Here is a 72,089-nt window from a genome sequence, read left to right as displayed (position 1 = left end):
TCCCCAAGCTTAGTTCCTGCTCGTCCCGAGCAGGTAAACGATAACAAAGATAATTTCTGAAGTGACATGCCATCATAACCTTGATCATAATATTGTAAGCATATGTAATGAATGCAGCGATCAAAACAATGGTAATGACATGAGTAAACAAATGAATCATAAAGCAAAGACTTTTCATGAATAGCACTTTCAAGACAAGCATCAATAAGTCTTGCATAAGAGTTAACTCATAAAGCAATAATTCAAAGTAAAGGCATTGAAGCAACACAATGGAAGATTAAGTTTCAGCGGTTGCTTTCAACTTGTAACATGTATATCTCATGGATAGTTGTCAATGCAAAGTAATATAACAAGTTCAATAAGCAAGTATGTAAGAATCAATGCACAGTTCACACAAGTGTTTGCTTCTTAAGGTGGAGAGAGATAGGTGAACTGACTCAACAATAAAAGTAAAAGAATGGCCCTTCACAGAGGGAAGCATGGATTAAATCATGTGCTAGAGCTTTTTAAGTTTTGAAATCATATAGAAAGCATAAAAGTAAAATTTTGAGAGGTGTTTGTTGTTGTCAACGAATGGTAATGGGTACTCTAACTACCTTATCAACCAGACTTTCAAGAGCGGCTCCCATGAAGGACGTTATCTCTACCAGCAAGGTAGATCATCCCTCTTCTCTTTTGTTTACACATGTATTTTAGTTTCATTATTGATGACACTCCTCCCAACCTTTTGCTTACACAAGCCATGGCTAACCGAATCCTCGGGTGCCTTCCAACATTCACATACCATGAAGGAGTGTCTATTTCCAAAATTAAGTTGCTTGCTGATGAATCAGAGCAAAACATGTGAAGAGAATTATTAATGCAAGTTGTAATTAATTGGGGCTGGGAACCCCATTGCCAGCTCTTTTTGCAAAATTATTGGATAAGCGGATGAAGCCACTAGTCCATTGTGAAAGTCTGTCAAAAGTAAATGACAAGATCGAAAGATAAAACACCACATACTTCCTCATGAGCTATAAAACATTAACACAAATTGAGAAGCATTTTGAATTGTTTAAAGGTAGCACACGAAGTATTTACTTGGAATGGCAGAAAATACCATGTAGTAGGTAGGTATGGTGGACACAAATGGCATAGTGGTTGGCTCAAGGATTTTGGATGCATGAGAAGTATTCCCTCTCGATACAAGGTTTAGGCTAGCAAGGCTATTTGAAACAAACACAAGGATGAACCGGTGCAGCAAAACTCACATAAAAGACATATTGTAAACATTATAAGACTTTACACCGCCTTCCTTGTTGTTCAAACTCAATACTAGAAATTATCTAGACCTTAGAGAGACCAATTATGCAAACCAAATTTTAGCAAGCTCTATGTATTTCTTCATTAATAGGTGCAAAGTATATGATGCAAGATCTTAAACATGAGCACAACAATTGCCAAGTATCACATTATCCAAGACATTATAGCAATTACTACATGTAGCATTTCCCGTTTCCAACCATATAACAATTAACGAAGCAGTTTCAACCTTCGCCATGAAAATTAAAAACTAAGAACACATGTGTTCATATGAACCAGCGGAGCGTGTCTCTCTCCCACACAAGCATTTATTCAAACAAAAACAAAAACAAACAGACGCTCCAAGTAAAGCACATAAGATGTGACCGAATAAAAATATAGTTTCAGGGGAGGAACCTGATAATGTTGTCGATGAAGAAGGGGATGCCTTGGGCATCCCCAAGCTTAGATGCTTGAGTATTCTTGAAATATGCAGGGATGAACCACCGGTGCATCCCCAAGCTTAGACTTTTCACTCTTCTTGATCATAGTACATCATCCTCTTCTCTTGACCCTTGAAAACTTCCTTCACACCAAACTTCTCATAAACTTCATTAGAGGGGTTAGTACATAATCAAAAACTCACATGTTCAGAGGTGACACAATCATTCTTAACACTTCTGGACATTGCTCAAAGCTACTGGAAGGTAATGGAACAAAGAAATCCACCCAACATAGCGAAAGAAGCAATGCGAAATAAAAGGCAGAATCTGTCAAAACAGAACAGTCCGTAAAGACGAATTTTTAATAAATACTTCCGTTGCTCAGATCAGAAAACTCAAAACTAATGAACGTTGCGTACATATCTGAGGAACACGCACGTAAATTGGCAAATTTTTCTGAGTTACCTACAGAGAAAACAGCCCAGATTCGTGACAGATAGAAATCTGTTTCTGCGCAGAAATCCAAATCTAGTATCAACCTTCGATTAGAGGCTTCACTTGGCACAACAAAACACAAAACTAAGATAAGGAGAGGTTGCTACAGTAGTAAACAACTTCCAAGACACAAATATAAAACAAAGTACTGTAGCAAAATAAACACATGGGTTATCTCCCAAGAAGTTCTTTCTTTATAGCCATCAAGATGGGCTCAGCAGTTTTAATGATGCACTCATAAGAAATAGTATTTGAAGCAAACAGAGAGCATCAAGAGGCAAATTCAAAACACATTTAAGTCTAACATGCTTCCTATGCATAGGAATCTTGTAAATAAACAAGTTCAAGAAGCATAATGCAACAAGCATAGAAAGATAAAACAAGTGTAGCTTCAAAAATTTCAGCACATAGAGAGGTGTTTTAGTAACATGAAAATTTCTACAACCATATTTTCCTCTCTCATAATAATGTCCAGTAGCATCATGAGCAAACTCAACAATATAACTATCACATATATAAAGCATTCTTATCATGAGTCTCATGCATAAAATTATTACTCTCCACATAAGCATAATCAATTTTATTAGTAAAAGCGGGAGCAAATTCAACAAAGTAGCTATCATTATTATTCTCATTATCAAATATAGGAGGCATATTGTATTCATAATCAAATTTATCCTCCATAACAGGTGGAACCAAAAGAATACTATCATTATAATCATCATAAATAGGAGGCAAAGTATCATCAAAGTAAATTTTCTCCTCAATGCTTGGGGGACTAAAAAGATCATGCTCATCAAAACCAGCTTCCCCAAGCTTAGAATTTTCCATAGCATTAGCAACAATAGTGTTCAAATCATTCATATTAAAAACATTCTCATTAGTATGCATATAAAGTTCCATGGGTTTTTTAATTCTCTCTTCAAACACATCATGTCCTAATTCAAGATAAAGTTCATAAAGATCTCTCATATTTTTGTTGTTTTCCATTATGCCTTACTAGTGTAAACAAGAAACAAAAAGTTGCAATTGCAGGATCTAAAGGAAATAGCTTCAAGCACAAACACAGTGGCGCCAGAAAAGTACTTTACCTGGAACCGGAGTATGAGTGCCTTTTACCTTTCCTCCCCGGCAACGGCGCCAGAAAATAGCTTGATGTCTACGCCCCCTCCTTTTCCTCAGAGATGTTGTTGGGCCTCCAAGAGCAGAGGTTTGTAGAACAGCAGCAAGTTTCCCTTAAGTGGATCACCCAAGGTTTATCGAACTCAGGGAGGAAGAGGTCAAAGATATCCCTCTCATGCAACCCTGCAACCACAAAGCAAGAAGTCTCTTGTGTCCCCAACACACCTAATAGGTGCACTAGTTCGGTGAAGAGATAGTGAAATACAGGTGGCGTAAATAAGCAGTAGCAACGGCACCAGAAAAGTGCTTTGCCCAGGACAAGAACAAGCAAAGAGTAACGCAAAGAGTAGTAACGCAAAGAAACAGTAAACAAGCAGCGATAGCAGTATTTAGGAACAAGGCCTAGGGATCGTACTTTCACTAGTGGACACTCTCAACATTGATCACATAATAAAACCACTCTACACTCTATTGTTGGATGATGAACACCAATTGCGTAGGGCTACAAGAGCACCTCAATGCCGGAGTTAACAAGCTCCACAATATTCAATATTCATGTTTAAATAACCTTAGAGTGCATGATAGATCAACACAACTATACCAAGTACTAACATAGCATGCACACTGTCACCTTCATACTATGAAAGGAGGAATAGATCACATTAATACCATCATAGTAATAGTTAACTTCATAATCTACAAGAGATTATAATCATAAACTACGCCAAGTACTACATGATGCACACACTGTCACCATTACATCATGGAGGAGGAATAGAGTACTTTAATAACATCACTAGAGTAGCACATAGATGAATAGTGATACAAAACATATTGCAATCATAAAGGGATATAAATAAGCACTTCACTATGCCATTCATAACAGTGAATAAGTATTCTGTGAAATATAGCCTAAGAGACCCACACGGTGCACACACTGTCACCTTTACACACGTGGGACAAGGAGTCTCCGGAGATCACATAAGTAAAATTCACTTGACTAGCATAACGACATCTAGATTACAATCATCATCATATGGATCTCAATCATGTAAGCCAGCTCATGAGATCATTGTATTGAAGTACATAGAGAGAGAGATGAACCACATAGCTACCGGTACAGCCCTTAGCCTCGATGGAGAACTACTCCCTCCTCATGGGAGACAACAGCGTTGATGAAGATGGCGGTGGTGATGATGGAGAAGCCTTCCGGGGGCACTTCCCCGTCCCGGCGGCGTGCCGGAACAGAGACTCCTGTCCCCCAGATCTTGGCTTCGCGATGGCGGCGGCTCTGGAAGGTTTCTCGTACCGTGGCTTTTTCGTATCGAGGTTTTAGGTCGAGGAGGCTTAAATAGGCGAAGAGGCGGAGTCGGAGGGGGCCTGGGGCCACCACACCATAGGGCGGCGCGCCTGGCTTCTTGGCCGCGCCGCCACCATGTGTGGGCCCCCTGTGGGTCCACTCTGGCGACTCTCGGGTGTTCTGGATGCTTCCGGAGATTCTAAGATGCTGGGCATTGATTTCGTCCGATTCCGAGGATATTTCCTTACTAGGATTTCTGAAACCAAAAACAGCAGAAAACAGCAACTGGCCCTTCGGCATCTCGTCAATAGGTTAGTTCCGAAAAACGCATAAATATGACATAAATGTAGGATAACGTTGCATAGAAAACAAAAATTTTCCTACCGCGAACACGCAATCCAAGCCAAGATGCAATCTAGAAGACGGTAGCAACGAGGGGGTATCGAGTCTCACCCTTGAAGAGATTCCAAAGCCTACAAGAGGAGGCTCTTGTTGCTGCGGTAGACGATCACTTGCCGCTTGCAAAAGCGCGTAGAAGATCTTGATCACGATCGGTTCCGGCGCCACGAACGGGCAGCACCTCCGTACTCGGTCACACGTTCGGTTGTTTGATGAAGACGACGTCCACCTCCCCGTTCCAGCGGGCAGCGGAAGTAGTAGCTCCTCTTGAATCCGACAGCACGACGGCGTGGTGTCGGTGGCGGTGTAGAAGTCCGGCGGAGCTTCGCTAAGCTACGCGGGCAATATGGAGTGGAGGAGCAAAGCTAGGGTTTGGGAGGGGGTGGCCGGCCACTCAAGGGGGGCGGCCAGCTTATGGTCTTGGGGTGGCCGGCCCCCTCCCTTGGCCCCTCATTATATAGGTGGATCCCAAGTGTTGGTGTCCAAGTCTTCGAATAAGACCCGAAACCAAAACCTTCCATAGGAGGGGGGAAACCTAGCCCAACTAGGACTCCCACCCAAAGGTGGGATTCCCACCTCCCATGTGGGGGGTGGCCGGCCCCCTATGGTGGAGTCCACTTGGGACTCCACCCCCACTAGGGCTGGCCGGCCATGGAGGTGGAGTCCCTTGTGGACTCCACCTTCCTTGGTGGTTTCTTCCGGACTTTTCTAGAACCTTCTAGAACCTTCCATAGAACCTTCCGCGACATTTTATTTCACATAAAATGACATCCTATATATGAATCTTATTCTCCCACCATTCCGGAACTCCTCGTGATGTCCGGATCTCATCCTAACTCCGAACAAATATTCGAACTCCATTCCATAATTCAAGTACTACCATTTCAACATCCAACTTTAAGTGTGTCACCCTACGGTTCGAGAACTATGTGGACATGGTTGAGTACTCACTCCGACCAATAACCAATAGCGGGATCTGGAGATCCATAATGGCTCCCACATATTCAACGATGACTTTAGTGATCGAATGAACCATTCACATACATTACCAATTCCCTTTGTCTCGCGATATTTTACTTGTCCGAGGTTTGATCTTCGGTATCACTCTATACCTTGTTCAACCTCGTCTCCGACAAGTACTCTTTACTCGTACCGTGGTATGTGGTCTCTTATGAACTCATTCATATGCTTGCAAGACATTAGACGACATTTCACCGAGAGGGCCCAGAGTATATCTATCCGTCATCGGGATGGACAAATCCCACCGTTGATCCATATGCCTCAACTCATACTTTCCGGATACTTAATCCCACCTTTATAGCCACCCATTTACGCAGTGGTGTTTGGTGTAATCAAAGTACCTTTCCGGTATAAGTGATTTACATGATCTCATGGTCATAAGGACTAGGTAACTATGTATCAAAAGCTTATAGCAAATAACTTAATGACGAGATCTTATGCTACGCTTAATTGGGTGTGTCCATTATATCATTCACACAATGACATAACCTTGTTATTAATAACATCCAATGTTCATGATTATGAAACTAATCATCTATTAATCAACAAGCTAGTTTAAGAGGCATACTAGGGACTTCTTGTTTGTCTACATATCACACATGTACTAATGTTTCGGTTAATACAATTCTAGCATGATATATAAACATTTATCATAAACATAAAGATATAAATAATAACCACTTTATTATTGCCTCTAGGGCATATCTCCTTCAGTCTCCCACTTGCACTAGAGTCAATAATCTAGATTACATTGTAATATACCTAACACCCATGGCATTTTGGTGTTGGTCATGCTTTGCCCTAGGGAGAGCTTTAGTCAACGGATCTGCTACATTCAGATCAGTGTGTACTTTGCAAATCTTTACTTCTCCATCTTCGATGTACTCGCGAATCGAGTGGTAACGCAGCTTGATATGCTTCAGCCTCTTGTGTGACCTTGGCTCTTGTGCATTGGCGATGGCACCCATGTTATCACAAGAAATGATTAATGGGTCCAATGCACTAGGAACCACACCGAGCTCTACAATGAACCTCTTCATCCATACCGCTTCCGATGAAGCCTCTGAAGCCGCTATGTACTCGATTCTCGTTGAAGACTTCGCCACCGTGCACCGCTTCGAGCTTGCCCACCATCGCAGCACCATTCAATATAAACACGTACCCAGATTGTGACTTAGAGTCATCAGATCGTTGTTCCAACTTGCATCGGTGTAACCGTTTACAACGAGCTCTTGGTCACCTCCATAACAAAGAAACATATCCTTAGTTCTTTTCAAGTACTTCAGATATTCTTGACCGCTGTCCGAGTGTTCCATTCCCGGATCACTTTGATATCTGCTAGTCAAACTAACAAGATGTGCTATATCCGGTCTAGTACATAGCATGGCATACATGATAGATCCTATCGCCGAGGCATAGGGGATGTTACACATCCTTTCTCTTTCTTCTGCTCGTAGCCGGTCCTTGAGTTTTACTCAATACCTTGCCTGGTAACATAGGTAAGAACCCTTTCTTACTTTCGTCCATTCTAAACTTCTTTAGAATCTTGTCCAGATATGTACTGTGATAGCCCTATTACGCGACTTGATCTATCTCTCTAAATCTGGAGGCCTAATATATACGAGGCTTCACCACGGTCTTTCAATGAAAAACTATTATTCAAATAACCCTTAACACTGCTTAATAGTTCTATATCATTCCCGATCAATAATATGTCATCTACATATAATATCGGGAATGCTACAGAGCTCCCACTCACTTTCTTGTAAATACAGCCTCTCCATGACACTCGTATAAACCCGAAGTCTTTGATCACCTTATCAAAGCGTCGGTTCCAACTTCTTGATGCTTGCTTCACCATAGATTGAACGCTGAAGTTTGCATACTTTGTCGCATTTTTAGGATCGACAAAACCTTTGGGTTGTACCATATACAACTCTTCCTCAATGTCTCCATTAAGGAACGCCGTTTTGACATCCATCTCGCCAAATCTCATAATCGAAAAATGCAGCTATTGCTAACAAAATCCTCACAGATTTTAGCTTCGCTACGGTGAGAATGTCTCATCGTAGTCAACTCCTTGAATTTGTCGGAAACCCTTTGCGACAAGTCGAGCTTTATAGACAGTAATATTACCATCAAGATCTGTTTTTCTCTTGAAGATCCATTTATTCTCGACAGCCTTACGGCTATCGTGTAAGTCTACCAAAGTCCATACTTTGTTATCATACATGGATCCCATTTCGGATTTCATGGCTTCTTGCCATTTGTTGGAATCTGGGCTCATCATCGCTTCTTCATACGTCGCAGGTCCTCATCATTGTTATCCACAATCATGACATTTAGACAAGGATCATACCAATCAGGAGTGGCACGTTCCCTTGTCGATCTGCGAGGTTCGATAGTTTCCTCGTTCGAAGTTTCATGATCATTATCATTAGCTTCCTCTCGTTGCCGGTGTAGGCGGTATGTGTACAACTTCCGCATCGCGCTACTCGATCAATGAGTATAGATTCATCAATCTCATCGAAGTTCTACTTTTCTTCCAGTCACTTCTTTAGTGAGAAATTCTTTCTCAAGAAAGGTTCCGTTCTTAGCAACAAAGATTTTGCCTTCGGATTCGTGATAGAAAGTGTACCCTATAGTTTCCTTAGGGTAACCTATGAAGACGCATTTCTCCGCTTTGGGTTCTAGCTTGTCCGGTTGTAACTTCTTTACATAGGCTTCGCAACCCCAAACTTTCAGAACGATGACTTAGGTTTCTTATTAAACCATAATTCATACGGTGTCGTTTCTACGGATTTTGATGGTGCTCTATTTAAAGTGAATGCGGCTGTCTCTAATGCATAACTCCAAAATGATAACGGCAAATCAGTAAGAGACATCATACTACGAACCATATCTAAGAGAGTTCGATTACGACGTTCGGACACACCGTTTCGTTGAGGTGTTCCCGGCGGTGTCAATTGTGAAAGTATTCCGCATTTCTTTAAATGCATGCCAAACTCATAACTCAGATATTCACCTCCACGATCAGATCGTAGAAATTTGATCTTCTTGTTACGTTGATTTTCTACTTCACTTTGAAATTCCTTAAACTTCTCGAAAGTTTCGGATTTATGTTTCATGAAATAGATATACCCATATCTACTCAGATCATCTCGTGAAGGTTAGAACATAACGATAACCACCGCGCGATGCTACGCTCATTGGTCCACATACATCGGTATGTATGATTTCCAATAAGTCGAGCTCGCTCCATCATACCAGAAAATGGAGTCTTTGTCATTTTTCCCATTAGACATGATTCGCATCTATCAAGTGACTCAAAGTCAAGTGATTCAAGTAATCCATCAGTATGGAGTTTCTTCATGCGTTTCACTCCAATATGACCAAAACGACAGTGCCACATATAAGTAGAATTATCATTAAGTTTAATTCGCTTAGCATCAATGTTATGTATGTGCGTATCACTACTATCGAGATCTAACAGAAATAAGCCATTCTTTTGTGGTGCTCGACCATAAAAGATATTATTCATAAAAATAGAACAACCATTATTCTCAGACTTGAATGAATAACCGTCTTGCATTAAACAAAATCCAGATATAATGTTCATGCTCAACGCAGGTACATAATAGCAATTATTTAGGCTTAAAACTAATCCCGAAGGTAGATGTAGAGGAAGTGTGCCGATCGATCACATTGACCTTGGATCCGCTTTCCAACGCGCATCGTCACTTCATCTTTCACAGCTTGTCGTTTATTCTTTAGTTCCTGCTTTCGAGTTACAAATATGAGCAACCGAACCAAGATCAAATACCCAGTACTAGAACGAGAACCAAGTGAAATGAACATCTATAACATGTATATCAAATATACCTTCTTTCTTCTTCTTGACAAGGCCGCTCTTCAGATCAGCCAGATACTTGGAGCAATTACGCTTCCAAGATCCCTTCTCCTTGCAGTAATAGCACTCAAGATCGTGCTTAGGGCCGTTCTTAGGTTTCATAGGAGGCGTGGCAGCTTTCTTGCCACCCTTCTTGAATTTTCCCTTAGACTTGCCCTGTTTCTTGAAACTGGTGGTCTTGTTGACCATCAACACTTGGTGCTCTTTCTTGATCTCAATCTCAGCAGCTTTTAGCATGCCAAAGAGTTCAGTAACTCTTTGTTCATGTTCTGCATATTGTAGTTCATCACAAAGTTCTTGTAACTTGGTGGCAAGATTGAAGGACACGATTAATCCCTACCGTTAGGAATCACTATTCCCAAGTCATCGAGTTTCTTCGCATGCCCGGTCATGGCGAGCATGTGCTCACTAACGGAGCTGCCTTCTTCCATCATACAAATTGAAGAAATGTTTCGATGCTTCATAGCACTCCACGGCCGCATGAGTCTCGAATATAGCTTTCAGCTCATTCATCAACTCATGAGGATCATGGTGCTCAAAACGTTTTTGAAGATCGGATTCCAGATCGCACAGATGGCACACCGAACTTGAGAGTACCGAGTTTTCCGAGTCGCGTAAACAGCTTTTACTTCATCGGATTCATCTTCTCAGGAGGGTCACCTAGCGGTGCATCAAGCACAAATTGCAGATTTCCGCCGTAGAGGAAGATCCTCACATGACGGAACCGCCGGTGAAGTTGCTACCGTTGCTCTTAAGTTTCTCTTTCTCTAGGAACCGATTAAAATTGATTGGGGACGCCATCTCTACAACATATATTTGCAATAGTTTAGACTAAGTTTATGACAAATTGAGTTCAAATTTTAATTCAACATAATTAAAAACCTAAGTGAACTCCCACTCAAAACAATATCCCTCGCATTGTCTTAGTGATCACACGAACCAAATCCACCGCACCTAAACCCGATCATCACGAGAAAAGGTGTGATTTCAATGGCGAACACTCAAAGTGTTCATCATATCAACCATATGATTCATGCTCTACCTTTCGGTATCACGTGTTCCGAGACCATGTCTGTACATGCTAGGCTCATCAAGGCCACCTTAGTATCCGCATGTGCAAAACTGTCTTGCACCCGTCATATGTACTTATTGAATCTATCACACCCGATCATCACGAGGTGCTTCGAAACGACAAGACTTGGCAACGGTGCTACTAAGGATGAACACTTTATTATCTTGAGATTTTAGTGAGGGATCATCTTATAATGCTACCGTCGCGATCTAAGCAAAATAAGATGCATAAAAAGGATTAACATCACATGCGGTTCATATGTGATATGATATGGCCCTTTTGTTCTTGCGCCTTTGATCTTCATCTCCAAAGCACGGATATGATCTCCATCATCTTCGGGCATGATCTCCATCATCGTCGGCGTAGCGTCAAGGTCAATGGCGCCGTCTTCATGATTGTCCTCCATGTAGCAACTATTACAACTACTTTGAAATACTACTCAACATGAAATTTAAAGACAACCATAAGGCTCTGCCGTTGCCACAATACAATAATGATCATCTCATACATATTCATCATCACATTATGGCCATATCACATCACCAAACCCTGCAAAAACAAGTTAGACATCTCTAATTTGGTTTGCATATTTTACGTGGTTTAGGGTTTTCGAGAGAGATCTAATCTACCTACGAACATGAACCACAACGTTGATACTAATGTTTTCAATAGAAGAGTAAATTGAATCTTTACTATAGTAGGAGAGACAGACACCCGCAAAGCCTCTTATGCAATACAAGTTGCATGTCGAACGAGGAACAAGTCTCATGAACGCGGTCATGTAAAGTTAGTCCGAGCCGCTTCATCCCACTATGCCATAAAGATGCAAAGTACTCAAACTAAAGATAACAAGAGCATCAACGCCCACAAACCATTGTGTTCTACTCGTGCAACCATCTATGCATAGACACGGCTCGATACCACCGTAGGATAACGTTGCATAGAAAACAAAAATTTCCTACCGCGAACACGCAATCCAAGCCAAGATGCAATCTAGAAGACGGTAGCAACGAGGGGGTATCGAGTCTCACCCTTGAAGAGATTCCAAAGCCTACAAGAGGAGGCTCTTGTTGCTGCGGTAGACGATCACTTGCCGCTTGCAAAAGCGCGTAGAAGATCTTGATCACGATCGGTTCCGGCGCCACGAACGGGCAGCACCTCCGTACTCGGTCACACGTTCGGTTGTTTGATGAAGACGACGTCCACCTCCCCGTTCCAGCGGGCAGCGGAAGTAGTAGCTCCTCTTGAATCCGACAGCATGACGGCGTGGTGTCGGTGGCGGTGTAGAAGTCCGGCGGAGCTTCGCTAAGCTACGCGGGCAATATGGAGTGGAGGAGCAAAGCTAGGGTTTGGGAGGGGGTGGCCGGCCACTCAAGGGGGGCGGCCAGCTTATGGTCTTGGGGTGGCCGGCCCCCTCCCTTGGCCCCTCATTATATAGGTGGATCCCAAGTGTTGGTGTCCAAGTCTTCGAATAAGACCCGAAACCAAAACCTTCCATAGGAGGGGGAAACCTAGCCCAACTAGGACTCCCACCCAAAGGTGGGATTCCCACCTCCCATGTGGGGGGTGGCCGGCCCCCTATGGTGGAGTCCACTTGGGACTCCACCCCCACTAGGGCTGGCCGGCCATGGAGGTGGAGTCCCTTGTGGACTCCACCTTCCTTGGTGGTTTCTTCCGGACTTTTCTAGAACCTTCTAGAACCTTCCATAGAACCTTCCGCGACATTTTATTTCACATAAAATGACATCCTATATATGAATCTTATTCTCCGGACCATTCCGGAACTCCTCGTGATGTCCGGGATCTCATCCGTGACTCCGAACAAATATTCGAACTCCATTCCATAATTCAAGTACTACCATTTCAACATCCAACTTTAAGTGTGTCACCCTACGGTTCGAGAACTATGTGGACATGGTTGAGTACTCACTCCGACCAATAACCAATAGCGGGATCTGGAGATCCATAATGGCTCCCACATATTCAACGATGACTTTAGTGATCGAATGAACCATTCACATACATTACCAATTCCCTTTGTCTCGCGATATTTTACTTGTCCGAGGTTTGATCTTCGGTATCACTCTATACCTTGTTCAACCTCGTCTCCTGACAAGTACTCTTTACTCGTACCGTGGTATGTGGTCTCTTATGAACTCATTCATATGCTTGCAAGACATTAGACGACATTCCACCGAGAGGGCCCAGAGTATATCTATCCGTCATCGGGATGGACAAATCCCACTGTTGATCCATATGCCTCAACTCATACTTTCCGGATACTTAATCCCACCTTTATAGCCACCCATTTACGCAGTGGTGTTTGGTGTAATCAAAGTACCTTTCCGGTATAAGTGATTTACATGATCTCATGGTCATAAGGACTAGGTAACTATGTATCAAAAGCTTATAGCAAATAACTTAATGACGAGATCTTATGCTACGCTTAATTGGGTGTGTCCATTATATCATTCACACAATGACATAACCTTGTTATTAATAACATCCAATGTTCATGATTATGAAACTAATCATCTATTAATCAACAAGCTAGTTTAAGAGGCATACTAGGGACTTCTTGTTTGTCTACATATCACACATGTACTAATGTTTCGGTTAATACAATTCTAGCATGATATATAAACATTTATCATAAACATAAAGATATAAATAATAACCACTTTATTATTGCCTCTAGGGCATATCTCCTTCAATAAAGTATGTAGAAAACATGTAGATATCATCAATAATGTGGCATGGAACATAAGAAATTATCGATACGTCGGAGACGTATCAATGCTATGTTAGTACTTGGTATAATTGTGTTGATCTATCATGCACTCTAAGGTTATTTAAATATGAATATCGAATGTTGTGGAGCTCGTTAACTCCGGCATTGAGGTGCTCTTGTAGCCCTACACAATTAGTGGTGTTCATCATCCAACAAGAGAGTGTAGAGTGGTTTTATTATGTGATCAATGTTGAGAGTGTCCACTAGTGAAAGTATGATCCCTAGGCCTTGTTTCCAAATACTGCAATCATCGCTTGTTTACTGTTCTACTGCATTTCTACTTCTTGCAATATCTCCCACATCAACTGCACGCCAGCAACCACTTTTCTGGTGCCGTTACTACTGCTCATATACATTCATACCACCTGTATTTCACTATCTCTTCGCCGAACTAGTGCACCTATACATCTGACAAGTGTATTAGGTGTGTTGGGGGACACAAGAGACTTCTTGTATCGTGATTGCAGGGTTGCTTGAGAGGGATATCTTTGACCTCTTCCTCCCTGAGTTCGATAAACCTTGGGTGATCCACTTAAGGGAAACTTGTTGCTGTTCTACAAACCTCTGCTCTTGGAGGCCCAACACTGTCTACAGGAATAGAAGCGCGCGTAGACATCAAGCAATTTTCTGGCGCCGTTGCCGGGGAACAAAAAGCTACACACAGGGATTTCCTCCCTCGTCAACCACGCGCTAGTCCTGGGCATCAAGCACTTTTCTGGCGCCGTTGCCGGGGAGGAAAGGTAAAAGGTACTCACACGCTGGTCCCAGGTAACTAAGTTATTTTCTGGTACCGTTGTAAGTGCTCGAAGCTATTTCCTTTAGATCCTGCAATTGCATCTTTTTGTTTCTTGTTTTTCACTAGCTAGGCATAATGGAAAGCAACATGGAGCTTTTTAATCTATTTCCTGAGTTAAGACATGGATGGTTTGATGCAAAAATTAAAAAACCCATGGAACATATTAGTATGAACACTTTGAACACCATTGTTGCTAATGATATGGAAAATTCTAAGCTTGGGGAAGCTGGTTTTGATGAGTATGATATTTTTAGTCCCCCAAGAATTGAGGAGAAAATTTTCTTTGATGATACTTTGCCTCCTATTTATGATTATTATAATGATAGTGGTCTTTTGGTGCCACCTACTATGGAGGATAAATTTTATTATGATTATACTATGCCTCCTATATTTGATGATGAGAATAATAATGATAGCTACCTTGTTGAATTTGCTCCCACTATTACTAATAAAATTGATTATGCTTATGTGGAGAGTAATGATACTTTTATGCATGTGAATAAGAATGCTTTATGTGATAGTTACATTGTTGAGTTTGTTCATGATGCCACTGAAAGTTATTATGAGAGAGGGAAACATGGTTATATGCATCTTAATAATATTAAGTTTCCCCTCTTTATGTTGAGAATCTTGAAGTTTCGCTTGTGTTACTTTTCTATGCTTGTTGCATTATGCCTACATGACTTGTTTATTTACAAGATTCCTTTTCATAGGAAGCATGGTATGCTTAAATTTGTTTTGAATTTGCCTCTTGATGCTCTCTTTTGCTTCAAATACTATTTCTTGCGAGTGCATCATTAAAACTGCTGAGTGATACGTCCAAAACGTATCTACTTTCCCGAACACTTTTGCTATTGTTTTGCCTCTAATTTTTGTGTTTTGGATGCAACTAACACGGACTAACGCTGTTTTCAGCAGAACTGCTCTGGTGTCTCGTTTTTGTGCAGAAATCCAACTTTCGGGAAAAACCTCGGAATTTATGCAGAAGGCCCTATTTTCCCAGGAAACTAACGGAGCCAGAAGGGCAATTGAAGTGGAGGCCCGAGGGCCCCACACCATAGGGCGGCGCGGCCCAGGGGGGCCCGCGCGGCCCTGTGGTGTGGCCCCCTCGGCCGGCCTCCGACGCCCTCCTTCGGACTATTTATCGACCTCGACCTAAAAACGCACAGAGAGAAGTCGAAGTCGCCAGAAACCCTCCAGAACGCCGCCACATCGCGAAACTCCGTCGCGGGAGCCAGAAGTCTCCGTTCTGGCACTCCGCCGGGATGGGGAATTGGAGGAGATCATCACCGCCATCACCGCCAACGCCTCTACATCAACCAGCCATGTTTCCCCCATCCATGTGTGAGTAATTCCCCCGCTGTAGGCCGAAGGGGATGGTAGGGATTGGATGAGATTGGTCATGTAATAGCATAAGATTGTTAGGGCATAGTGCCTAGTGTCCGTAGTTGGTACTTTGATGATATTGTTGCAACTTGTTATGCTTAATGCTTGTCACTAGGGCCCGAGTGCCATGATCTCAGATCTGAACATGTTATTGTTTCATCAAGATAATCATTGTTTATGGTCTTACCTATAAGTTGTATACACATGTCGCTGTCCGGAACCGATGGCCCCGAAGTGACAGAAATCGGGACAACCGGAGGGAATGGTAGCGATGTGAGGATCACATGTGTTCACGGAGTGTTAATGCTTTGCTCCGGTACTCTATTAAAAGGAGTACCTTAATATCCAGAGTTTCCCTTGAGGCCCGGCTGCCACCGGCTGGTAGGACAAAAGATGTTGTGCAAGTTTCTCATTGCGAGCACGCACGACTATATATGGAACACATGCCTATTGATTGCTTTGTACTTGGACACCGTTTTATTATTATCTGCAAATGCCCTGCTATGATTGTTACATGAGTTTCTCTCATCCATGCAACGCCCGTCATCCGTCCCCGTGCCTACGTATTTTAATCCTGCTGTTTACTAAAATCACTACCGCTGTCTCTCGTTACTCTGCTGTTATTTCACTACTGCTATCGCTATAAACTCACATTACTTGATAAACCCTTGCGAGCAAGTCTGTTTCCAGTGCAATCGAATTGACAACTCCGTTGTTAAGGCTTCCAAGTGTTCTTTGTCTCCCCTTGTGTCGAATCAATAAATTGGGTTTTACTTCCCTCGAAGACATTGCGATCCCCTATACTTGTGGGTCATCAAGACTATTTTCTGCGCCGTTGCCGGGAGCATAGCTTTATTTGGAAGTTCACTTGGATTAATATTGTTCGCTGCAAATTCTCCATCATGGGTAAACCTCGCGATACTAAGATCGCCATATTACCATCCACTACAAGAAAAGGTACAATTCTGAATACCTCTGCTGCTCTTGATTCACCATCTCGTGATTGATAAACTTGTTTCACCGCCACATGCTTCGCATGCGGGTACATCTGCTGAATCTGAACACTCTCATAATATTGATAATGTTTCTGCTGTGCTTGATGATAGTGGTTCATTGGGATCTTTTCTAGATGCTACAATTGCTAGGTCTAGACAAATTGAAAATACTGAAACTCCTAATGCTACTACACCTGTTAGTTCACCTGAACTTGGTTATTTTAGTGATGATCCTGAGGAAGATTATGTGGAGCTTAATGATGATTTTATTGAAAAATGCAATGCTACTACTGATGCAAGAAAAATTAAAAAGTTGCTTGCGTAACATGCCGTTAAATATAAACTGTCTCCTGATCCTAAGTTTGCCACATCTCCTATAAACATTAGGGATAAAGATTATGATTTTTCTCTTGATCTATCTCATATAGCTATTGTTGAGAAAACACCCTTTTGTGGTACTGAAAAAGAAAGTGTTGTTGAACACATGACTGAGCTATCTACTCTTAGTAGCTTGTTTTCTGATGATGTTAAGATGCGTACTTACTTTGTTGCTAAAATATTTCCATTCTCATTAAAGGATGACGCTAAAACTTGGTATAATAATTTGCCACCTAATTCTATTAAAAGTCCGAAAGAATTGCTTGATGTTTTCTTCCGCAAATACTTTCCTGCTAGTGCTCAACATATTGCTTTGCAGAGAATTTATAATTTTAATCGTGGAGATGAAGAGAAATTGCACGAGGCTTGGTCGAGATTCTGCTCTCTTATTAGAGCTCGACCTGAGCATGATTTGGAAAAGCATGATTTACTTGATATATTTTATAGTGGACTAACCATTGAGTCTAGGGCATACCTGGATAGTTGTGCTGGTTGTGTTTTCAGAAAAGAACTCAGACGACGCTGAAGAATTATTGGCTAAAATAAGCCGGAATCATGATGATTGGACTACGCCCGAACCGACTCCAACTCCAATATTGAAGAAGCGGGGTTTAATTAAATTGAATGATGAAGATATGAGTGAAGCCAAGAAGTCTCCCAAGGAGAAAGGTATTAAATCAAGATGTGAAGAATCTACCTCCTATTGAAGATATATGTGAGATAATTCCCCCTTCATCCATGATTGAGGTAAACTCCCTTCAATGCTTTACTAGGGAAGATATTCCGTATTCGAAACCTCCTGCACAATGCTTAGATGAGTTTGATAATTATATTGTTAAGCAAGAAAATTTTAATATGAGAGTAGAGAATCATTTAATGGAAAATTCTCAAGCTATTAGTGAATTGCATGATATTGTGGAGAGAACCTCCAATGATGTTAAGATGCTTGTTAAACATTTTCAAATGATTCAAACTCAAATTGATCAACTCACTAAAGTGCAAAATGACTTGTTAGGGAATAATTCTAAAGAGAAACATGCTTATGAAGTAACAACTAGAGGTGGTGTCTCTACCCAGGATCCTCTATATCCTGAAGGGCATCCCAAAAGAGTTGAACAAGATTCTCAACGCATTGAACCTAGTGCTCATTCTAGGAAGAAAAAGAAGAAGAAACATAAAAATGTTGTAGAATCCTCTGAACCTGTTAATGATCCTAATAGTATTTCTATTTCTGATGCTGAAACTGAAAGTGGTAATGAACATGATAATGATAATGATAATGATAAGAATGATACTCCTGATAAAGAAGAGGTTGAAGAAGAACCTGAAAAGCATGCTAAAAATAAAAAGTACACTAAAGAAGATTTTATTGCTGAGAAACATGGTAATGAAAGAGAACCTTGGGTGCAAAAGCAAATGCCTTTTCCTGCTAAGAAATTAAAATCAAAGGAAGAAGAACACTATAATAAATTTTGCGATTGGATGAAACCTTTATTCTTGCAAATCCCTTTGACTGATGCTATTAAATTGCCACCTTATTCAAAGTATATGAAAGATATTGTTACTAACAAAAGGAAAATCCCCAATGAGGAAATTTCCACTATGCTTGCTAATTACTCTTTCAATGGCAAAGTTCCAAAGAAGTTGGGCGACCCAGGTATACCTACTATTCCTTGTTCTATCAAAAATAATTGTGTTAAAACTGCTCTATGTGACTTGGGAGCCGGTGTTAGTGTTATGCCTTTTTCTCTTTATAAGAGACTTTACTTAGATAAGTTGATACCTACTGATATATCTTTGCAAATGGCTGATAAATCTACTGCTATTCCTGTTGGTATATGTGAGAATGTTCCTGTTCAAGTTACTACTAACTGCTTGATATTAACTGATTTTGTTGTGTTGGAAATGACTGAAGATGATAATATGTCTATTATTCTTGGGAGACCTTTTCTTAACACCGCAGGGGCTGTTATTGATTGCAACAAAGGAAAGGTTACTTTCAATGTTGATGATAGGGAGCATACCGTTTATTTTCCCAAGAGGATTGAGAAAGCATGTGGAGTTAATACTATTTCTAATGTGAGAACTATCAAAGTGGGAACTATTGATTGTCCTATATATGAGCCTAAGGAAGAATATCAAACTCTCGTGATTGGATCCATATCAATACAATTCAAGGTAACATGATTGATTTGAGGTTTATTTCTTCTTATGATATGTAAAATTTATTTGGTGGCAAGACTTGATCAACCTTGTTAACGAATACCTTTTACATGCATAGAGAGGGTAAACAACATCTCTTTCTTCCTCCACTTGCTCTAGTTGCTGTAGCACTTTTAATTTGCAAAGTTCCTTAGTTATTTGGAGATTTAAAAAATTTTCCTGGCCAGTAATAATAAACTAAATACCCAGAAATGTGCGTTTTTCAAAGTTTTCAAAAATTCACAAAAATTATACCGTTGGTCCTATTTTTCGACGAGGCACCTGGGAGCACCAGAGGATGACCTGTGGGGCACCAGAGGGCGCCAAACCACAGGCCGGCGCGGCCAAGGAGGTGGCCGCGCCACCATGTGGTGTGGGCCCCCCTCTGCCCCACTTTGTCATCTCTTTCGCCTGCACGTCTCTCTCCCGAAAAAACTCGTACCAAGTTCCTCTCTCTCGCGTTTTTGCTTCAGAACTCCAGATTTTTCGATCTCTTTGCTCAGCCCAGATTTCTGTCTAAAATTTGGCACATTTGCTCTTCGGTATGTGACTCCTCCACCCATCCAAGTAGAATTTCGTTTGGTTGAGTATATCTTGAATATTTTGCTGCTGTAGGTAACATGTTTAGTGAGCTTGCATGCTTGTTCTAAGTGGTAGAAACTAGTTTTGATGCATGATTAGTACTCTAGCAAGTTCCTATGGTAGTTTCCCTCAATTATATGTCACCAAATCAAATTTCTATATTAGTTGTTGAAATTTCAGAAAATGGAGTGGAATAGATATCACTTGAACCAGCAAGAATTGGAAGTCCAACAAGTTATGATAGTCAATCGTGAAGAGGGAGTTTACCCCTCTTACTACCCGTGCGCGGATTTCATGAGAAGCGCGGGGATATTTGAAGATGTTCAAACTCTAATTTCTCGTGCAGGGCTGAGTGACTTTGTTGAAGGAGAGCCAAGACAATATGTGAAATTAACTATGTCTTTTGTGCAGGACTTCAAGTTCAATTGGTCGCGATCTAACCCCACGGTCCAAGATAAAATTTACAATAAAGCTGTCAACTTGCCATTTAGTGCTTTCTCAGGCAGCAATTAGAGTACCGCAATGGGGATCATGTGAGAAGATAAAGGGATCGCCGCAAGAACTCTCGGATCTCTACAAGATGATTTGCGATGGAAGGAGTTTCTCAGGTGAAAGTGGTAAAATCACTAGTATTCAACTCCCGGCTATCCGCTACTTTGCCTATTTTATTACCAAGTGCGTTCTCGCTAAAAGGATTGGTGGTAAACTTTCTATCCCGGATTTGGCTTTTCTAGCTGCAGCACTGCAAAATAGTAGGTCTTATAATTTGGGGGCATTAATAGCTTATAGACTTGCTACTAACCGTGAGAAAGGTGGAATTTGTGGAGGTCTCATCGCCTCTCGTTTACTAGCTTTTCATAATGTAGAACCTCATCATTTTGATATTCCGTTCCCCATAGAAAAACTTGACATAGCCTCTATGATTAAACATGAATTTATTTCAGATTCCTCCAACTTGGGTAACCTGTATTATAAGATAATATTTTATAAGAAAGTTTGGAGAATAACTAAGAAAACTGAGAAACTAGTAAGATTGCCTGTGCCTGTTCTGTCTAACCTTGATTCCAGGGGAGATTGGTCGGTCACAGAAGGTGCACTGGATGCACACATAGAGAGAGGAGGCCATCATGCAAGAGACGACATAGAGGTCGAGGAGCACCTCGACTCATCATCCGATGCAGCAAGTTCCTCACATCAACATGGTGGATATGCGGAGCCTCCACGCTTTTCTTCTGCACAGGAGCTTTACTATGACTACTCCATGGACTACCCACCGGCGAGGAACAACGACCCTCGTTGGGGTTGAACTCCACTTAGGCCAAAAGCCTAAGCTTGGGGGGAGTTATACCGGCATCACTCATTCTTTGCATATTATGGTTGCTGGATACTCGCACATACTTGTTTTGTTCGTTTGAGTGGTTTTCTAATGAGAGGAAGATGATATTTGGGGAAATGCTGCCTGAAAACAGATTCTGGAACGTTACTGTAAAAATCGTCAAAAATAGCCAGAGCGTCATTTTGAGCTGCAAATTTTTGTGTAGGTTCCCCAGGTTGTTATCTAACTTTCATTAGTTGAACACTTTTCGATCTGAGCAACGAAGATTTTTGTTAAAATCGATTTCTGTACTGCTGTCAGGTTTTGGCAGATTTCTGCCATTTCGCTTTTCTGTGTTTCTTTTAGTTTGCTATTTCTTGATTTCGCTTTGTTTCCTTCCCAAAACACAAAAAGACCAAAAATATTTCTGTTATTTCTCTTCACCATTTGTTTGCTTTAGTTTCTTGCATTTGTTTCACTTTATTTGCTATTGCTAGTTTGCTATAAGAAAACCCAAAAAGATTTTGCTTTGTTTGTTTGTTTCCTCTTGTTCTTATTTGCAATTTGAAAACACCAAAAATATTTGCTGTTCTTCTCTGGTTTGTAAAGTTCTTTATGAGTTCAATGGTCTTCGGTGGCTGGAGCGTGGTTTTCATTTCATATTATCCAAGCTGCACAAGTGAAAAGGCAATAATGACGATCTACGACAATCTGATTGTGGTGAGAGGCTGGTATGAACTCTATTTGTTTTCATTTTTGTACATATACTCATCCATGTGAGCATGCTTAGTTGGTTCATGTGAGGTATATGTTATTTGGGAAAGTCTAGTAGTTCATGATCTCTCATGTTTAGCTCCAATTTATTAATATGAGTAGCATGTCATGTATGTTTGTTTGCATTGTTTTATTCATAAGTAAGTATGGCATTGTGGTATCCTCCTCTGAATAATTCATTTATATCGACTTGGCACATGCTCACGCATGCATATGACTGAACAAAAAGTCAATTAAGCCTCGATGATTTATATTGCTTCAGAGTTCTTGTATCACTTTTATGCCTCCGTTAATTTATTTTGCCGCAAGCATGATTATGACGATTCTTTGCTCTCTTGATTTGTCGCTCCCTAGTCTATTGCTAGCCTTCACTTGTACTGAGCGGGAACGCTGCTCGTACTTCCAAACACATGAAAACCAAGTTATTCCAGAGTGTCCACCATAAATACCTATGCATGGCATTTCAAACCATTCCAAGTAAATTCTCATGCGCTACCTTTAAACCCTTCAAAATGCTTCTCAATTTGTGTTTATGTTTCATAGCTCATGAGGAAGTATGTGGTGTTTAACTTTCAAGCTTGTCATTTACTTTTGACGGACTCTCATATGGACTAGTGGCACATCCGCTTATCCAATAATTTTGCAAAAAGAGCTGGCAATGGGATTCCCAGTCCCGAATTAATTAACTTAAATAGACACTCCTCCATGGTTTGTGATTGTTGGACGGCACCCGAAGGACTCGGTTAGCCATGGCTTGTGTAAGCAAAGGTTGGGGGAGTGTCATCATCATAATAAAACTAAATAAAAAGGCACTCCTTCATGGTATGAGATTGTCGGCAGGCACCCGAGGATTCGGTTAGCCATGGTTTGTGAAAGAAAGGTTGGAAGGAGTGCCAAATAAATATGCAATAATTCATGGGAGCCGCTCTTGAAAGTCCGGTTGGTGAGGTAGTTAGTGTACCCATTACCATTCGTTGACAACAACAAACACCTCTCAAAATAATTTTACTCCTGTCTTTATAAAAATGAAAAGCTCTAGCGCATGTTAATCCCTACTTCCCTCTGCGAAGGGTCAATCTTTTACTTTTATGTTGTGTCTCCATTATTTCTTTGAGCACTATCTTGAGAGCACAACTGTCATTCTTAGTACAATATGCTTGTCTCAAAATATGATTGATTGTGGTATAACTTTGATGCATTTATCTTTTGACAATCACTACTTCTAGTCTTTCTATGAACTCCAGAGGTGCCCGGGCATTTATGTTTTGCCAACCAAATACAGGCCAGCGAGATACCACTTTATCATACTCTCTTATGAACATTGCAATCTTGCTTATATACATGATTCATGATGCTTCTTATTAATTGTTGGTACCTCTCCATGATTGACATAGCTGTTAGATGATCTTATTTGCATGTATCTCATTATGAACTGCTCGAGTATTAGCCATAGCATGAGAATATATACATCATATGAGCAAATGTGTTCGTGAAAGTTCTTTTATCGCTCAGTTGTTAACTGAATTGCTTGAGGACAAGCAATAAGCTAAGCTTGGGGGGAGTTGATACGTCCAAAACGTATCTACTTTCCCGAACACTTTTGCTATTGTTTTGCCTCTAATTTGTGTGTTTTGGATGCAACTAACACGGACTAACGCTGTTTTCGCAGAACTGCTGGTGTCTCGTTTTTGTGCAGAAATCCAACTTTCGGGAAAAACCTCGGAATTTATGCAGAAGGCCCTATTTTCCCAGGAAACTAACGGAGCGAAGGGCAATTGAAGTGGAGGCCCGAGGGCCCCACACCATAGGGCGGCGCGGCCTGTGGGGCCCGCGCGGCCTGTGGTGTGGCCCCCTCGGCCGGCCTCCGACGCCCTCCTTCGGACTATTTATCGGCCTCGACCTAAAAACGCACGAGAGAAGTCGAAGTCGCCGAAACCCTCCGTAACGCCGCCACCTCGCGAAACTCCGTCGCGGGAGCCAGAAGTCTCCGTTCTGGCACTCCGCCGGGACGGGGAATTGGAGGAGATCATCACCGCCATCACCGCCAACGCCTCTACATCAACCAGCCATGTTTCCCCCATCCATGTGTGAGTAATTCCCCCGCTGTAGGCCGAAGGGGATGGTAGGGATTGGATGAGATTGGTCATGTAATAGCATAAGATTGTTAGGGCATAGTGCCTAGTGTCCGTAGTTGGTACTTTGATGATATTGTTGCAACTTGTTATGCTTAATGCTTGTCACTAGGGCCCGAGTGCCATGATCTCAGATCTGAACATGTTATTGTTTCATCAAGATAATCATTGTTTATGGTCTTACCTATAAGTTGTATACACATGTCGCTGTCCGGAACCGATGGCCCCGAAGTGACAGAAATCGGGACAACCGGAGGGAATGGTAGCGATGTGAGGATCACATGTGTTCACGGAGTGTTAATGCTTTGCTCCGGTACTCTATTAAAAGGAGTACCTTAATATCCAGTAGTTTCCCTTGAGGCCCGGCTGCCACCGGCTGGTAGGACAAAAGATGTTGTGCAAGTTTCTCATTGCGAGCACGCACGACTATATATGGAACACATGCCTATTGATTGCTTTGTACTTGGACACCGTTTTATTATTATCTGCAAATGCCCTGCTATGATTGTTACATGAGTTTCTCTCATCCATGCAACGCCCGTCATCCGTCCCCGTGCCTACAGTATTTTAATCCTGCTGTTTACTAAAATCACTACTGCTGTCTCTGTTACTCTGCTGTTATTTCACTACTGCTACTGCTATAAACCTGTTACTACTGATAAACCCTTGCGAGCAAGTCTGTTTCCAGGTGCAACTGAATTGACAACTCCGTTATTAAGGCTTCCAAGTGTTCTTTGTCTCCCCTTGTTTCGAATCAATAAATTGGGTTTTACTTCCCTCGAAGACTGTTGCGATCCCCTATACTTGTGGTTCATCACTGAGCCCATCTTAATGGCTATAAAGAAAGAACTTCTTGGGAGATAACCCATGTGTTTATTTTACTACAGTACTTTTTTTTATATTTGTGTCTTGGAAGTTGTTACTACTGTAGCAACCTCTCCTTATCTTTATTTTATTGCATTGTTGTGCCAAGTAAAGTCTTTGATAGTAGAGTTGATACTAGATTTGGATTGCTGCGCAGTAACAGATTTCTTACTGTCACGAATTTGAGTCGCCCCGTCTGTAGGTAACTCAGAAAAATATGCCAATTTACGTGCGTGATCCTCAGATATGTACACAACTTTCATTAAATTTTAGCATTTTCATTTGAGCAAGTCTGGTGCCTCTAAAAAATTCGTCTTTACGGACTGTTCTGTTTTGACAGATTCTGCCTTTTATTTCGCATTGCCTCTTTTGCTGTGTTGGATGGATTTCTTTGTTCCATTGACTTCCAGTAGCTTTGTGCAATGTCCAGAAGTGTTAAGAATGATTGTGTCACCTCTGAACATATGAATTTTTGATTATGCACTAACCCTCTAATGAGTTTGTTTCGAGTTTGGTGTGGAGGAAGGTTTCAAGGGTCAAGAGAGGAGGATGATACAATATGATCAAGAAGAGTGAAAAGTCTAAGCTTGGGGATGCCCCCGTGGTTCATCCCTGCATATTTCAAGAATACTCAAGCGTCTAAGCTTGGGGATGCCCAAGGCATCCCCTTCTTCATCAACAACTTATCAGGTCACTTCTCTTGAAACTATATTTTTATTCGGTCACATCTTATGTACTTTACTTGGAGCGTCTGTTTGTTTTTATTTTTGTTTTGTTTGAATAAATTCATGCTTGTGTGGGAGAGAGACACGCTCCTCTGGTTCATATGAACACATGTGTTCTTAGCTTTTAATGTTCATGGCAAAGGTTGAAACTGCTTCGTTCATTGTTATATGGTTGGAAACAGAAAATGATGCATGTGGTAAATGGTATAATGTCTTGAATAATTTGATACTTGGCAATTGTTGTGCTCATATAGATCATGTTTAAGCTCTTGCATCATGTACTTTGCACCCATTAATGAAGAACTACATAGAGCTTGCTAAAATTTGGTTTGCATGATTGGTTTCTCTAGAGTCTAGATATTTTCTGGTAAGGGTTTGAGCAACAAGGAAGACAGTGTAGAGTCTTATAATGCTTGCAATATGTTCTTATGTAAGTCTTGCTGTACCGGTTCATACTTGTGTTTGCTTCAAATAACCTTGCTAGCCTAAGCCTTGTACTGAGAGGGAATACTTCTCGTGCATCCAAATCCTTGAGCCAAAAACTATGCCATTTGTGTCCACCATACCTACCTACTACATGGTATTTTTCTACCATTCCAAAGTAAATTGCTTGAGTGCTACCTTTAAAATTCCATTCTTTGTCTTTGCAATATATAGCTCATGGGAAAAATAGCTTAAAAACTATTGTGGTATTGAATATGTACTTATGTATCTTATTTCTTAATAAGTTGCTTGTTGAGCGATAACCATGTTCCTGGGGACGCCATCAACTATTACACGTTTGTTGAATATCATGTGAGTTGCTATGCATGTTCGTCTTGTCTGAAGTAAGGGTGATTTATCATGATCAAATGGTTTGAGTATGCATATTGTTAGAGAAGAACATTGGGCCGCTAACTAAAGCCATGATCCATGGTGGAAGTTTCAGTTTGGACATCAAACCTCAATCTCTTATGAGAATTTTATCTGTTGTTGAATGCTTATGCATTAAAGAGGAGTCCATTATCTATTGTCTATGTTGTCCCGGTATGGATGTCTAAGTTGAGAATAATCAAAAGCGAGAAATCCAATGCGAACTTTCTCCTTGGACCTTTGTACAGGCGACATAGAGGTACCCCTTTGTGACACTTGGTTGAAACATATGTTATGCAATGATAATCCATGTAAATCTAAGCTAATTAGGACAAGGTGCGGACACTATTGGTAATCTATGCATGAGGCTTGCAACTTGTAGAATATTATTTACATAATACATATGCTTTATTACTACCATTGACAAAATTGTTTCTTGTTTTCCAAATAAAAGCTCTAGCACAAATATAGCAATCCATGCTTCCCTCTGTGAAGGGCCATTCTTTTACTTTTATGGTGAGTCAGTTTACCTACTTCTTTCTATCTTAGAAGCAAACACTTGTGTCAACTGTGTGCATTGATTCTTACATGTTTACCTATTGCACTTGTTATATTACTTTGTGTTGACAATTATCCATGAGATATACATGTTGAAGTTGAAAGCAACCACTGAAACTTAATCTTCCTTTGTGTTGCTTCAATGCCTTTATTTTGAATCTATTGCTTTATGAGTTAACTCTTATGCAAGACTTATTGATGCTTGTCTTGAAAGTACTATTCATGAAAAGTCTTTGCTATATGGTTCAATTGTTTAGTCATTGTCTTTACCATTGCTTTGAATCACTGCATTCATCTTATATGCTTTACAATAGTATGATCAAGATTATGTTGGTAGCATGTCACTTCAGAAATTATCTTTGTTATTGTTTACCTACTCGGGACGAGTAGGAACTAAGCTTGGGGATGCTGATACGTCTCCAACGTATCGGTAATTTCTTATGTTTCATGCTTGTTTTATGACATTACTTACATGTTTTGTTCACACTTTATGATGATTTTATGCGTTTTCCGGAACTAACCTATTGACGAGATGCCAAAATGCCAGTTCCTGTTTTCTGCTGTTTTTGGTTTCAGAAATCCTAGTAAGGAAATATTCTCGGAATTGGACGAAATCAACGCCCAGCATCTTATAATTCCACGAAGCTTCCAGAACACCCGAGAGCCACCAGAGGAGAGCCACAGGGGGCCCACACATGGTGGAGGCGCGGCCCAAGGGGGGGCGCCCCCCTATTGTGTCACCGCCTCGTCAGCCCTCCGACTCCGCCTCTTCGCCTATTTAAAGGTCCCTGGCCTAAATCTTCGAGACGAATAAGCCACGGTACGAGAAACCTTCCAGAGCCACCGCCATCGCGAAGCCAAGATCTGGGGGACAGGAGTCTCTGTTCCGGCACGCCGCTGGGACGGGGAAGTGCCCCCGGAAGGCATCTCCATCGACACCACCGCCATCTCCATCAACGCTGCTGTCTCCCATGAGGAGGGAGTAGTTCTCCATCGAGGCTAAGGGCTGTACCGGTAGCTATGTGGTTAATCTCTCTCCTATGTACTTCAATACAATGATCTCATGAGCTGCCTTACATGATTGAGATTCATATGAGTTTTGTATCACTATTAATCTATGTGCTACTCTAGTGATGTTATTAAAGTACTCTATTCCTCCTCCATGATGTAATGGTGACAGTGTGTGCATCATGTAGTACTTGGCGTAGTTTATGATTGTGATCTCTTGTAGATTATGAAGTTAACTATTACTATGATAGTATTGATGTGATCTATTCCTCCTTTCATAGTATGATGGTGACAGTGTGCATGCTATGTTAGTACTTGGTATAATTGTGTTGATCTATCATGCACTCTAAGGTTATTTAAATATGAATATCGAATGTTGTGTAGCTTGTTAACTCCGGCATTGAGGTGCTCTTGTAGCCCTACACAATTAGTGGTGTTCATCATCCAACAAGAGAGTGTAGAGTGGTTTTATTATGTGATCAATGTTGAGAGTGTCCACTAGTGAAAGTATGATCCCTAGGCCTTGTTTCCAAATACTGCAATCATCGCTTGTTTACTGTTCTACTGCATCTCTACTTCCTGCAATATCTCCCACATCAACTGTACGCCAGCAAGCACTTTTCTGGTGCCGTTACTACTGCTCATATACATTCATACCACCTGTATTTCACTATCTCTTCGCCGAACTAGTGCACCTATACATCTGACAAGTGTATTAGGTGTGTTGGGGACACAAGAGACTTCTTGTATCGTGATTGCAGGGTTGCTTGAGAGGGATATCTTTGACCTATTCCTCCCCGAGTTCGATAAACCTTGGGTGATCCACTTAAGGGAAAGTTGCTGCTGTTCTACAAACCTCTACTCTTGGAGGCCCAACATTGTCTACAGGAATAGAAGCGCGCGTAGACATCATCGTGCTTTAGCTTGAAGTAGGGGTCAAACTCTCGAACGCCCTGGAGGATATTCATGAACAAACCTTGCTCATCCGATACCGACGCCAAAAATTGTCGGCCTGTGCTGCATCTTCTGCGAAGTAGTCGTTGTGCAGCATGGTATGCCCATCCTTCCTCTGTCGGGGCTTCGACTTCTTTCTTCCTGGCTTTGAACCTCCGCGACGTGGCCTCTTTTTCTTCCCCGCATTGGCGTCTAGAATGTTTTGGAGGGACAAAATGATTGACAAATGCTCCTGAAGGTCATCGTCGAAGGCTTGCTCGTCCTCCATCATTTTCACGACCATCTCGTCCTCTCTATCCATGTCTGAAGAAAAAAAAATGGTTAAAATTTATCCATGGCAAAGGAGGCAACGAACAACGACCAGTCGCACCTACCAGACAAACCGCCGAACACCTCTGTGCGCGGAGGCGGGGCGGATTTGCCTGCGCGTTCTGGGACGCGTTGGCGAAGCAGCGACGACAAAAAGGACGACGAGGGAGTCAGTCATCACAGGGGTGTCCAATGCAGGAGATATTGTCCGTCGAGATGGCCGGCAAATTGAGCAGCGGTGGAGGGCAGGCCCGAGCCGGCAGGAGTGCGGGCTGTGCGGTGGCACAAGGCCCATTTTTTCTGGGGGCCCAAAATTTTAGTATAGGTTTATACCTATATTCAGTGAAAAAAATAAAAAGTAAATGGGCTGTCTTTGTTGGGATTATAGTCAATGAGAAAGGCACGAGAGCAAATCCATCGAGTCCAACTCCCACCGATCGATACGCGACTCCCAGACGGCAGACGAAGCGGCCGCCTCGCCTCGCGGACGCGGCTCACCCTTCCCTTTTCCCTTTGCTTCTCTTCCGGCGACTGCCGTGGTTCTGCGGTTCTTTTCAGTCGATCAACCGAACAAGTGAGGCCCTCTACTGTCTACATCTTGCCCTCTCCAGTCTCCTATCTCAATTTAAATCTCTCGTATATTTTTAGTGGTCTTTCCGTAGTAGTTGGCCCTGCCTAGGGCTACGGGAATTCTAAATTGGTTTTGTGCATCTATTTTATAGGAGTCAACATGGGAAAGCCTAAATCGGGTCATAAAAAACGTAAGGAAAAAGAGAAGAACGCAGAATTTCTTAAAACTCAAGAAGGGGCAATGGACAAGTTTGTTAGAAAGAAAGCAAAAGTGTCCTCAGGTAATCAGTCAGGCGATGTTGATTCCTCGAGTATTGCACTTGCTATTGTTCCTTACATTGATCCTAGAGATGGTCAGACCGAGAAAGATAATAATGTTGAGGTAGAGCAAGATCATATTAACTTGATTACACCACCTGTTGAAGATGTTGATGATTCCTTTGAGTATGATATATTTGATCCAAGGCATTGGGATTCTCTTGTTCAGAAACAAATTGATATTTTAGCAGTGAAAGGTCCAAGAAGAGACAAATCAATTAAGAAAGGTCCCAAAGATAGATATTCTAGAAGGTTTTCTACGCTATGCTATACTAGATTTCTATCAAATGGGGAGGAACATGATAGGGATTGGCTTGTCTACTCTAAGGACCTCAATAGAGTCTTTTGCTTTGCTTGTAAATTATTTACAAAAGGGCAGCGAAAAGGTCAGTTGGCTAATGGAGGTTGTAATGATTGGACACATATTATGAATAGATTAAAAGAGCATGAGACAAGTGCATATCATGTTTTGAATATGACCAATTGGTATGAGTTGCGTAGTAGATTGGAAAAGCATCAGACTATTGATAAAGCTGCTCAACACCAACTTGAGAAAGAAAAGGAGCACCGGAGAAAGGTTTTATTCAGAATTGTTTGCATTGTGAAATTTCTCGCCAAGCATAATCTAGCCTTTCGTGGTACAAAGAGTAAACTATATGAAGATATCAATGGTAATTTCTTGGGTTTGATTGAGATGTTGGCTGAATTTGATCCTACTATTTAAGAGCATGTTCGTCGTATCACTAATGATGAAACTCATGTCCATTATCTTGATTTTAAAATTCATAATGAGTTGCTATACTTGCTTGCTTTTTCTATTAAGTCTGAAATTATTAAGAAAATAAAGCGTGCAAAGTATTTCTCTATCATACTTGATTGTACCCCTGATACAAGTCACCAAGAGCAAATGTCTTTAATTATAAGATATGTGGATTTATCTTCAACTCATGTTTCCATAGAAGACCTTTCTAGGATTTCTAGATGTAAATGATACAAGTGGGCAAGGACTTTTTGATGTGTTAGAGAATCAACTGAAGCTTCTTGATCTTGACATAAATGATGTGAGAGGACAAGGTTATGACAATGGGTCAAATATGAAAGGAAAGCATCAAGGGGTACAAAGGAAACTTTTGGATGTGAATCCTAGAGCTTTCTATTCTGCTTGTGGTTGCCATAGCCTCAATTTAACACTTTGTGATATGGCTAAGACTTGTGGTAGAGCTAAAGACTTCTTTGGAATCATCCAACGCATCTATACGACCTTTGCAAATTCTACTAAGAAGTGGCATATTCTGAAGGAAAACATATCAGGATGGACACTCAAGTCAGTGTCTGCTACGCGTTGGGAGAGTCGTGTTGATAGTGTTAAATCTATCAGATTCCAATGCGCAGACATTCGAGAGGCTCTACTTCAGGTACAAAACTATTCTGATATAACATTTGTGTCATCTTTTGATATTTGGGTACTTCGGACTATAACATTTCAAACCCTTTCTTTTATTTCAGGTATCCGAAATTGATAAGGATCCATTGTTAAGCAGTCAGGCTTTAGGTTTGACAAAAAATGAACTTGGAGACTGAATTTATAGTGGCAATAGTCGTTTGGTATGAGGTATTGTCAGTTGTTAATATAGTAAGCAAATCCTTGCAAACAAAGGATATACTTATTGATGTTGCTATTGAGAAAGTGCAAGGTCTTATATCCTTTTTCGAGGGGCACAGGAAAACTGGTTTCTTACAAGCACTGGAGATAGCGAAAGGAATTGCACATGAGTTGGATATTGATGCAAAATTTCCTGAAAAGCGAGAAATAAAAAGAAAGAAACAGTTTGATGAGAACCCAGATGATACAAATGTTGCCACACGGTCTGGAGAGGAAACATTCCGAATCAACTGTTTTATACCTCTTGTTGATCAAGAAATTTCGTCACTGAAAACCAGGTTTGAGCAATATGAAGGTTATCAGAAAATTTTTGGTTTCTTATTTACCTCTGAAAGAATGCGGTCATTGGATAATGATAGTTTGAAATCTTCTTGTGATAATCTTGAGGCCGCCCTTAAGGAAAAAGAAACTGATAGTATAGCCAATGAAAATAGAAAATCTGACATTGATGCCAATGAACTCTATGTTGAGTTGAAGCTTCTTAGAGATTTCATTCCAAAAGAAAATATGGGGCCAGTCAAAGTTCTGAGTTTTTTGAAGCGGCATGGTTGTTTTCCTAATGCAAGTATTGCATATAGAGTTTTGTTGACCATTCCTGTGACTGTTGCATCAGCAGAATGATAAGGGAACGACCCACTGGATCCTCCTTAGTTGATGCCCGATCTTTCACAGCGAGAACCTGGGGTAGAGAATCCTCCCAACAACGCGATGAACGCAACCTGGAGAAGAGGGAACGAATCCAGCAAGCAACGGATCGATGAACGACCGCCTCAAACCAAGAGCTAAACAATCCTTGATGAACACAAGAACCTTCGCAACGGATATAATAGATAACGGCAGCGCCGTACCCCCGGAGGGATGATACACGTGATCACACGCAATAGAGAAACCCTAATCTTTTAGACTAAACTTGTTCTATCCTAAACCCTAGCCGTGCCATCTCCTTATATGAGAGGGAGAGCTGACCGGCCAGCCCCCTTATTGGGCCTAACCTAGTTTGACTTGGACAGGCCCAAGTCAAACAGACTCTATTAAAACCCTAGATGGCCCACAACATGACCTGGCTACATTATTATCTCCTAATAACAAGATTATAATAAACTACTGGTACAACCTTAGACCCAAATATCATATCAATGGCTGTCCTAGAGTACCAGGCCCGGATATCCATATCATCTCTCCCTTCTTCAAGAAGCGTTGTCCCCAACGCGTGAGGGTCTTCTGAAAAAAAAAGGTGACGTGATATGAACATGACACGTCCTCGCCGTCCTCAAGTCTTGCTTGCCTTCCACACCACATCCTCCCTCGCGGCCTCCTCGACTTGATACAACACTTGGCGCCTCCTTTCTTCTCCATATGAGCTTGGACTTTGGCGCCAACACCTTCTTCTTCCGAGGTTTTGATGGAACCCTGTGTCGCTGAACATGACCCTGCATAAGATGTGTAATGCCTGGGCCACATAAATGTCTCACACATCCATCCTTGCCTCGATGCATCTGCGGTGTCGCAGAAAACTGGACTGCAGTACATCGAGCACGGTAGTGCCGCTGCCCACTGTCTCCACTGACGCGCTGCGCCACAGCCAGTCTAGGCGCCGGTTGACCGGTCCGGCCAGTCCTGGAGCCGGTCGGCCGGCCCTTGAACCGGGCGGAAACCCCATCAACACTGGCTTCTCTAACCTTCTCGCCTCCCACTCCTCCCACGCGCATCTGCGCCATATGTACTGGAACATCATCAACACAAACATCATCAGTCTGCATACTAGCATCAACACAAACCGGAACTGTAGCACATGCTGAAACATCCACATCAACAATAAGTGTAGCTTCATCCGGCTTGTCACCAACAAGAACTGGCTTGTCATCTACAGGCTTGGCTGAAACATCACCAACATCAATGCTCGGAACATCATGCACCGCCAGCTGCACTTTAGGCTTGTGCAACTTCTCTTTACACACTACTAACTCCACATCGGACTTGATATGATCATCACCCATAGGCTTCAAAGTCCGCTGTTTGCCACCATGCATAAAAGAATATGTATTTGCTCGCCCAGCATGTGTCACATTACGATCATACTGCCAAGGACGCCCAAGTAGCAATCCACACACCTCCAATGGCAACACATCGCAATCGATCTCATCAACATAATCATCAATCAGAATGGCACACGCACCTTGTGAGTAATCTTCAGCATACCACAGCTATTCAACCACTCAAGACGCTTAGGTTCAGGAAGACGCCATGTAGACAACCCCAACGCTGCCACCATCGCCTTGCTAATGCCATTAGTACAGCTACCACCATCAACCATCAACTTGCAAGCCTTCCCCTTAATAAATCACTGAGTCTGAAACAAACTCCACCGCTGACCCTTGTCAACTGTTCTGCAAGCATCTTCTTGTACCCTTTTGAGTTGCATATTCAGCCCGCTCAATGGTACAACCTCCTCAACAGTCACAGTAGTGCTCTTGGTATCAGAGCCAGGTTTCCTCTCCTCTAAAGATTTCACCTCGACCTTAGTGACTGTTGGTAGTGGAACAATCTCCTGAATAGGAACTATGCACTTGTCCACTTCCTCTATTGCATGCACAACTCTGGACGGCTGCTCACTCTCCTCCACATATGGTAACACGAAACCACTACGAAGAAAAGTTTTGTAGTCTTCCCAAGTTTCAGCAAATTCACCTCTGTCCACCGCATTCTCCCAGCAACGTTCCAATGCCTCGTCCACACGCCGTATAGCAAGATAAAAGGCATAAGAACTATTGAACTTCCTGTTGTATGTGCGGCATCGAGAAAAACCCAACTCCATGTTCCTCTCCCAATCTTCATACTCCTGAACTGTCGCAAGATGGTGTAGATACCAACGAAGACTGGATGGTGGACGCTGTTCTCCCTTCAAGCAATCCAGATAGTCATTGAAAAATTTACTAGATTTCGTCAGAAGAGTACACCTCATGCCCAGAACATCGCCTGGAAACGAAGTAGCATCATCAGTATCAACAGCAAATTTCGCCGGAGAAACACTGGAACAAGAAGAAGCTTCCTGCCAGCGCCGGCTGAACCGGCTCGGGAACCGGCCGATCCGTGCAGGACCGGTCAAACCGGCACCTGGGACCGGCCAGTCCGACGAGACCCGGCCAGACCGGCCACAGTGGCCGGCCGCGCGTCTGTGCGGCTCGATATGGCCACGGTTGGCGTCAAGAATCGGTCCGGCCTCAGGCCGGCTGGACCCGGTCTGCCGCCCGGTTGAACGGCTGGTTGACCGGCCCGGCCGGTCCTGGGTCCGGTCGGCCGGCCCTGGCACCGGGGCGCGTCGCGAATCTTCATCTTCTTCCCGATTCCAGGCGCGATTTTTCGCAATTTTGACCTCCGAAACAGCCATGGATGACCTCCAAACTGCACCAAACAACACCAAACTTCCTCCAACCAACCTCCTTCGACCGAGAGCCAAACTCCTCCGATCTTAGAGCCAATCTTCTCCAATGCAAACCGATCAAAGAGATCGATCAACAACACCTCGCCGTGAGCAACCCAGAAAACTGATACCACATGATAAGGGAACGACCCACTGGATCCTCCTTAGTTGATGCCCGATCTTTCACAGCGAGAACCTGGGGTAGAGAATCCTCCCAACAACGCGATGAACGCAGCCTGGAGAAGAGGGAACGAATCCAGCAAGCAACAGATCGATGAACGACCGCCTCAAACCAAGAGCTAGACAATCCTTGATGAACACAAGAACCTTCGCAGCGGATATAATAGATAACGGCAGCGCCGTACCCCCGGAGGGATGATACACGTGATCACACGCAATAGGGAAACCCTAATCTTTTAGACTAAACTTGTTCTATTCTAAACCCTAGCCGTGCCATTTCCTTATATGAGAGGGAGAGCTGGCCGGCCGGCCCCCTTATTGGGCCTAACCTAGTTCGACTTGGACAGGCCCAAGTCAAACAGACTCTATTAAAACCCTAGATGGCCCACAACATGACCCGACTACATTATTATCTCCTAATAACAAGATTATAATAAACTACTGGTACAACCTTAGACTCAAATATCATATCAATGGCTGTCCTAGAGTACCAGGCCCGGATATCCATATCACAGAACGAAACTTTTCTAAACTGAAGCTATTGAAGTCCTATATGCGCACTACAATGACACAACAGAGACTCAATGATTTGGCCACAATATCACTTGAGAGTGAAGTGTTGGAGAAGATTGGTTATGAGGATATTATTGAAGATTTTATTTCAAAGAACCCTCAGAGAATGATGTTGTTCAAATAAATATTATGCACCCGGGAGTTTAATAGGTATGCTTCTTGGTATATGTAATTTCTATGCAATATACTATGGCAATATGCGTTATAATTCTCGAATAGTCAAAATTTTCTAGTATTATAAGGCCTGGTTTAGAGTTTTCGCACAAGGCCCTAAATTTTGCCGGCTCGGCCCTGTGAAGGGGTGCGAGGCACGACGAGAAATAATGGCGGGAACCATCCGTTCTAGATGTGATCGCCACCTGGTGGGTACCCGCCTTGCTTCTCGCTCTGTCCGATGCGCCCGAAGCATCCCCTGTGAAGCGGGGATGACCTCGGGGCGCCAAACACCGTATTGGACAACGCCAAACGAAAAAGCCCTTTAAGACACACCACTCAGGCCGGCTAAATGTTCAGCGCGTCCCAAAAATCTTTAAAAAACGTTTTGGAGACACTATTGGAGATGCTCTTATCTAGAATGATTTGTGATTTGGCTTGTGTGTTTCCAGGGAAGAAGAGTTTGGAACTTCGGAAGTACGAAAGAGCTAGCAGCGAACAGCATGGCTGTGGGGCCCACCTCCAGTCTAATCGGTGGCTAGCTGAGAGCATCTCTAACAGAGCCCGTAAACGTACGAACTGAAAAAACGCGAGTTCAGTCTCCTGAAAACATTTTTCGAGCGAATTTGGAGGTGGCGCAGAACAACACCTGTATTCGGAACCGAAAAAATGAAATTCAAATCTAGCGGGAGAACTGTTCATCGCAAACAAGTTCCTAAACTGAAATTGAAACTTCATAGTTGCATAATTTACACTGCGATCGCAAAATAGACATCACATATAAGATGTTCCTCCGCCGCATGACCCAACGACGACTAAAATTTGGCCCTACCAGGGATCTACGCGCGGCGGAGGAAGGGGCGGCGGACGTCGGCGACGGCGACCTACTTGGCGTCGAGGTCGACAACCTCCTTCACGCGGCGGACGGCGGTCTCCCTCTGCGCCACCTCGTACTCGCGCACCTGACGGACGGCGTCCGCCTCCTCGCAACGGAAGCGCGTGCCTCGGCCTTCAAAATGACGGAGATCTGCTGGATCGATGTCGCATCCTCGTCGTAGGTGAGGACGTAGTCCCCGGAGTTGAAGACAGTGCGCGGCGCCGCCTCCTCCTCCTTGTCGCTGTTGTCGTCGATGGGCGGCGCAAGCGTCTGGCCTGACGCGCCGGAGAAAGAGCCCTCACCGCTATTGGCGTAGCGGGCAAGCTTCCTCGGCGGCGTCAGGCCCCAATTAATCCACCAGCACGCGCTCCACTTTCGCGCGCCCTCGAAGCGGTTCCACTTCCGCCACTCCGCCTGCGAGCGGAAGACGGTGAGGGGAGGGGGGGGGGGAAGTTGCTGCCACCAACCCGGCCGCCTCCCCTTCCGCAGCTGCCGGCGCCAGCCATGTGGTCGCGGTGGAGCTCGCGGAAGAGCGGATACGACAGCGGCTTGGCTCGAATTGCTTGTCGAAAGTGGAAGCGGCAGACGGGCGGAGAGGCGGTTATCGGCCCGAATCCGAAAATCCACCAGAAAAATTCAGTTCGACGGCATTTACAGGCTCCGTTAGAGTTGATCTGGCTTGTGGTCCCGGCATGCCAGTCACGCGTGAGCAGGTCGGGCCCAAGGCTTGAGTGAGAGGCTGGGAGGACGCGCGCATGGACGTGTGAACGTGGGCACCAGCTCCAGCCGCCCGACATCCGCACGGTCAACATGTGTGTCTCGTCGTCGTCGTCCGCGTTGGATCCCTTTCCCCGGAGCGAAATTGGACAACAGTTAGGGCATGAGCAATGGTGGCATACACAACTAGCTGCTCCATGTAAAAAAGTTGTAAAAATCAACATGGTGAATTCTATCTCTCCAATGGAAGCTACAACTTTAGTCAGAAAAATGAGAGAAGGGACCCCACAAATATGACACTATGTATCTCTTTCTCTCTCCAAAAAGCATGCTTTTATGACTGAAGATCCCACTTCTTGAAGAGGAGGCTGCTTCCTCATCCGAACCTACTTTGGACCATCCAAACCTAGCTAAAGGTGTGAAGCAGCACCTCTAGGGCAGTGCATTGGGCATGCCCTTATATACTGTCTGTCACTCTGTCAGAAAAGGGTAAAAATAAAATTCACGAGCGTGATTGATGCAGAAAGCTTTTGCTGCGCAGCGCCATAAAAGGCTGCGCTATCCTGTCGCCTTCCAGTGCCAGCGCCGTCTGATCTATGCTGCGTGCTGTTCTTCGCTGGTGAGGCCGCCTCACTAGCCGCTCATCACTCTCTCCCGCGCCCCGCTTCTCGCCGGCCGTCGCCGTGGTAAGCCGTAAGCCTCTCTCTGTCCTTTGGTTGTTTGTTTGTTTGGTTTCTTCTCCGTCTCCGGCGCCGTCGCCGTCACCGGTGCGCACCACCTAGAGTGCTCCGCTCTGTTCTGCTCTCCAGGTCTGCCGCCACCACCGACCCTTTTTCCCACCTGGGGAGAACGGCTCCAAAACGAGAATCTGCATGGGTGGCGGTTGGATGTGGATTTGCGAGCGACCGTCGTCCGTGTCTCGTGGCTGCGTCTGGTTCTAGTCTAATTGGGTAGCAGTAGACAATGGTGGTTGTTCAGTCCACAGGCACTTATGGAGCAGTGGAGAGAGTGACGAGCTCACTCAGCTCACCTCCACCTCCGATTTGACTCCTGCACGCGAACACGAGTTTACTTCCAGATTAACCCATCCGTGTCTCCCGGATCGGAGTCGTCTTGCGTGCACGCCGCCCCTGATTTCTTTCTTTCCTGCAATTTCTTGGGGTCAAGATTCTTGTGCTACTGTAGGGTTAATTACTAGTAGAAGCCGTTGGTTACAGTCCATCATTTCCCCTAGTTTAATCTCGACGCTCCCACACGGCCGGTGGTTCAGCCTTCCCATCCCATGGCCCCCCCGGCGGAGCAGAGCAAGAGTTTGCGTCCCAGATGCGCCGTCGACAAAACCACGAATTCTCTCGTAGCGTAGGTGCCGTGTCCTCTTCTCCCGGAGATCTAGCTGGAGAATTCGTCGCCGCTCGCCCGGCCGGTGAGATGGGCCTCTCGCCAGCGCAGTAGATTTCGCCAAATAATTCAATGCGGCTGCGTCTGCGTGCGGAGCATGGACTGCGTTGTCCGCTGCATCCGTGTACTAGTCAGAGCAGTCAGTGTGAGAGCATCGAATGCGAAGGAATTAACAATCAATCTGGTTAGCCAGCGATCTCGCCCAACAGCGACGTCTCAGCTGTAGTAGATGCCCCCCGTCGACCGATGCCTCCCATGGCCGTGGTGGCGCTGCAGCAAACGCTAGAAAAATGTAGTAGAGGTGTAGATCGTTTCAGTTCAGATTTCTTTATGCTTCCGAAAAGGAACAAAAGAAAAACTGAATCTTGTTTATATTAGCATGCCGTCGCCGTCGCTGCGGTGGCAGCCAATTAGCGCGTGAGGGCCACCCGTGCTAACCACAGCAAATGATTTCCTTTCGCTTTCTTTCCTTTTGGTGACTTGCGATTCTCGTGTCGGCGTGGCGCCACTTCGCTAGAGTGCTCCTTCGCTTCGCTGGGCTATAAGACGAACCGATGCTCCCTTTCCCAGAGGACGTGCTCATACTTCTCCTTTACTTCGAGCTTTTGGCGGTGAAGAAAGATATCCGTTCCTTTCCCTCGCATCCGTTTCTGCACCCGCATGCGGGTTGCTAGTTCCTCCTTTTGAGGTATTGCAGTTTTTTCGATAAAGTGAGGTATTGCAGTTACCGAGTAGCATGTGAGATTTTAGCTGTTCTCTGTCGAACCGTCGAAAATGATCTGAATATTGTTTTTCTGCATATGCTCTGTTTTCTGTTTTACTCACTCGTTTGCTTACGTCTGCTGATTTTGGGGACAACTGGGCTACGTGGCTTTCTGTTTCGCCTATAACCATGCTGGTTTCTAGAACTTTGATTCGTCTGGGCAATAAAACTGATAGAAGGCACCCACTTGGTTTAAAAAAATATGTTGCCTTGTATCTTACTCCTTGATGATGTCCATAGCTAGTAGAGGAGCCTTTAATTGACCTAGGGCCTAATGTTTAGTCTTCAGATTTCAAGCATCAGTCTTTCTCTACACTAGTCCACTCTATCTTGATTCTTTATGATGGCTATGTGGCCACCCGAGGAGCCTTTGAATGGCCTAGGCCTAACGTTTGTCCTTTACGTGTGTGCGGTTTCAAACATGAATCTTTCTCTACGCTAGGCACATGACTGATTTTTCCTTCAGGTGAAAGCTTCATTGAATGTATATTCACATGATTGATATTCTTTACTCAGGTTTACATATAGTCGGCGGTGATTGGTACCACACACGGTGCCAAGATGGGGAGTTTGCACAAGACCACCTTTGTTCTCATGTTCTGCTTGGCAATGTTGGCCAGAGCGGATCATCTCAAGTACAAGGATCCGAAGAAGCCTGTTAGTGTCCGCGTCAAGGATCTGCTTGCTCGGATGACACTTGCTGAAAAGATTGGCCAGATGACTCAAATCGAGAGGGAGAACGCCACCACGGGGGTGCTATCCAAGTACTTCATTGGTAAGTTTCTCATACTAAATCGGTGCAAGTGATGAAGGACTGCATAGTTTGTGTTTGACGTTCGTGTGGTGCGCGATGCAGGTAGCGTACTGAGCGGTGGAGGCAGCGTGCCTTCTCCACAGGCATCTGCCGAGGCTTGGGCTTCGATGGTTAATGCAATGCAAAAAGATGCTCTTTCTACCCGCCTGGGTATTCCGATGCTCTATGGTATTGATGCTGTGCACGGTCACAATAACGTCTACAAAGCTACCATCTTCCCACATAATGTTGGGCTTGGAGCTACCAGGTAGAAACTGCTTTTTTTTTATTTTTTACTTTTGATCTGATAGTGAAAAGCCATATTATATTTCATCAGCAAGCTATGACAACATCGCAACACACCTGTGATACATGCTTCAGTCTAAATTATTATGTTGCTGTCTTGTAGGGACCCTGCGCTGGTAAAGAGGATAGGAGAAGCAACTGCTCTTGAAGTTAGAGCTACAGGAATTCCTTATGCCTTCGCACCGTGTATTGCGGTAATTATAGATAACATCTCTTACATGGCTGATAGTTCAGTCAATCAGTCTGGATAGCAACTCTGCTTTCTTGTCGTTTTCAAAGCCTCATCTGTTTTCTATTAATCAGGTTTGTAGAGACCCAAGATGGGGACGGTGCTACGAAAGCTATAGTGAAGACCCAAAGGTTGTCCAGTCAATGACCACACTTATCTCTGGCTTGCAAGGCGATGTTCCAGCTAGTGAAGCGGGAAGACCATACGTTGGTGGAAGGTAACATACACCCAACATATATAGTAGCTAAATTGTCTTATCTGTAATTTAGTCTGTCAACTCCGAACTAACTTTGTTATCACTCTCGCACCCTGCAGTAAGAAAGTTGCTGCATGCGCAAAGCACTATGTTGGTGATGGTGGTACGTATTTGGGGATCAACGAGAACAATACAGTCATCGACGTCCATGGGCTCATGACTATCCATATGCCTGCTTATTATAATTCTATCATCAGAGGTGTATCCACCGTTATGGTTTCGTACTCTAGTTGGAATGGAAAGAAGATGCACGCCAACCATTTCCTAATCACTGATTTTCTCAAGAAAAAGCTCAAATTCAGGGTCAGTTGCTCAATAAAAAAGGCAGAAGAATTTCCGTTGTATTTGTTTTCTTCTGGTATACTAAGAGATACTGATGTCATTAATTTCTTGGGATTTTGTGCAAACAGGGCTTTGTGATTTCAGACTGGCAAGGCATTGATAGGATTACTAGTCCCCCAGGCGTGAACTACTCTTATTCAGTTGAGGCTGGAGTTGGTGCCGGCATTGACATGGTAATTGCGTTAACTTATGATATGGCATTGACAATTTTTATCTCTTCTAGAGCAAATAGAAATGATTCATTTTCTTCTTTTCTGACCATGCTCTAAAATGTGTTATTTGCAGATCATGGTTCCTTTTGGCTACACAGAATTCATTGATGATCTGACAGCCCAAGTTAAGAGTGGCATTATCCCCATGAGCAGAATCGATGATGCTGTTTACAGGATTCTTCGGGTCAAGTTCACCATGGGTCTATTTGAGAGCCCTTACGCTGATCCCAGTCTCGCTGGTGAACTTGGAAAGCAAGTTAGTTCTAAAATACCACACTTTGTTCCTCTAAGATTTCATTCAGCAGGATCCTAGAATTCATACTGACAAATTCACTTGTCAATGTTAGGAACACCGAGAACTTGCTCGGGAAGCTGTCAGGAAATCATTGGTGTTGCTGAAAAATGGAAAGTCTGCCTCCGCTCCGCTGTTGCCTCTCCCGAAGAAGGCAGGTAAGATCCTTGTCGCCGGAAGCCACGCTGATAACTTGGGCAACCAGTGTGGAGGATGGACAATCACATGGCAAGGATTGGACGGCAACGGCAACACTGCCGGTAAATGGCGTCTCTTGTTCCATTGCTTGTACAAATTTGTGGCAATGTCTCCATCCTTTGGAACAAAAATTCATGGAACCATGTGATGAAATGCAGGGACGACGATCCTCTCGGCGATCAAGTCCACCGTCGACCCGAGCACGCAGGTGGTCTTCTCGGAGAACCCAGACAGCACCACCTTAAGCGACAAGTACGACTACGCGGTCGTGGTGGTCGGCGAGCCACCCTACGCCGAGACATTCGGTGACAACCTGAACCTGACGATCCCAGGATCCGGTCCGTCCGTGATCCAGAACGTCTGCAAGAGCATGAAGTGTGTGGTGGTGCTCATCTCTGGTAGGCCGCTGGTGATGGAGCCGTACATCGGCGCCATCGACGCGTTCGTGGCCGCGTGGCTGCCTGGCTCAGAGGGCCAGGGCGTGGCCGACGTGCTCTTCGGCGACTACGGGTTCACTGGGAAGTTGGCGAGGACGTGGTTCAAGTCGGTGGACCAGCTGCCGATGAACGTCGGCGACAAGCACTACGACCCGCTCTTCCCCTTCGGGTTTGGCCTCACCACCGAGGCCAAGAAGTGACTCCGGTGAGGTGATTGAGATGGGAGGAATTTTCGTTTGGGATGTGAGAGATGATATACTTATATACATCAATTTGTGGTTGATTTGTTAGCAATAAAAGAGATGCATTCATGAGGTTGTGCGACATATCAATCGAGCACTCGCGCTCTCTTCGACCTCTGCTTGACGAACAATGTCTATGACTGTTGTAGAAGGTATCGAAAGTTCGAAACTGATGCGATTTCTGCAATGGTCGTTGACAACAGTTCAGTGCCGGAAACAATAAGGCTCCTATAAACTAAAAAAACATTTTTGTGATAATTCCACCAATTTATAAATAATCATCAAGAGTAGTACAAATAGCCTAGAAAGTATTACAAATTACAAATAGGTACTCAAATCACCTACATCACCGAAGCTGACAAAGCTTGTGGTAGTTTTTTTTTGAAAAGGGAAAAACCCGGCTTCTGCATCGTGGTGATGCACACAGCCTTTTATTGAGAAACAGTAGTCTTTGTTCAGTACTTATTACATCTCAAGGATCGCGTAAAGTCGATACAAGAATCAACCAGCGAAAAAAGGAGAACAACATGAATCGACTAAGCATCCTCTAGTCGACTAATATGTCACAACAAATTTCCGGCACAAGATATCCTGAACGACCATCCTGAGCCGTGTGCATCCGAAGCCATGACATCATTTGCTCTGGTGGTGATAGGAGAGCCCAAAGTTGGATCCAATGCACCATGGAGAAGATAACCTGTAAAAAATTGAAATTTTTCTTGTTGTTAAAGATTATATCATTGCGGCATCTCCATATTGACCAACATAAGGCTGATACACCAATGCGAATTAAAGCCTTGGATTGTTTGTCAACTCCATTTAACCAATTTCCAAACATATTTGTAATATTGGTTGGCGGAGGGAGATTATGAGTAAAATTAACAGTTCGCCAAATTAATTTAGCAAAAGGGCATGTTAAGAATAAGTGTTCTACCGTCTCTTGCTCTCCACAAAAAACACATTTAGTACACCCAATCCATTGTCTCTTTGCTAAATTATCTTTTGTCAAAAGCACCTTATTACTCAGGAACCACATAAAAATTTTGATTTTCAGGGGGATTTTCATTTTCCAAAGATATTTCCGCAAGTATGGTGTATGATCATTCATAAGATCCTCATACATAGATTTGACTGTAAACAACCCACTAGTTGTTAGTTTCCACATAAAACAGTCTGGTTCATCATTTAAATTTACCATCATTAATCTTTGGCATAAGTGTAACCATGATGTCCACTTATTACCAGATAGCACCCGTCTGAAGCTAATGTTCAGCGGTGTTTGTGCCAACACATGAGCCACTAACACATTTTTATGGTTCACAATATTATATAAGGATGGGTATTGAGTAGCTAAAGAGGATTCTCCTAACCAAATATCTTCCCAAAATCTTGTCGTTGCACCGTTTCCAATTTTAAAATATCCTTTTTGAAAAAAATCATCTTTTACCCGCATGAGTCCCTTCCAAAAGGGAGAATCAGTCGGTTTTGCCTGCACCTCAGCAAGGGTTTTTTGACTTAGGTATTTATTATGTAGCAACTCTTGCCACACCCCTTCCTCATTTAGTATTTTAAAGAGCCACTTACTCAATAAACATCTATTTTTGAGCTCAAGAACCTCAATACCTAAACCTCCTTGATCTTTTGGTCGGCAAATTATGTTCCATTTTGAGAGTCTATATTTTCTCTTAGCTTCATCTGATTGCCAGAAGAATCTAGACCTATAAAAATCCAGACGCTTCCTGACCCCAACGGGTATTTCCAGGAACGATAACATGAACATTGGAAGACTTGTTAAAACAGAATTGATAAGTACTAATCTATCGCCATACGATAGCAATTTTCCTTTCCAGCATCCCAATTTACCTTCAAACCGGGTCTCCACTGGATACCAATCTGAATTTTTAAGCTTCCTAAAATGAATAGGAATTCCTAAATATCTAAAGGGTAGTTCCCCTATATCACATCCAAAAATTTGTTTGTACTGTTGCTCTTCCTCCTTAGCCTTTCCGAAACAGAATAATTCACTCTTATGAAAATTAATCTTGAGGCCCGATAATTCTTCAAACAAACATAAGATTAGTTTCATGTTTACCGCCTTTTGCAAGTCATGTTCTAAAAACAAAATTGTATCATCAGCATATTGTAGGATAGAGAGTCCCCCCTCAACAAGATGAGGAATAAGACCACCCACTTGACCATCCTCCTTTGCTCTTTCGATTAGAATAGCAAGCATGTCTGCTATAATATTAAACAACATTGGAGATAATGGGTCACCCTGTCTGACCCCTTTTTTTGTTTGAAAATAACGACCAATGTCGTCATTCACTTTAACACCAACACTTCCTCCTTGCATAAAAGATTCAATTAACTTACACCATCCACTAGCAAAACCTTTCATTCGCATGGACTGTTGCAAGAAAGACCACTTGACCTTGTCATATGCCTTCTCAAAATCAATTTTCAAAAGAACACCATCCATTTTCTTATTATGTAATTCATGGATTGTTTCATGCAAAATCACCACCCCCTCTAGGATGTTACGACCCGGCATAAATGCCGACTGGGTAGGTTTTATCACTTTTGGGGCAATCCCCGTAATGCGATTGGTCGCTACCTTTGTGAAAATTTTGAAACAAACATTTAGAAGACAAATAGGCCTATATTGCTGAATCTGGAATGCGTCTTGTATTTTTGGAAGTAAAGTGATAACACCAAAATTCAGTTTGTACAAGGGCAAATCCCCTGAAACGAGCTGATCAAATAGTGCCATAATATCACTTTTAATTACTCCCCAGAACATTTGATAAAACTCGGCCGGAAAACCATCCGGCCCAGGAGCTTTATTGTGTTCCATCTGTGAAATTGCATCACATACCTCCTTCTCAGTGAAAGGGGATGTTAGGATCACATTTTCCTCAGCAGATAATTGTGGAATATCATGTACTAAATCCTCCCTCAAGGATACATTAGTAGATTCCGGAGGTCCGAATAATCTTTTGTAGAACTCAGTAATGTACAATTTTAGGTTTTCCTGACCAACAATGGTTCCTTCTTGTTGTTCCAATTGAAAAATTTTCTTTTTCCTATGCTTTCCATTAGCAATTAGGTGAAAATATCTAGTATTGTTCCCCCCTTCTTGAATATGTTTTACTTTAGCTCTCTGGGCCCATTTTCTTTCCTCGTCTCTTCGTAATTTTCTAATACTGTCATTAGCCTTATTAAGAGCCTCTCGTTCAACAACATTAAGAGGTTGATTTTCAGCTTTTAAATCTAGATTATCAATTATAGAGAGCAACCTCTCTTTTTCCTTTTTATATTTTCCGCTCAAGTTTTTTGCCCACCCTTTCAAGAATCGCCTAATATGACGCAATTTATTTAGCCATGTATCCATTGGAGAGATTCCAGTCATTACCGAGTTCCATTCTTTCTCGATCATCTCATAGAAACCTTCTTGTCGTAACCAATACAACTCAAAGGAAAACTGAGCCTTATTTCCCAAATGTGCCTTCACACCCGAGTCAATAAGGATCGGAGTATGATCAGATTCAGCTCTAGATAGGGCTCTAACCGTAACCAAGGGAAACTTCTGTTCCCAAGAAGTACTCGCAAGAACTCTATCTAGTTTCTCATATGTAGGCGTATCTCGACGATTAGCCCAAGTGAATTGTCTCCCCGAGAGATCAATCTCTCTCAAATTGAGATGCTCAATGATAGCATTAAAAACAAAGGGCCATTAAAAACAAAGGGCCAGCGGGCATTGAAATTATCATTATTTTTTTCCTCTTTTTTCCTAATAATATTAAAATCCCCCCTACCAACATAGGGAGTGATTCATGTTCACATGTTCGAACCAATTCAGCCAGAAAATCCGACTTGTGCATCTCTTGGGCAGCCCCATAGACAGGCACAAAAATCCATTCGAAACCATCATTCTTACATTTAATATGCAATTTGACACAATAGTCACCATTGCTCACTTTCAGCACCTGCAATGTATCTGAATTTACACCCACTAGTATACCTCCAGATCGACCATGGGGTGGTAAACAGAACCAATTAAAATTAAATCCAGCGGCTAACTGGTTTAAAAAGGGTATAGAGAAATTGGATCTCCCTGTCTCCAATAAGGCAATGAAATCCAATTTGTGTTCTCGAATAGCCTCTTTAACAAATAAGTGTTTAGCCGTGTCTTTAAAACCCTCACTATTCCAATTTAAACCTTTTAAATTTTGCATTATGAGTATTGTTTTTTGATAATTTTCCTTGTACTCTTGCGGACATTGGAGAGATCATAAACCTTCCTTCTCCTCTGTTTCTTTTCTTTTTTAATCGGTTCTGTCTGTTTGAAGTGATCTACCAAGTCTGCATGAATATCTTCATCATCTAGAAGATCCTCACACAAATTGGATGCTCTTGAAACAATGAGGGAGGCGGAACCTTCATTTGAAATTTCATCAGCATTTTTTTGCATTATTAGTAAAGTTCGTTCACCCTCTCGGTTTTTTATCCCATTTATACTACTTGCAACTTCATCAAACGATTTTCCTAAAGAGATTCCCATGCGGTTCGCTCTTTCCTTAATTTCTGTATCAGGGATAGATAAAATAGAGAATTTAGGTATATGATTACCTGAGTTGACAGAGTTACGCAATTGAGTCTTCTTCATTGCACGCTCCATCTGTGTCAAATCCGCATCCGATTGGGCACCAATTCGCTTGCTGATCCGCACCTCGTTCGCAGCAGGACACGGTATTCCTCCAAAGGCTACCACGTCCTCGACAGAGGGCTTTGGAGAAACTGACAGAGGCAAGTTATTTGTTACGTCAACAGTAACAGTAGTATTGTTTGGCACCATATCAGATAAACCAAAAAAATGGGACGTACCAGACTGTACGTTTTTGTGAACATCATCCTCATTCTCCGTACTCTTGGCTACAAACTTCACATTTGTTTTTGCCACATCTGAAGTATGCACAGTAGTAGTATTAGACTGCCCAGTCTTTATTTGTTCATCAAGCGATATATGTCCATCCTCTGTTTGCTGCACCACATTTTGAAGCAAAAGGAAGGGGCTCGTTATTTCATTCGATGATTGCATCACACTATGTATATTACAATTATTTTTTACCTTATCCCGAGTCACATGCAATGACGACGCAGAGTCAGACAACCTATGCAGTGACTCTTCATCGATCCTCATGCATTTGACACTCTCCGCGGCTGCCCTCGGCGATGAAGGAGCTGTGGTAGCCCTTAGCATCGGCGATAACTTCGCAGCCAAAAATTCAGTTTGGGCCGTGTCCTTCCCTGTGTACCCCGTTTCAGTCAATAGGGACAGTAGGTGCTCCTCTTGAGCAACATCAGACTTCTCCGAAATCTTCTTCGCCTCACCACCAAAATATTTGGGTAGTACCAAAATAGTATCCAAATCTGCATCGGAAAACATCATAGATTTGTCATCAAGAATATGTTTTTGTACAGGCAGTATAGGTATTTCATTAGTATTTTTATGTAGATCATCAGAGGTGGATAATTTAGTACCTGAGAGTTTTACTTGAGACACAAAAGCCCCAAATTTAAACTCCATTTCAGACCGGTGCAGAGCAACTTGTTTCCCCTTATGACCTTCATTTTCATTAATTTCCATATTAATAGAATCCTCCTTATCTGTGTGCCCATTTGCTCCATCCATGTCCATCTCATTACCCTTCCCATCAGTGTCGTCCTCTCTGTCCTTGTTTGCCTCATCAGAACCATCATCATCTTTTCGACCCCCATTAGATTCAATCGTATCCGCATCATGTTCTCCCAGCCCCCTCTCTACCTCAAAATGCAATTTAAAGAAACCTCTCTTTATAAATAGATCAGAGTCTAGAGGAATAAGGGACGGATTAATACAACCGATCTTGATTCTCAACACCTTGTTCTTCCGAGTAAAAGCCATGTCCACTTCTACTGTCTTGCCAAACATAGATCCCACACCCCATAATGTCAGAAAATCAGTCCTAATATCAGATGGGATTCCAGAAACCCTCATCCAAACCTCGGGCAACATATAAAGTGGCTCTTCCAAAGCTGACCAGTAATCAAAAGTCATCTCGGAAGGTCTACCAGGACATATATAAATACCGAAATTTTTCAATCTCTGGACTTCATTTCTGTTTGGGAGTTTAACTCTGTATATGTTGTTCTGAAAATGATACACTTCCCAATTGAAATTATCATATGGCACAATTCGCTTCAGATTTTCAATGATCTCCGGTATTGTCATCGTTTCACCCTCGACTGTAACCTTTGCAAGTCTTGGATTGTCCACCTTTGGTTTGTATGTGCCTGAGCATGAAAGCTCAAAAAACATCAGTTCTTCACAAGCATAGCCATGCAAAGTTACAGATGGTTTCGGAGCCTTCAACAAGTGACATTCCGCAGACTCGTGATTAATGGATTCACAATATAAACAGTAAGGTATGGTGCAATCATCAATACGGTGTCCGTGCTTTTTGCATCTATAACATCCGTTTTTGTCATCCTTTTAGATTTTAGATGTACCAGCCCCCTCCACCTCTTTCTGTTTTGGTACATCATCCTCTAAAACCTTCTCTTGAGCTTGTGCTTGATGCTCCACAGATTGCACCACATTCTCTGTATTCAAGACAACACCTTGAGGCATTCCTCCAGATGGTGTACTTCCATGATTTGCGGCTGATGCATCACCCCGGGCCACCGAGTCATGATGAGCAACAAAACCTGGTGGCTTTTGAGCAGCGGTGACTGCTGCCACAACAGCTGCAACCGTCTTCTGCAAAAAAAACATCTCATGATGAGCAACAAAGCTTGTGGTAGTAAAGTTTGTTTTAGACAAAGAGTATATACTAATACCATGAAGATGACAATTACACCTGGTTTTGCAACACCGTATTACCCTCGACCTCAAAACAATGCCTTCAACAAGGACATTGACATCACCGATACTAATGTTTTAGGTTTTCACCTTGAAGAAAGTTCTCGACCTTAAAACAATGCCTTCAATAAGGACATTGACAGTCACAACCAATTAAGGCTAGACTTTAGATTTCACCCTGAAATGTAAGACTATGAACTTCTCCTGCATTGTCGCCCCCACTTTCATGCAGCTGCTTGCCAATTCCACATCGCCCACAAGACTTGAACCACCATTGCTAGTCCTCAGATATCGGTTTCCATGATATTTTCCACCAACACCATGGAACGAGAACATCCCGTGATATTAACAGTCATTAGAGCTTCGAAGCTCTCCCTCTGAAACCAAACGGTTAGACAAAAAACACTGGAGGGCATGACCGAATCCCACCCGATCCAACAATCTTCCGGCATGAGTCGTCTAGTTGAGTTCGTCGACGGAGCCTTCCGAAACACGACATTTCTCCTAGATCGATGGGGACACGCATCCGACAGATCTTCATATTGGTGCGACTTGAAACCCTAGAACAACCACATTTATTCATGGCCAGTAGCCCCCACACCACCAGCCGACAATCGAGGAGGTGCCGAACCGCCGGCTAGGAGCTGCACAGGCGTGTCCCTAGACGAAGACACGCACGACGCACATGTTCGATGCACCCAAATCACAGAAACGACAAAGGCCATATGGTCCAGATCGGGTCCGCGTCACCGCTAGCACAATGAGATCCACCGGTGCCGCCGACCACAACTCGTCCTCTATCCCAACCTCGCCGCTTCCGCCTCCAGATGGCCATGATGTTCCCGCTCTAGACCGCGCGTTCGAGAGCCCGCCGTCCGCCATGCTAGCAGCCGCCGCTGACCCTGGAGACCAGGACCGCCGCCACCACAAGCTTGCCCCGCCGCCGCAGGTATCCATGTGTCACCGCAGCAACCATACCGTTGCACCCCTAACTGCACGACGCCTTGGCCGAGCAATTGGGCCCGCGCCGAGACAACCACCCGAGGGAGAGGGAGTGCCCCGCCGCCACCCATGCCCGGCCTTTGGCCAACATCGTTGTCTGGTGGAGGCAAGGGGAGGGAGGGGTGAGGGCGAGGCTAGGGATGCCGGCAGCTAGTGTTTTTCCCCCGTCGCCCGTGGGAGCGATGAGGAGAGGTTTGTTGGAGATAAAAGCGTATAAAATCACTAGAGTAGGATCTTATAGATTGGGAGAATTTTACTTCTTGGCCTTTGCACGGACTTGAGATGCACACAACCATTAAGTATGAGTACTAAAATTTTAATTTTGTTGAAAATTAAAACGTAATCCTTAAAACTGTGTTTGGATGCATGGAATTAGGGCATGGAATTGGAATTTGGGCCAATTCCGCGAATTCCGGCGTTTGGTCTAGCCTCGGAATCTTGACGTGGAAACTTAACCAAATTCCGCGCTCGGAATCCTCCCGTGTAAAAAGTTGAGCAAACATTCCGAGGTCCCGAGCTCGGAATTGCTCGGAAACTCCTTCGCTCGCTCTCCTCCCTATCTCTCCCGTGCTCGCCAACCCCCGCCGCCGCTCCGCCCCTGCCCCGCCATGTGTAGGATAACGTTGCATAGAAAACAAAAATTTTCCTACCGCGAACACGCAATCCAAGCCAAGATGCAATCTAGAAGACGGTAGCAACGAGGGGGTATCGAGTCTCACCCTTGAAGAGATTCCAAAGCCTACAAGATGAGGCTCTTGTTGCTGCGGTAGACGATCACTTGCCGCTTGCAAAAGCGCGTAGAAGATCTTGATCACGATCGGTTCCGGCGCCACGAACGGGCAGCACCTCCGTACTCGGTCACACGTTCGGTTGTTGATGAAGACGACGTCCACCTCCCCGTTCCAGCGGGCAGCGGAAGTAGTAGCTCCTCTTGAATCCGACAGCACGACGGCGTGGTGTCGGTGGCGGTGTAGAAGTCCGGCGGAGCTTCGCTAAGCTACGCGGGAAATATGAAGTGGAGGAGCAAAGCTAGGGTTTGGGAGGGGGTGGCCGGCCACTCAAGGGGGGCGGCCAAGCTATGGTCTTGGGGTGGCCGGCCCCCTCCCTTGGCCCCTCATTATATAGGTGGATCCCAAGTGTTGGTGTCCAAGTCTTCGAATAAGACCCGAAACCAAAACCTTCCATAGGAGAGGGCAAACCTAGCCCAACTAGGACTCCCACCCAAAGGTGGGATTCCCACCTCCCATGTGGGGGGTGGCCGGCCCCCTATGGTGGAGTCCACTTGGGACTCCACCCCCACTAGGGCTGGCCGGCCATGGAGGTGGAGTCCCTTGTGGACTCCACCTTCCTTGGTGGTTTCTTCCGGACTTTTCTAGAACCTTCTAGAACCTTCCATAGAACCTTCCGCGACATTTTATTTCACATAAAATGACATCCTATATATGAATCTTATTCTCCCACCATTCCGGAACTCCTCGTGATGTCCGGGATCTCATCCGGGACTCCGAACAAATATTCGAACTCCATTCCATAATTCAAGTGCTACCATTTCAACATCCAACTTTAAGTGTGTCACCCTACGGTTCGAGAACTATGCGGACATGGTTGAGTACTCACTCCGACCAATAACCATAGCGGGATCTGGAGATCCATAATGGCTCCCACATATTCAACGATGACTTTAGTGATCGAATGAACCATACACATATATTACCAATTCCCTTTGTCTCGCGATATTTTACTTGTCCGAGGTTTGATCTTCGGTATCACTCTATACCTTGTTCAACCTCGTCTCCTGACAAGTACTCTTTACTCGTACCGTGGTATGTGGTCTCTTATGAACTCATTCATATGCTTGCAAGACATTTAGATGACATTCCACCGAGAGGGCCCAGAGTATATCTATCCGTCATCGGGATGGACAAATCCCACTGTTGATCCATATGCCTCAACTCATACTTTCCGGATACTTAATCCCACCTTTATAGCCACCCATTTACGCAGTGGTGTTTGATGTAATCAAAGTACCTTTCTGGTATAAGTGATTTACATGATCTCATGGTCATAAGGACTAGGTAACTATGTATCGAAAGCTTATAGCAAATAACTTAATGACGAGATCTTATGCTACGCTTAATTGGGTGTGTCCATTATATCATTCACACAATGACATAACCTTGTTATTAATAACATCCAATGTTCATGATTATGAAACTAATCATCTATTAATCAACAAGCTAGTTTAAGAGGCATACTAGGGACTTCTTGTTTGTCTACATATCACACATGTACTAATGTTTCGGTTAATACAATTCTAGCATGATATATAAACATTTATCATAAACATAAAGATATAAATAATAACCACTTTATTATTGCCTCTAGGGCATATCTCCTTCAGTCTCCCACTTGCACTAGAGTCAATAATCTAGTTTACATTTGTAAAGATATAACACCTTGGTCTTCTGGTGTTTTATCATGTATTGCTCACGGAAGAGGCTTTTAGTCATCGGATCTGACACGCTCAGAAACGTATGTATTTTGTAATTCATTTGCGTCTCAACGCATCACTCATTTCCAAATGAGTTGGCATTATATATGTTTGATCTTCTGGTGGAACCTTAATTCCATTTATCTGAAATATGTCACTTATATTGTCACACACAATATAGCTTCAAAGTTCTGACTCTGTCGGAACTACACCAAGTTCTCAAAGAACCTCTTGACTTAACATCCTTTGTCATTGTCAAAACAATGACATACTCTGCCTTCTTTTGTAGAATCCGTCACAATATTTAGAACTCTTCTAAATCTAGCATAGACAACTTCCAGCTCATTGTGCTACCTTTTAAACAACACTTCGTCTAATTTGAGATTGAAATTATATTTTATATGTGACAAAACCAATATCGGTGTAACACCTTACAGCGATTTGTTTGTTATTTCTTCATACAAAAATATATATATCCTTAGTTCTTCTAAAGTACTCAAGGATATTCTTACTGTCGTCCAATGATCATCATATGAATCATTCTGGTATATGCTCATAACACTTTATAGCACATGATATCTGATTGTGTACATATTATTCGTGATCTATAATCACTCATGTGTTTTTACTCATTGAGTGTCAGATACACTCAAGTCTTGTTAAACCTTCACATGACAAGAACATTTTCTTAATATTTCTATATTGAACTACTTCAATATCCATCATATGTACTTTGACTTAAACTTATTTATGTGTTTCAATCTATCTTCATAGATCTTGACACTAAATTTGTTTCAGTACATATCCTTTCATTGAAGTTAATTCTCAATGAAACCTTTTAATCAAGTATATAATTACATCATTTATAACCAACTATATGTCACCTACATAAAGTATTATAAATGTGTCTTAGCGCTCCCACTTAATTTCTTGCAAATGCAAGCCTTTTCATTGTCTCTGATGAAATAAAAAACTCTTTGACTATTTCATCTGGTGAAGATTCCAACTCCGTGATACTTACTTCATCCAATTGAAGCTTGTATACCTATCTAGTATTCCACGGACCAGCAAAACTCTTGGTTGTATCTTGTATACATACTTCTGTTAAGTAGTGTATTTTGCCATCCTACTAGCATATCTCATAAAAGAAATATGTAGTGATTACTAGAATAATCCACATAGACTATAAGCATTGCTACGGAAGATATAATCTTATCGTATTCAACTCTTTGAACTTTGTCGTAAACAATTTTTCGACAAGTCAAGCTTTCTTCAAGGATATTTCATCCAAGTCTATCAATTTCATAGATCCATTTACTTTCATAAAGTATTCATCTATCTTGGATTTCATGGCGCATGGCCATTTTAATGGAGTCAGGGCCCATCATAACTTCTTTGTTTTGTAGTTGGTTTATCATTGTTCAAAATCAATCCTTTGTCCACAAATCATTTATTTGATCGCAAAGTAAACCATACCTACAAGGTTCAATATGTACTTCGATCTCCATGGCTAAAACACTTTGTAGTCATGAGAGCCATGATCGTCGTGGCCGCTTCCGAAACCAATTCCGATCTTTGTGCTACTCTGATCATTATGCTCAGGTTCATAAACCTTATCAAATTATATTGTCCTCCCACTCAAATACTTCACTCGAAACAATTTCTCGGAAATAAGAAACATTGACAAACACTTTTGTCTTTGTCTCGTGGGAAGAATTCCCAATTAAATCTCTGGGATAACCAACAAAGACATTCATCCGATTTTGGTTGACTATTAGGGTTTATACCCATGCCATAACTTGTATGGTGTCATTTCAACGGATCATGATGATGCTCTATTCAGTGTAAAAGCGGTAGTCACTAAAGCATAATCCACAAAAATATAATGGCATCAATATTTTATCTCATCATTGATCCAACAAAGTTTGGATATATCTCTTGGATACTTCATCATCACTATGATACTCCAAGAAACGTAAGTTGTAGAACAATTTCATAACTCTCTTAGATGTTCGCTAAAACTCGTAATTGAAATATTTCCACCATGATCCAATCATAGATATTTGATTTCTATTACGATGATTTCCACTTCATGCTGAAATTTATTTGAATCCTATTCAAATATTTCAAACTTTTCCTTATTGAATATATCCACATATATACTCAATTCATTGTTTGAAAGTTTTCATGAAGTAGAAGAATCTTCCGCACACAACTATGCCCAGTGAACCACATATATCATTATGTATGTTTTCACTAAGTTAGTTGCCCGTTCAACTCTTCGGCCTATGAACGGTATTTCAGTCATTACTTTTTAGAAAAGATTTTGCAAGTGCCAAACGATTCAATAAATCGAATGACTCCAAAAATCCATTTGCATGGAGTTCCTTCATGCGATCCTTTCTAACATGACCTAAATTGCGGTTCCACAAATAAGTGGAATTCAAATCATTTGCCTTATGGCATTTTAGCGTCAGTGTTATGTATGTGTGTTTCACCATTAAGATTTATAATAACTTATCCATCGTACATGGAGTAATGTCATAATTTAAACAACTCATTGTTTTCATTTGACCAGAGCAAAATAACAATTATTAAGTTCTTTATTATAAATTCTAAGGGCTAGATAGAATGCCAACGATGAACACAATAACACTTTATTTTTGTTCCAGACGTGCATTCCTATCATATTCCTTGTCAGTCACTTAGGCCATTGTATTCTTGTATTGCGTTGTTTTGTATGACACTTCATACCAACCAATATGGTACTAATACCCAAGAAATTCATTGTGTGACTTAACTAGGAATACAACCATAACATGTATATTATTTATATACACCTGAGCTAGACTTTCTAGTCCTTTTTTTTTCTTTTGCCAAAATATCTTTTGCAGTTTCTCTTTTAGCTTTCCTCATTATTCAGAAAAACATTTCAACATCAATAACTTCTAGGTTTGTTGGTCAAATACCAATAACCTTGAGGTTCTTACTTTGAAGTTGATCATCATATGACAAGTGTTTCAGATTTCACTATTAGTAACTTTGTAATACGATGAACAATTTCACTCATAATTTTATCCATCAATTCATGATAACTTTCTCGAGACCATGTCTCAGACATGCTAGGCTCATAAAGTTTAAACCTTAGTATTCGCATATGCAAATCTGGTTTGCACCCATTGGAAGCACACGTAGAATCTATAACACCCGATCATCACGTGATGCTTCGAAACGACGAGTCTTAGCAACGGTGCATACTAAGGACAATCACTTCATGGATATGCGAATATCGTTAGTGCCCCAATAGTTGGAGGATTGGGACGCCTTGCGTCTTCAACCTTCGTACATTCCCATAAAACTTATGAGTTTATGTAGTCTCACCAAATTTATATTCTATCATCTTGCAATAAGGTCTTAGATATCACATATATCTCGTACCTTGATTATTTCTGAAAACTAAATTTTCAGCTCCTTACTTTTCAAACAGATTTGAACTTCAAGTTTCACGGAGACAAGATAACTTTAGGTACTAATTGGAACCATAGCTATTTGAATCAACAATGTGAGGTTTACTAAAAGTTTGCAATAGGACTTAATCATTTCTTGATTCATTAACAATACGGTACCAATCCGTAAAGTTTCTTATCAGATTTTAACAGTATTTCTATCTCAATAACAAGACTAGCGCATAGTAGAAAACGGATGCCAATACTACAAAATTAATTCAAAATACTACTCAGACTATGTTTATGATAATTAGTTCATGTTTTAATCTAATTACTAATGAACTCCCACTTAATACAACATCCCTCATAGTTGTTAAGTGGTACACGATCCACATCCACTACACCAAAACCGATCATCACGAGAGATGATGTAGCTTCAATGGTGAACATCAACATGTTGATCATATCATCCATATGACTCGTGTTCAACCTTTCGGTTTCCGTTGTCCCGAGGCCATGTCTGTACATGCTAGGCTCGTCAAGCAAACCCAAGTATTCCGCGTGTGCAACATGGCTTACACCCGTTGTATGTCGAGTTTATCACACCCGATCATCACGAGATGCTTCAAAACGTCGAACAATGCAACGGTGCATACGAGGGAAGAACACTTTATTATCTTGATATTAATGTGAGGGATCATCTTATAATGCTACCGTCGCGATCTAAGCAAAATAAGATGCATAAAAGGATTAACATCACATGCAGTTCATATGTGATATGATATGGCCCTTTTGTCTTTGCGCCTTTGATCTTCATCTCCAAAGCACGGACATGATCTCCATCATCTTCGGGCATGATCTCCATCATCGTCGGCGAAGCACCAAGGTCAATGGCACCGTCTTCATGATTGTCCTCCATGTAGCAACTATTACAACTACTTTGAAATACTACTCAACATGAAATTTAAAGATAACCATAAGGCTCCTGCCGGTTGCCACAATACAATAATGATCATCTCATACATATTCATCATCACATTATGGCCATATCACATCACCAAACCCTGCAAAAACAAGTTAGACGCTCTCTAATTTGGTTTGCATATTTTACGTGGTTTAGGGTTTTCGATATAGATCTAATCTACCTACGAACATGAACCACAACGTTGATACTAATGTTGTCAATAGAAGAGTAAATTGAATCTTTACTATAGTAGGAGAGACAGACACCCGCAAAGCCTCTTATGCAATACAAGTTGCATGTCGAACGAGGAACAAGTCTCATGAACGCGGTCATGTAAAGTTAGTCCGAGCCGCTTCATCCCACTATGCCATAAAGATGCAAAGTACTCAAACTAAAGATAACAAGAGCATCAACGCCCACAAACCATTGTGTTCTACTCGTGCAACCATCTATGCATAGACACGGCTCTGATACCACTGTAGGATAACGTTGCATAGAAAACAAAAATTTTCCTACCGCGAACACGCAATCCAAGCCAAGATGCAATCTAGAAGACGGTAGCAACGAGGGGGTATCGAGTCTCACCCTTGAAGAGATTCCAAAGCCTACAAGATGAGGCTCTTGTTGCTGCGGTAGACGATCACTTGCCGCTTGCAAAAGCGCGTAGAAGATCTTGATCACGATCGGTTCCGGCGCCACGAACGGGCAACACCTCCGTACTCGGTCACACGTTCGGTTGTTGATGAAGACGACGTCCACCTCCCCGTTCCAGCGGGCAGCGGAAGTAGTAGCTCCTCTTGAATCCGACAGCACGACGGCGTGGTGTCGGTGGCGGTGTAGAAGTCCGGCGGAGCTTCGCTAAGCTACGCGGGAAATATGAAGTGGAGGAGCAAAGCTAGGGTTTGGGAGGGGTGGCCGGCCACTCAAGGGGGGCGGCCAAGCTATGGTCTTGGGGTGGCCGGCCCCCTCCCTTGGCCCCTCATTATATAGGTGGATCCCAAGTGTTGGTGTCCAAGTCTTCGAATAAGACCCGAAACCAAAACCTTCCATAGGAGAGGGCAAACCTAGCCCAACTAGGACTCCCACCCAAAGGTGGGATTCCCACCTCCCATGTGGGGGGTGGCCGGCCCCCTATGGTGGAGTCCACTTGGGACTCCACCCCCACTAGGGCTGGTCGGCCATGGAGGTGGAGTCCCTTGTGGACTCCACCTTCCTTGGTGGTTTCTTCCGGACTTTTCTAGAACCTTCTAGAACCTTCCATAGAACCTTCCGCGACATTTTATTTCACATAAAATGACATCCTATATATGAATCTTATTCTCCGGACCATTCCGGAACTCCTCGTGATGTCCGGGATCTCATCCGGGACTCCGAACAAATATTCGAACTCCATTCCATAATTCAAGTGCTACCATTTCAACATCCAACTTTAAGTGTGTCACCCTACGGTTCGAGAACTATGCGGACATGGTTGAGTACTCACTCCGACCAATAACCATAGCGGGATCTGGAGATCCATAATGGCTCCCACATATTCAACGATGACTTTAGTGATCGAATGAACCATACACATATATTACCAATTCCCTTTGTCTCGCGATATTTTACTTGTCCGAGGTTTGATCTTCGGTATCACTCTATACCTTGTTCAACCTCGTCTCCTGACAAGTACTCTTTACTCGTACCGTGGTATGTGGTCTCTTATGAACTCATTCATATGCTTGCAAGACATTTAGATGACATTCCACCGAGAGGGCCCAGAGTATATCTATCCGTCATCGGGATGGACAAATCCCACTGTTGATCCATATGCCTCAACTCATACTTTCCGGATACTTAATCCCACCTTTATAGCCACCCATTTACGCAGTGGTGTTTGATGTAATCAAAGTACCTTTCTGGTATAAGTGATTTACATGATCTCATGGTCATAAGGACTAGGTAACTATGTATCGAAAGCTTATAGCAAATAACTTAATGACGAGATCTTATGCTACGCTTAATTGGGTGTGTCCATTATATCATTCACACAATGACATAACCTTGTTATTAATAACATCCAATGTTCATGATTATGAAACTAATCATCTATTAATCAACAAGCTAGTTTAAGAGGCATACTAGGGACTTCTTGTTTGTCTACATATCACACATGTACTAATGTTTCGGTTAATACAATTCTAGCATGATATATAAACATTTATCATAAACATAAAGATATAAATAATAACCACTTTATTATTGCCTCTAGGGCATATCTCCTTCACCATGGCCCGCTCCGGCCTGCTCCGCCTTGCTCCGCCCCGGCTCCGCCCCGCCCCGACCTGTTCGCCAGCCCCCGCCTGCTTCCGCTCGCTTCGCCATGGCCCGCTCCGGCCGCTCCGCCTTGTTCCGCCCGGCTCCGCCCCGCCCCGACCTGCTCTGCCAGCCCCGCCCCGCTCCGCCTCGCTTCGCCATGGCCCGCTCCGGCTGCTCCGCCTTGCTCCGCCGCTCCGCCTCCGCCCCGACCTCGCTCTGCCCGCTTCGCTTCGCTTCCGCCTCGCTTCGCCATGGCCCGCTCCGGCCTTGCTCCGCCCGCTCCGCCCGCCCCGACTCCGCTCGCCCGCCCCGCTGCTCCGCCCCTCGCTTCGCCATGGCCCGCTCGCCTTGCCCGCCCGCTCCGCCCCGCCCGACCTGCTCTCGCCCGCTTCGCCGTCCCGCTTGCTCTGCTTCCGCTTCTGTCTCCCGCTTCGCCCGCTCGCTTCCGCCCTACTCCAGAACATCGATAGCCGGTGACGCAGTGGGATGGGAAGGATGACGCCGTCAGATGGGGAAGGGCGGCGGCGATGCGGCGGGATGGTGAGCGCCGATGCGGCGGGATGGTGAGCGGCGATGCAGCGCGATGAGGAGCGGCGGCGGCGCAGGGAGGGTGAGCGGCGGCGGACGGGATGATGGCCGGTGCTGGCGGGACGGTGAGCATCCATTGATTCCAATTCCAAACACATCCAAACATGATTTAGAATTTGGTGCACCGTTTGATTTCAACCGCAAATTCTAGGTACATCCAAACAGCAGAATCGAATTAGAAACCAATTCATTTCCATCTCGGATTTAGAATCTTAGTCCAATTCAATTCCACGCTTCAATTCCATGCATCCAAACACAGCATAAGATAAATTGCATGAGTGCTGGGTCCAGCCTGTGCCTCAAGTAGGAAAAGGAATTGAAATTCGCGTCCGTAAGGATTTAACTCAGGTGCTGAGTTTGTAATCCACACCCCAATCATTTGAGCTATGCTCACTTCTCCTAGTAGAGCTTGTTGTATTGGATTGATGGGGAGTTGCCGTGCTAAGGCCCCAAAAGACCAACGCATAAGAGCATCAACCTTTAGTAATGATAAAAATCATAGATCGAAAGAGACATGAAACCACACCAACAAACACGAAAATTGACCGGACCCAGCCGAGCACACAACTCCACCGGAGCGAGGATAGAGCGGGGAGACCTTAGGATGTAGCTGCTCCCTCGTCAACCTGAAAATAAAAATAAAAAATAAATAGCAAACTAAATCAAGAACGTAAACCTCGTCGTGGCCTGTCACAACTCCAACGCCCCAACGCCACCAAAGACGCAGAAGACCGTCGGCATCGCGGGCAAGAAGAACAGAACCCTGGATAGGTTTTATGGCAGCAGACATACCAAACTGGATCACCATACGCAAACGTTGCAACCTTTTAACATAGCCATTTTTGTCAGTGCTAGGTTCATCAAGAATTAAGTTAGTCCTAAACCAACTCTAGGACTTGGCTGCGGATCGTGGCTGCGTGCGAAGCATGGACTGCGCTGTCCGTGATGTAGAGTATTTGTGTAATAGTCAGAGAGGGATCGCATCAAGTCAAACGATCCCACCCACAGCGACGTCTCAGCTGATCGCGATCTATCGTGGAAATGTGGAGCAACCCTGGGCATTCAGGGTTTAAAACGGGTTGTACACGTTCAAGGAGCCAGCCCGTCTGAACCCAGCTACTGTACAAGTTTTCTGATCGCGGTCTCGAACCAGAAACCAGAGAACCCTATATAAACCGTACATCTGGTCCGGTGTAGGCTGGGCACTTGGTTTAGCCGGTTTGAGACCAAATCATGAATGGGTTTATCCACAACCCGTGCCGTGACCGTGAACCTGCTGTGGTTGAGGTGCAACTTCACGGCAGGCCGCCCGTCGGCAAACATCGCTTCGCCGAGGCGAGCAGCGCCAGGACCCTCTCTGCGCGCGACGACGAGAAGTTGGTCGACTACGCCGGCGCTTCCGTGCAGCAAGTGCTTCTCGATACTCGATGCAGAGCGGCTGATTTAGAACGGGTTGGACGGTTTTGCTGGTTTGAGCCGTCTCAACCCAGCTACAAGTTCTTTGATCGCGGTCTCGAACCAGAAACCCGATATAAACCGTGCATCCGGTCAGGCCGGTTTGAGACCAAACCATGAACAGGCTTATGTGGAGGTGGAGGAAATGTGCCGTTGCCTAGATCATCGGGGCAGCTAGTTACATTAGGCCGTGAGGTCCACTCACGGTAATCAATGCAGACGATTTCTTTTGTTTCTTTTTTGCTGCCTCGCGATTCTCGTGCCGATCTGCGAGGCGCCACTTCGTGAGTCAGAGTACTCGCTTCCCTTCCCTTCCCTTCCCTTCCCTGGGCTATAAGAGGACGTGCTCACGCATCACCCCTTCTCAGGCAGCAGCTGTTACAGCTTTTCACACTTCTCTACTTCTCTTAGGTTGCTGATCATTTCATCTGGTTCTTCCTTCCGAGGTATGCAGTCTACCGCCTAGCTTGCCCGTTTTCTGTCGAAATTCCAAAGTGATGTGGTATTGTGCTCTGTTTTCTGTTTTGTTCATTTTGTTTGTTTGGACCGCGGATGATTATGGTGAGGACATACAAGGCCATGTGGCTTGCTGTTTTCACCTATAATCATGCCAGTTTCCAGCGCCTTGATTCGTTTGGGCAATAAAAGTGTGCAAAGTGTACCAACCTGTGTGTGGAGTAGTAAACAGGAAGGAATAGGTTCCCTTGTATTTTGCTTCCTTATGATGTCTGCATACGACTGAAGTTTCCTCAGTTCATGCCTCCATGGGCCTATGCAAACTTAGCTTCTTTTTTTTCTTTTTTTCGATAAAGAGTATATATTAATATCATGGAGATACTAACTACACCCAGCCTCTGCAACAACGTATTACCTTAGCGGTATTACGGATGCACACAATTAAAAGAGAGAAAATAATTAAAAAAAAGAAAAAAATTCGCTACAATGATCCTTGAAACAGCAGTACTAGCTCCACCAAGATAACACGAGAAGTCCATGTTCTCCATAAGCAAAGCAACATCTCAAAAAGGAAATAGAGCACAAGCACCGTCGTCACCCGATCATAGATCTTAGGTTTTACCCTGAAGAAAGTCCACACTCTCTAAACAATACCTTCAATAAGAACATTATCACGCACAACTAATTAAGATCGAAGGTAAGACTATGAGCTTATCCTGTGCAGTCGCCCATCAGCTAATTTCTCATCATCACCTAGACTCAAACCACCTTGCTAGTCAGACCTTTGATTTGTCTCTTTCTTTTAGTGCTGCAATCCTAGCATGCTCCTTGTATAATGTGGTTGCTATATTAATATACTGGATAAAAACCTATTTCGACGAACTCAGGCTGCCCTCTCACGAAGACAACCTCATCTGCAATGCAAAGTTACCCATATATGAAAAGGGCCCTTCACTTCACATAAACCTTACCATTCTATTGGCCCCTGCTTGAACCCGGCGTTGCAGAGTTCTCGTAGGTTCCGTCTCCTCTTCCGCCGGGGATCGAGCTCAAAAGCTCGCCGCTGCCACGCCGGCCGGTGAGACAGGCCTCTCGCTTTCCCGGAGTAGAGTCGCGAAATGTGGCTGCGTGCGGAGCGTGGACCGCGCTGTGTGTGCTCTACTATCTGTGTACTGGTCAGACTCCAGAGTAGTCAGAGTGGGAGAGCATCAAGTCACACAATCTCGCCCAAAAACAGCGACTTCTCAGCTGATAGATCGACGCTCCCCTCGAGATCTCTCCTACTAGAAATGTGGAAAATCTTGCTATACTATTAGGGCGTGAGGTCCACTAACCGTAGTCAATGCAGATGATTTCTTTCGTTTCTTTTCTGCTGCCTCGCGATTCCCGTGTGAGTCAGATTACAATACTAGCTTCGCTGGGCTATAAGAGGAACCAGGGGTTCCCTCTCCCAGACTACATACTTCTTCCTTCTCAGGACGTGTTTGGTTCAACCTTTCACAGTACTCTTAGGTTTGCTGGCCTCATCTTGCAGACTGCTGCTTACTCCTCTTGAGGTATGCAAACAACTTGCAGTTACGTCTTTGTCGAAAAAAAAAACTTGCAGTTACGTACCGAGTAGCTTGATGTGAGCTTTGCTTTGGTTTTTTACTGTTGAAAGGCTGTGAACACTGTGTTCTGCGCATGCTCTGTTTCCTGTTTCATTCACTCGTTTCTTTGGGCTGCGGCTGATGCTGGTGAGAATGGGGCTTGCTAGCTGTTTTCGCCTCTAGTCATGCTCAGCACCTTGGTTTCGTCTGGGCAATAAAAGTGTGGAAAAATACCAATCGGAATATGTTTCCTTTCTTGTATCTTACTTTTTTTTTACGATGGCTCTATAGCCCACATAGGAGCATTCGAATGGCCTAGGCCTAATGTTTGGTCTTTATGTGTGTGTAATCAAGCATATGAGTCTTACTCTACTTCCATTGATTTTTCCAGACAGGATCCCAAGATGGGGAGTTTGCACAAGACCACCTTCGTCCTCCTCATGTTCTGCCTGGCGGTACTGGGAAGAGCGGATTATCCCAAGTACAAGGATCCGAAGCAGCCTATTGGTGCTCGCGTCGAGGACCTGCTTGCTCGGATGACTCTGGCTGAAAAGATCGGCCAGATGACCCAGATCGAGAGGGAAAACGCCACCGCAGGGGTGCTATCCAAATACTTCATAGGTAAGCTATAGTATTTCGGCTTACTAAATCAGTGCAAATGGTGAAGAACTACAGAGTTTGAGTTCCAGAGTTGTGTGCTGCGGTGCAGGTAGCGTACTGAGCGGCGGAGGAAGTGTGCCTTCCCCTCAGGCATCTGCTGAGGCTTGGGTTTCTATGGTGAATGCGATGCAAAAGGATGCTCTTTCTACCCGCCTAGGTATTCCGATGATCTACGGTATTGACGCTGTGCATGGTCATGGTAACGTCTACAAGTCTACCATCTTCCCACATAATGTTGGGCTTGGAGCTACCAGGTAGTAGAAACTTTCTTTTTTACCTTTGATGTGATAATGAAATCATGTGAATAATGTATCACAATATCCAAAACACACACTAAATGTGATGGATACAGTCCTGTGAATGTGTGATGCGTGCTTTGGCCTAGAACTCTAAATCAAGATATGTTGCTATGTTCTAGGGACCCTGAGCTGGTAAAGAGGATAGGAGAAGCAACTGCTCTTGAAGTTAGGGCAACAGGAATTCCTTACGTCTTTGCACCATGTATTGCGGTAATAAAAGAGAACACCTTTGGCATCTTTAGTCTGGATGGCAACTATGTCTTCTACTAGTTGTTCTTAGGAACTCATACTTATGTGTCGATATTGATCAGGTTTGTAGAGACCCAAGATGGGGACGGTGCTATGAAAGCTACAGTGAAGACCCAAAGGTTGTCCAGTCAATGACCTCAATTATCTCTGGCTTGCAAGGAGATGTTCCATCAGGTGAAGAGGGAAGACCATACGTTGGTGGAAGGTAATACACATCCAACAGATAATTGTTGAATTGGATTCAGTTTGATGAGACGGAACTAACTATTTTGTCGCCCTGATGATATCCTGCAGTAAGAAAGTTGCTGCATGCGCAAAGCACTATGTTGGTGATGGTGGTACTTTTAACGGGATTAATGAGGGCAATACAATCATCGACAAAAATGGGCTCATGAAAATCCATATGCCTGCCTATTTTAATTCTATCATCAGAGGTGTATCGACTATTATGGTCTCATACAACAGTTGGAATGGAGAAAAGATGCACGGCAACCATTTCCTAATCACTGATTTTCTCAAGAACAAGCTCAAATTTAGGGTCAGTTTCTCACTACAAAAGCATAATATTTTCTTCATATTTTCTTCTTCTGGTATATTAAGAGTTACTGACGCTATTAATTGTTTTGGGGATTTTGTGAGAACAGGGTTTTGTGATTTCAGACTGGCAAGGCATTGACAGGATTACTACTCCCGAACACTTGAACTATACTTATTCAATTCAGGCTGGAATTGGTGCTGGTATTGATATGGTAATTTCTTTGAAAATTTGGCAAACCAGTCCTGTCAGTTTTAATTTTTCGGACAAAAGCGGAGTTAGTAGCTAGCAAATATGACATTTCCTTATTACTGATCATGGTCTGAAATGCGTTATTTTGCAGATCATGGTCCCTTTCGCCTACACAGAATTCATTGATGGTCTGACAGCCCAAGTTAAGAACAACATTATCCCCATGAGCAGAATCGATGATGCTGTCTACAGGATTCTTCGGGTCAAGTTTACCATGGGTCTATTTGAGAGCCCCTATGCTGATCCGAGTCTTGCCGGTGAACTTGGAAAGAAAGTTAGTTCTAAACACCATGTTAACTTCTTCTCATACTTCATTCATCAAGATCCTAGAATCATTTACTGATAAATCCATTCTCATATTTTAGGAACACCGGGAACTCGCTCGGGAAGCCGTCAGGAAGTCATTGGTTTTGCTGAAAAATGGTAAATCTGCCTACACTCCATTGTTGCCTCTCCCGAAGAAGGCTGGTAAGATCCTTGTTGCCGGAAGCCACGCGGACAACTTGGGCAACCAGTGTGGAGGATGGACAATCACATGGCAAGGGTTGACCGGCAACAACAACACTGCCGGTAAATGGCACATCTTGTTTCATTGCTTGTACTATGTTTTGGCAACGTCTCGATCCTTGGAAAAACAATTCATGGAATCATGTGGTGAAACGCAGGCACGACTATCCTCTCGGCGATCAAGTCCACCGTCGATCCCAGCACGCAGGTGGTCTTCTCAGAGAACCCGGACAGCACCACCTTAAGTGACAAGTACGACTACGCTATCGTGGTGGTCGGCGAGCCACCATACGCCGAGACGTTCGGCGACAGTCTGAACCTGACGATCCCTGCCCCTGGACCCTCCGTGATCCAATCCGTCTGCATGAGCATCAAGTGTGTGGTGGTGCTCATCTCCGGCAGGCCGCTGGTGGTGGAGCCGTACATCGGTGCCATTGACGCGTTCGTGGCCGCATGGCTGCCCGGTACAGAGGGCCAGGGCGTTGCCGATGTGCTCTTCGGCGACTACGGATTCTCCGGGAAGCTCGCGAGGACATGGTTCAAGTCGGTGGACCAACTGCCGATGAACGTCGGCGACAAGCACTACGACCCGCTCTTCCCGTTCGGGTTTGGCCTCACCACCGAGGCGAAGAAGTGAGTGGAGTGAGGTGATTGAGATGGGAGGAATTTTTGGTTGAGATGTGAGAGATGATATACATCAATTTACGGTTGATTTGTTAGAATAAAAGAGATGCATTCATGAGGTTGTGCGATATATCAATCGAGCTCTCCCATTCTCTTCGACACCTCTGCTTTACGAACAGTGTCTATGACTATGCTGTAAAAAGTATCGAAACTAATGCGATTTCTGCAATGATCGGTGACATACAAATACACTTTCTACTCAGGTACTAGGACTCTCCTCCCTCCTTGCTACAGTAGCCACAGGCGATCTAGAGTGAACTGGCCCAATTCCGAGCCCCTCTGGCGGCGATGCCGGCCGGAGGTGGCGGAGGTGAGGTGCCAGAGTAGTTCTTCTTAAGGTCGGAGTAGTTTCCCGACCCGTGTTGCCTCCGCTCGGGCGGCACCAGGGGCTTAACCCTAGCCGCCGCCGGGGTCGGCCCCGCCCTCTCTCTCCTCTCCGCCTCCGTCGCAGGACGTGGCCGAGCAAGGCTCGTGCCGCCGCCGACGGGGCAGGGCTTCTTCTGTGCCATCGGCCTGGCGGCGGCGGTCGTGCGGAACTTCGGCCTGGGCGGCGGCGGCGGTTTCCAACGGCGTGGCGGGGTCTGGTGGCACAGGCGGACGGCAGGTGGACGCGGCTGCAGCGCCGACGTGCTCCCGGTGGTTGTAGCCGTCCATGGCAGCAGGGCCCGATCTGGGCCTTTGCGGGCCTGTGCGGGTCGCGACGTCCCGGGGCAAGTTGGCGGCACGTGGAGCTTCGGCTCCGGCGTGCTGCGTGGATGCGGCAGGCGTGGTGGTCGGTCGGCGTGGGGGGCCAGGCGTGAGCGGTGTCTTCGGACTACGCGATCTGCGCTTGGTGGTTTCGGCGGCGACCTTGGCCAGTCTAGGATGGTCGGCGGCGTGGGGGCCATACCTAAATAAAGGCGGCGGTCCTAGGGTCTCTCTTGGGCGAAGATGAAGACTTGCCGGAGGCTTGCCCTGCACGATCTGGCCGGTGTGTTCAGTTCCGGAATGCGCCGCCAGCGAATGTAACAGTGCTTCTATTGCCTGGAGTTTGCTGGATCGGTGGTATTCAGTCGTGCGCACCCATGCTTTTATTCCTACCGTTTGGTTATGGAGGGAGCAGCGCGTAGCTCTTTTCTGTGTCGACACCAAGTGACAGCTGATCCATGGTGAAATCAGAAGAAGAGAATAACATGAAGGCCGAATTGGAGGATTAGCTAATGGAGGTTCAAGTCTTTGCAATGTTCGGAGTCTTACCTTTCACGGTGAAAACCCAAGGTCTAGCCTTAACTGGTTGTGCCTGGCAATGACCTTGTTGGAGGCATTATTTTGAGAGTGGGGACTATCTTCAGGGTGAAAACCTAAGACCTTTGGTTGGGCGACGATGGTGCTGGTGCACTGTTTTCCTTTTTCGAGGCGTCGCTTTTGGAGAGTCTGTATTTCCGGTGTTGTCACGGTGGTGGTTATATTGCCGTTGCTAGATCTGAAATGCTGTAGCGAGACTTTTATTTCTTAGTTTTGTTTACTCTTTTTTGGCCGTGTGCATCCGTTCTGCCACTAGGGTGGGGTGTTGTTGCAGAGGCTGGGTGTAATTGATATCTTTTGATATTAATATGTTCCCTTTATCGAAAAAGGAGTAGTTTCCCGACGGTCAGCGGGTTAGTTTGGAGTTGAAGCTCCGGTTTCTCGGCAAGATCCAGGGCGGGCCGAGGGTCGGCGGTGGCGGCCCATTCTGCTCCGGTGGTCGGAGTTCATGGCGGCCGCCTCTACCTCGACCGATCTTGGCAATAAGGCCCGCATCCCTCCTCTCAAGCTTGTGATGGCGCCCCTTCTTCCGCTCCTGGCCAGCCTTGGCGGCGGGGGGAGGGGGGCGGGGGGGAACGGTCGGGTTCGTCGTCGCGGTCTTGCTCTGGAGGTGGCAGGGGCTGAGTGCCTCCTTGGTGGTCCAGCGCGGCACCAAGTGGCCCGTCGCTGGCGGTCTCTCCCTAGATCTGTGGTGGATCTTGGTCCAGAGCTCGCTGGTGGCTAGGCTCTTCGATAAGGCGCCTAGGAGTCAACTGTTGAAGACGAAGTTTGCCTCCTTGCCTCCTTGGCTGGCCATGGTGGCGGGGGAGGTTGGCGTGGATGCGGTCTGCTTTGTGTACCTGGCCGTGCGTGGAGGAGAGAGGGGGGGGGGGGGGGGTTGTGGGTGCTGCACAGTCCGCTGCTTCTTCTTCCAGTTGCTGACGCTGTTCTCGTCGCGGCTGGCTTTCTTCCCTGCTTTGTCAAGCTCCTGTGATGGTGGCATGTAGTACGGGCCTCGATTGCAAGCTGCGGTGGTTTCAATGAGGAGCTCCTCTCCGGCGCGTCTTCGCGTCTGTCGTTGCCTAATCGACGGTGCCTCAGAGGAGGGATCCTCACGAGGGGGAGAAGAAGTAGGGGCCATAGGGCGGAGAGTCCTCGGGATGGTGGTACGCGATTTACCCAGCTTCAGAACACCTGCTCGAACACAGGGCCTACTGCTGCTTTTCTGGAATTATATGGGCGCTTTCGCGTTGTTACAATGAGTTGTGGTTGTGCCTCTAGGGCTCCCAGGATCCGGCTTATAAAGGCGCACGGATCTAGGGTTTACGTGGAGAGTCCTAGCCGGAATACAAGTCGCCTAACTGCGGTACAATGTCTTGCCGTGTACGTCAAGGATCCGCCTTCCATCTATGTAGTACTGGATCCGGATACCTTATGGGCCTCCACGGATCCGGCCTCCTTCGTAGGTCGGTTGGGATCCGGCTCCCTACTCCCGGGCTGGACTTCATCCTTTATGATCTACAACAACTGGGCCGTCCGATGGGCCACATGCCACATCACCACCTGTAGGCCAGCCGGGCTTGCCGGATCTAGGCACTGTCGATGGCACACCCATGAAGTATACCCACAACAGCGTCGGACCCAATGGCAGTTGGGATGTGCTGACGTGGGAGTTGGATTGCAACGGCCCCAGAAAGTAGCTTCCTTGTGATGGTAAAACACTCGTCCGTTGGGCACCCCAAGAGGAAGGTATGATGTGTACAGCAGCAAGTTTTCCCTCAGTAAGAAACCAAGGTTTATCGAACCAGTAGGAGCCAAGAAGCACGTTGAAGGTTGATGGTGGTGGAATGTAGTGCGGCGCAACACCAGGAATTCCGGCGCCAACGTGGAACCTGCACAACACAATCCAAGTACTTTGCCCCAACTTAACAGTGAGGTTGTCAATCTCACCGGCTTGCTGTAACAAAGGATTAGATGTATAGTGTGGAAAATGATGTTTGCAAAGAACATTAAAAACAAGTATTGCAGTAGATTGTATTCAGATGTAAAGAATTGGACCGGGGTCCACAGTTCACTAGTGGTGTCTCTCCGATAAGAATAAGCATGTTGGGTGAACAAATTACAGTTGGGCAATTGACAAATACAAAGGGCATAACAATACACATACATATCATGATGAGTAATGTGGAATTCAATTGGGCATTACGACAAAGTACATAGACCGCTATCCAGCATGCATCTATGCCTAAAAAGTACACCTTCAGGTTATCATCCGAACCCCTTCCAGTATTAAGTTGCAAACAACAGACAATTGCATTAAGTATGGTGCGTAATGTAATCAACAAATACATCCTTAGACATAGCATTGATGTTTTATCCCTAGTAGCAACAACACATCCACAACCTTAGAACTTTCTGTCACTGTCCCAGATTTAATAGAGGCATGAACCCACTATCGAGCATAAATATTCCCTCTTGGAGTTACAAGTATCAACTTGGCCAGAGCCTCTACTAGAAACGGAGAGCATGCAAGATCATAAACAACACATAGATAATAGATTGATAATCAACATAACATAGTATTCCATATTCATCGGATCCCAACAAACGCAACATGTAGCATTACAGATAGATGATCTTGATCATGTTAGGCAGCTCACAAGATCCAACAATGATAGCACAATGAGGAGAAGACGACCATCTAGCTACTGCTATGGACCCATAGTCCAGGGGTGAACTACTCACACATCAATCCGGAGGCGATCATGGCGATGAAGAGTCCTCCGGGAGATGATTCCCCTCTCCGGCAGGGTGCCGGAGGCGATCTCCTGAATCCCCCGAGATGGG

General features: G+C 44.0%; 2 protein-coding genes and 1 pseudogene across 4 annotated transcripts; all 3 read left to right on the top strand.

Annotated features, from left to right (window-relative positions):
• Nucleotides 1–30,474: 30,474 nt before the first annotated feature.
• LOC139838980 (uncharacterized) lies at nt 30,475–32,835 on the top strand (annotated as a pseudogene).
• Nucleotides 32,836–38,686: 5,851 nt separating this feature from the next.
• Nucleotides 38,687–43,687, top strand: LOC127292844 (uncharacterized). Of its 3 annotated transcripts, none has more exons than XM_051322351.2 (10): nt 38,687–38,821; nt 40,813–41,071; nt 41,153–41,357; nt 41,499–41,589; nt 41,699–41,841; nt 41,940–42,183; nt 42,291–42,395; nt 42,508–42,690; nt 42,782–42,986; nt 43,083–43,687. In XM_051322351.2, exons 2-10 carry the CDS (start codon nt 40,858–40,860, stop codon nt 43,559–43,561), a joined length of 1,869 nt encoding a protein of 622 aa, XP_051178311.1. In that variant the 5' UTR covers nt 38,687–38,821; nt 40,813–40,857; the 3' UTR covers nt 43,562–43,687. The 3 variants fall into 3 exon arrangements, with proteins under 3 accessions (XP_051178311.1, XP_051178312.1, XP_051178309.1); XM_051322352.2 differs by having other exon boundaries at nt 38,704–38,828; XM_051322349.2 differs by lacking the exon at nt 38,687–38,821 and adding an exon at nt 40,085–40,221.
• Nucleotides 43,688–64,545: 20,858 nt separating this feature from the next.
• LOC127292842 (uncharacterized) lies at nt 64,546–68,033 on the top strand. The gene is made up of 10 exons (XM_051322348.2): nt 64,546–64,760; nt 65,185–65,414; nt 65,503–65,707; nt 65,872–65,962; nt 66,064–66,206; nt 66,296–66,539; nt 66,646–66,750; nt 66,880–67,062; nt 67,154–67,358; nt 67,454–68,033. The coding sequence occupies exons 2-10, from the start codon at nt 65,198–65,200 to the stop codon at nt 67,930–67,932; spliced, it is 1,872 nt and encodes a 623-aa protein (XP_051178308.1). The 5' UTR covers nt 64,546–64,760; nt 65,185–65,197; the 3' UTR covers nt 67,933–68,033.
• Nucleotides 68,034–72,089: the final 4,056 nt, after the last annotated feature.

This window comes from Lolium perenne, chromosome 4, assembly GCF_019359855.2.
Source record: "Lolium perenne isolate Kyuss_39 chromosome 4, Kyuss_2.0, whole genome shotgun sequence".
Classification (NCBI taxonomy): Eukaryota; Viridiplantae; Streptophyta; class Magnoliopsida; order Poales; family Poaceae; genus Lolium; species Lolium perenne.
The sequence above is the reverse complement of the archived record's forward strand: the minus strand, read 5'-3'. Positions and strand labels throughout refer to the sequence as shown.

Bases quoted from the DNA above. Each gene is read 5' to 3' on its own strand.
- LOC127292842 (XM_051322348.2), top strand. From the start codon at position 65,198: ATGGGGAGTTTGCACAAGACCACCTTCGTCCTCCTCATGTTCTGCCTG. The intron at 66,207-66,295 runs GTAATACACATC...GATATCCTGCAG, and splicing joins AGACCATACGTTGGTGGAAG to TAAGAAAGTTGCTGCATGCG. The intron at 67,359-67,453 runs GTAAATGGCACA...GGTGAAACGCAG, and splicing joins CGGCAACAACAACACTGCCG to GCACGACTATCCTCTCGGCG.
- LOC127292844 (XM_051322351.2), top strand. From the start codon at position 40,858: ATGGGGAGTTTGCACAAGACCACCTTTGTTCTCATGTTCTGCTTGGCA. The intron at 41,072-41,152 runs GTAAGTTTCTCA...TGCGCGATGCAG, and splicing joins GCTATCCAAGTACTTCATTG to GTAGCGTACTGAGCGGTGGA. The intron at 41,358-41,498 runs GTAGAAACTGCT...GCTGTCTTGTAG, and splicing joins GTTGGGCTTGGAGCTACCAG to GGACCCTGCGCTGGTAAAGA.